This window comes from Engraulis encrasicolus, chromosome 8 (genome assembly GCF_034702125.1).
Source record: "Engraulis encrasicolus isolate BLACKSEA-1 chromosome 8, IST_EnEncr_1.0, whole genome shotgun sequence".
Taxonomy (NCBI): domain Eukaryota; kingdom Metazoa; phylum Chordata; class Actinopteri; order Clupeiformes; family Engraulidae; genus Engraulis; species Engraulis encrasicolus.
Window position 1 is genome coordinate 21900862 of NC_085864.1, and position 50891 is coordinate 21951752.

Sequence of the window (50891 nt, forward strand, 5' to 3'; positions counted from 1 at the left end):
TTGCATGGATATCCTACGGAATCTGTGCATATGCAAAGAGCTGAAAAGATACATACATCAGTATCAACTCAAAACATGAACTCTTTCAAACCATGCATTAACAGTTTTTCACGCACATTCTCATGGTAGGCTACATCCAATTTCATGCGAAATTCAGTGCACGTGCACTTTTTTACATTTCGAGTCAGTCTTAGTGCATTTGAAGGTTTGCCTGAGAGTATGAGTAATTATGTGCCATAGCTCTTTTGGTGCACAATCAAGCTTTGAACATGAGGCCCCAGAACAAGAGAGCAAGTCTTTTGTATAAGTAACTAATGTAAGGCATCGATACTTTTGTTGACCCGAGATTGTGGATCAATCATTCATAAATACAATATATGTATATTTTAAAAAACTATTGTTTTGCTTATCGGATTCTACATTTACACCTCCGTTTTTACCTGTGATTTCTATGGACACTACAGTTGTGATGTACAGTATATGTGACGCCATGGCCCAATGGACTAAGGCGGCTTACCATGAGCACGGGGACCCAGGTTCAAGTTCAACCCAAGGTCGTTTCCCAGCCCCATCCCACTTTCCGACACATTTCCACAAAGCCCCCAAAAAGAAATCTTAAAAAAAGATGTGATGTATATGGATATACAGCGTAATAAAGTAAGAAATTACCCACATACTGCTGCTGGACCCACTGATTTCATTAAACATCTTAACCCTTTGATTCGTCTTCAGTTCAAACCGAAAACACTTTGAAATGGGGACACCATTCTCAATCATCCCACCCAGGAGTAGACAGTGTTAAAATGGGTGGAAATGCTGTTCAATTAAGTCACTGAGAGCAGCAGCAGTGTGTTGGTAATTTATTATTTTATTACCTGTGGTAGCCTATTGTACTCTCTAGCCGGCACCTGCAAGGTTGTTTGGATGTGTGCGTATTCTGGACTTCAATATATACAATATATTTTGTATACAGTACCATATAGTATATTATATGTATATAACCAGGCATCGAACCCCAGCCAGACATCACATGGATTCTTATGCAGTTCATTCAAAACTCAAACAATAAGCTCAAATGTAGTATGTTTAAGCAGTTTAGAGAGCAGTTCTACCTCCCCACCCCTTCACAGTAAATCTTGCAGCGAGAAAAAAAGAAAAAGAGTGAAATTAAACACTCTTGGTTTTGTTCTTACTCTCTAAGGGTTTAACAGCACTGCAAAATTCTTTCTTTAATTCTTTAACTGTGTTAAACTGTGGTCATCATAACAGTATAGAGCAAGCAACTGAGCCCGAGATAAACACACCTCCCAATGTATGGCAACACTTAACTTGACGCCGGTGTCACACGTATGACATAACAGTGTCATAATAGTGTCATAACAGTGTCATGACAGTCACGAATGAGTCTTTAACATAATGGCAACGTTTGATGGTCATGAAAAGTTGACATTGTTAGGCCTGTCTTTACCATAACCGAATTTCACTTAATGACATTCATAAAATGTTTTTGATATTGACATAATGTTTACTATGACAATGTCACAACACTGTTATGTCATATGTATGACACCGGCGTCAAGTAGGCCTATAGTGTTACCCAATGTATAAAATGGAAAACATTATGCAATTCAGAAGTTGGACTAAATCAGCAGCATGGGTAAATGGGCTATCTCAATGTGAATGTTGAGTGAATGTTTCTAAAATGCCAAAAACGGCAAATGAAATCAGAGAAGCTGTACCATACATATACCATCTTAATAGCATAGTCGCATTTCACTGTTTTTCCTTCTTCAGTGAGCCACAGTACGGCACATAGTGAAACTAACCCTTCTTTGCATCGGCACTTAATGTTCTGTATATTTCCTGTGCACTTTGTATTTGCTAGTGATGTTGACTATAATTATGTCCTCTTTTGAAATTCGCTTTGGTTATAAAGCATCTGCCAAATGCAATGTAATGTAATGTAATAATGTAATGTAATGTAATGTGAAGAACATCTGTGGAATCACAATGGTATAGGCAAGGTACGGCCTCTCTTGTTTCATTTGTGTCTACCATTTGGGCCTGCACTCTCCAAAGGATTTCAATAAACATGCAGTGAATTCTGCTCCCAGCCATAGTTTAATTTGACCAACTGCTGTGTTGCAATCATTTCTGGTAACCATCATGGGTTTAAAGTAGTCCTTCAAGTTGTTTATTACTCAAACATCCCTGGACTAGCCACGCAATGTGCTTCGCAAGAAGCAACTACTATAGCAGCTTGCAATGTACATTTAGTATGTCAGTGATTAGTTCTCACGCTTTTCAAGTTGTTTATCATTCAAACTTCCCTGGACTAACCACGCAATGAGCTGTGCAAGAAGCAACTGTACTATAGCCAGGCCCGCCAACAGGGGGGACAAAGGGGTATGTTGTCCCGGGGCCCAGGGAGATAGGGGGCCCAGAACTGTGTCCCCATTACATTGTACATACAGGTATTGGGTAGGGGGGCCTTACAGATTACTTTGTCCAGGGCCCAGAAAAAGCTATCAGCAGCCCTGACTATGGCAGTGTGCAATGTTCATTGAGTAGGCCAGTGATTAGTTCTCACACTCTCTCTTGTGCCTCCCAGTGACCTGCAAGACAACTTTCATTTCATTAGCGTTCTCCCTTTCAGCTGTGCTGGACAGAGGGGGATTAGGCAGACGTGTGACCAATCCTATTACAGCTCCCCCCCGTGTAAGCCAGGGTGATCAGGTGAGGATTTATTCATTGTGCTCTCGCTCGTGTACTTGCTTTAAACTTAAAGTGTTCTTGCCGTCCAGGGCTATAGACTGGGACTGGGGAAAAGGGCTTGGGCATTTTAGCATGGCCTCCTCGACTCTAAATTGTGGGCTATTCTATAAGAAAATACAAAACCCCATCAGCATTAGCCCCTGGGAAATGTCAGCCCACTGGGAAATGCCTGTATGCCAGCTAACCAGTCCAGGTTTGCTGCCATCTCACCATCCACTATGTTAGGCAGGGCCAAGATCAAACATTTTAGTAAAAATAATGAAAAAGTACTACAAATGTGTACCCCCTCCTTGTTAATCACAGTATACATCACAGTAAGCAGCCAGTGTCGATGCTGGGCCATTACAATTCTCCTCCACCCACCAACCCACCCAGATCAGCCCAAAGCCTTCACCCTGGTGACATCCCTGAATCTGGGCGCTGGTTGGTGTCATGTCTGGAGTCCTTCTGCAGCTCTTTGATGTTGTCCTTCCGGGTCATCCTCAAACCTTCTTGTCCACCTGCCTGTTGGCCTTGCGGAATAAGTGCTTAATCTCTTCTGTCACCATGTCTTGCCAGTTGTCTCTGCAAAATATCAAGTTGGACAGGTGTTTTTGAAAATGGTCCAGTGAGAGCGGATTCTGTGAATCCTTACAGCAATTCACAGCAATTGCCTCTGGCTTAAAATAAGCTACAATTACAGTAGCTGTTATTTTGGCCATTGATCAAGGCATTTCAAACCCATTTTTGAAATGTTCTCATTGAAAAACAGGGACATATTATGCCTCTTTACAACTGCCGGTTTTCTGGTAGGCCATTACAGCTCGACACAGTGCGACCAGGGCACCAGTTTTTGCTTTTTGAATAGGCAAAACATAGCTCAATGGTAAACCAAAAAGTGGCGGCCGAGTTGTGGTGTGTCGAGCAGTAGGCCTACCAGAAAGTCGTCAGTGGAAAAGGGGCCTAAAGTGGTCTAACACACACACAAAGGCCATAACACAAACCAAAGCCACAGACACAGAAAGTACCAAGGTCGACAGCAAACAAAAACATCTCTAATCTACTGACACAGAAAGCTACATTGGCCACCATATCCCAGGACTGCTGCTATCACCACCAGCTACGTATAACACGTCACAACCAGTCACATGCCAGTCTCTACCTCCTTGCTTTTGATTCTGAGACTCTGCTAGTCTTTTTTCTGCTTTCCGTTTCTTGTATGCGGCAATGTCATCCGGATGTAGACCATGATTGTCTTCCCTGAGCGGTGGAGATGGTGAGGCGGCATGCAGCACAGTTTTACAACATTTTACATGATATCACAGAATGTCCATTTGGAGTGATTCAACCATGTCGCATTCTATTTTTGCAACATTTTTTGGATGCAGACATTGTTAACACAAAGTGAGACTTCATGACAGCAGTGTAATTGATGGTCTAATGTGTAATTATCAACAGACATCATATACATTGACAAAGGGTTTATGTTGCTCTGATGTAAACCTACAGTATAGCTGTACAGAAAGTTTACAGCATGCAGCACAGTTTTACACAACATATTACATGATATCACATGACATGGTCAAAAGGAGAGAAGTGCCGCACACACCCTAGTTGCACAAATAAGTCTTTAATATGACAATGTTTCAGCCTGTCAGCCTTCCTCGGGTCACGTGTGACATGAGGAAGGCCAATATGTCGAAACGTTGACACATTAAAGACTTAATTGTGAAACTAGGGAGAGTGCGGCACTTCTCTCCTTTTGCAAGTGTTTAACTGGTTGCCAGCATCTCCTTTTCTGGTGTACGTTTTGCACCTCCATTCATCATATGACATGGTGACATTTTATTCAAAATACTAAATGTATGTGCATCCCACCTCTCAGGTGCCAGGTGCAGTACAAAAGTCTGCCACATCAGTGAAAGAGTAGACGCCAACACACGGAAACTCCTACCAAAAGGTTTACGGTAATTGACATAGTATTCCGACCCTTCAGAGTCTACATCAGGGATGGGCCTAAATGAACCTTTTGGTCGGAGATGTAGTGTGCACTTCTACTTTCACAGGGACATTTTGAAAGATTTATTCATAGTGGTTAAAAGGTATGCTTCTAAGTTTAAAGAATTGGGTAAAATAGGCGTTGGAGTAGTGCATGCCATTACAGTTACGTGAATAATTAAAAACAGGTGTTGCAGCACTTGTCACAAAATACTCCACATTATAGGTAAATGTGCAAATAGTGTATGTCCATGTTCCTGCAGCAGCGCATTAATAACATAACTGTATCTCTTTGTATTTCTATTACCAAATATAACTCAGATGCTTTGCTCAATAATCATTGTTTGGAAAACAAAACATGCAAATAATACAGGGGTGCAGTAGAGTATCATTGAATATACCACTATAGTAACTATCATCACTAGAGTGTCTTGAACGTGAACATTCTCTTACCCTGGTTTGATCTCGGGTGGCTTTGGCAAAGGCTTTGTAAAACTAGATTGCCCCACAAGCCAGTAAGTCTCCTCAATACCTTTTCCCTGTGGATGAGAAAAAGAAGATTATACATATGTCTCCCTGGTGTTCAATCAAACAGATAACCAATTTCATAGGATAGATACACACCTTCAGCTCTGTCTTGCCTCGGACGTCAATTTTATAACCCTCGTTCATAGAGCGAAGGATCTTCACGGTACTGATGTTCACATGGATTCTATAAGCTAAACATAAAATAATAATATATTTCATTTATAATGCAAAGAACTTGTGTTTTTTACACGCCGCTGCTGGTAAGTGCATTGGCCACCACACACTGACCATTTCGCAGTACCAGATGAATGTGTAAGAAGAACGTAATCATTAATGGGGCATGAAGACAACATGAAGAATCTGAGGTAAAGGTGCAGGTGAGAAATGGATCACATTCACACAGAACAGATAACAATAAGCATAGGGGTGGAAAACCTTTTTGTATTTGAGGGGCTGCTTCAAATGTCTGCTTCAAAGTCCTCCAAGGGCCGTACTATGAATGCAAACAAGGATTTTCCCCTGCAACTTTAGGCTTATGTTGAAGGCCACCTTTACAAAAGACACCACCTTCACTAGGTCCAGTGAAAATATAACATGTGTATTTCTTTACAAAACATGTCATATTTCAAACGGAACTGCTTGACATTAAAATTATATTGGGGGGCCGGATAAGGCGTCCTCAAGGGCCACAAATGGCCCTCGGACCATACGTTCCCCCCCCCCTGGTGTAAGGCGTACATGTAAACTTTCTGTACAGCTATACTGTAGGTTTACATCAGAGCAACATAAACCCTTTGTCAATGTATATGATGTCTGTTGATAATTACACATTAGACCATCAATTACACTGCTGTCATGAAGTCTCACTTTGTGTTAACAATGTCTGCATCCAAAAAATGTTGCAAAAATAGAATGCGACATGGTTGAATCACTCCAAATGGACATTCTTTTCATGAAGAATTGAGTGAAAGAGTCAAAAGAATGAAATGGCCAGTAGTAACATGAAATGGGTGGCCACTATGGAGTGACGAAGCAGGACAGTCAGAGAGTCCTGAACATTAAGACTGATTTCATCTTTTGACATGCATTTACTATTATGGCTGTGGTTGTGACAGTGACACCATGATTTAAATTTACTAGAGGTGTCCAGATTAACATAGGTATGAAAATGTAATTCAAGGGTCAGCTGCACTTTTATTCTGAGGAAGGGCTGTGGTGGCCCAAAACATCCCGATAATGAAAATGGATTAAAAGGGATCTTATCGGTGTGCAGTTTTTCCTTACAGATGAACAGATTACAGATTAAGTAGGCCTAGTAGTTGTTGTTCCGGTGTGCGTATAGGTTAGCATACAGTATGTTCATTTACCTCATACATACAGTATGTGAGGCACACATAACACGCTCCATATACTATAACATTGTATACATGGAACGTGTGTTTTCTTACATGGCCTACACTAATAAAAGTGGCCCATTTACAAGATTTACAACATTTTGGTTTTACTTTTATTTTTGTGTGAAGCGCATTGAATTGAATCTGTGTAAGAAATACGCTGTACAAATAAACTTGCCTTGCCTTGTATAACCATGTACGTGTCTTTTTCCTATGGGTGAACATTGGCAAATGATGAGGCAAAAAAACCATCACTCACGCAGTCCTGTGGATTCCATCCGGGAGGCTGTGTTGACGGTGTCTCCAAAGAGACAGTAACGAGGCATCGTCAGCCCCACCACCCCGGCAACACACGGCCCTGCACACACCACACCGCACCAGGGTTGCCAGATGAGACTGATTGATTTCCAGCCCAAAAATAAAAGCTCAAAACCCACCGTGGAAGCATTAAATCCCATCCAATTTCAACTAAATTATATAGATTTCTATGGCCATAAATTTGCAGAAAACCCGCCCAAATGCCCTTATTACACTTTTCACCCACAGATAGCCATCCTAAGCAGCCCAATTGGGCGGGAAACAGCCCAATCTGGCAACACTGCACAGCACTAGGGATGACTCAGGTTAAACTGCCACTTCTTGCTCATCATCAAGGATGTGGAAATCAAGTGGATGGTGAAAAGGCATAAAGTCATACTGTTACGGTCAAGACAAGATAGTCTTTTCCATACAGAAAATTAACAACGGTTTTATCGTGAAAACACATGAACATACTTTAAAACATGTCGATAGAACAACACATTGTAGACATAATACAGAAAACATGGGATATACAGTACACCCTACCTCACAGAAGCAATATGAAAGACAGAAGGAACATCAACTATCACAGAAGGAACATTCACTAAATATACAGAAGGACTATCAACTAAACAAGAAGCATTCTTTTACTTTGTATTTAAAATCTATATGACAGATTTTACTCCCTGACAGCTGCAATCTCAAAGGTGCTGTGACAGTAAACAAACATACGAACATAGACTCATGCAGCCTATTAGTTTTTAGTTAATTCTATGATGTACAATAGACAACAAGCATGGTACCCACAAAAATATACCAAAAACATGATCCATTTAAACGTAAGAATAAAGCCAAGTTGACTGGGTAACACTTTATTTGACTGTTATAATGATGTGTCATTCAGTTTCATGAATTTGACATTGTTTGGGTGATATTTCAAAAAACGAATGACACATTATGACAATAGTTGTAAACATCAACAATGTGTAATATTAATGTTGCTGACGTGTCATTTACATTTTAGGATGGTTAAATGACCCTTAATAACTTTTGACAAATGACTTATTCACTGTTATTGACGGCTATAGTAGACATTTCAAGTCATATTTTTTTAAGCCGTCAGTCATCTCTACAAATGTGTGTAAAAATGGCAGCTTTCTACACATAAAGTGACTGGTAGTCAGTGATTAAGGTGTACTATGTAGGATGGTGGCCAGAGTAGGCACTGCAACTTTGCTGCTCATTCAGGCGAATCAACTTACCGGAGTGAATGCCAATGCGTATCCTGACGGGCACCTCTGGCATGTGTCTCATCTTGAAGGTGCCGACTGAACTCAGGATGTTCAGAGACATGTTGGCAATCTCGGCGGCGTGTTTGTTGCCGTTGCGTTTGGGCAGTCCTGATGCCACCATGTAAGCGTCCCCGATGGTTTCCACCTGCACGAGAGTCATAACAAGGGTTGGAGCAGGCTTCACCCAAGCAGATTTTTCTCTTCTTTTTGGGTGCTGACCAAAGTAAGAATATACAGTAACTGAAGAGTATGTGTGTCAGTGTGGGAGGCAGAACACCAAAAACATGTCTGTAGCCATATAAAAGCTGTTTATGCCTAGTGCAACCAGAGAGAGTAGAGAGAGAGAGGTTCCATTGGCCCATTGTTTCCGGGTTCTATTATTGCAAGGGGGAGGGGGGAAATCCCCCTTTAGGCAGACCTAAGCAGACCTAAGGACTGTTCTATTCATGCTAGGAGCATTATGACACACCCCTTTAGGCAGACCGGAACCTGGTCATGTTAGGTGCCCCTAGCAACCTATTACAATGGCATATCTCTATATACTTAAAGAATCTCTGGTGCAACCCTCCCTCTTAACCTTTACTTTCCACCACCAAGACACGTTTTGGCCTTTTGTTGTTGTAATACTTTAGCGGTCATTGTGGTGGTGGGGCGAGGTGGTGTTGGATCTTTTTATGTCTGCCATATCCTTTAACACAGAGTTTCTGAAACCTTTTCAGATCGAGGACCACTTTGTCCCCCAAAAATGTTCAGGGACCACCTGACAACTGAATTGATAGTTGACTGATGCTAATTTGACACTGCTAATTGTGATACAGATCACTTACTTTTTATTCACATTACAAACCTGTCTTGTTACGGTGAAAATATGAATTCAACTATGTTTACCTTTGTAATGCTGTTACAAATATAGCCTACTGCTAGCTTGTTCCATAAAAGTAGAAATCCCCTTGCGGACCACCTGAGCTCTGTCGCGGACCACCAGTGGTCCCCGGAACACACTTCGACAATCACAGCTTATACCTGCAGGAAATGTTTTTACCATATACTCTGACATACTAGTGCCCTGTCTCCCCCATCCTCCTCCATGACTGAGGTACCCTGAGCATGGTACCGTCCCACCGCACTGCTCCCCATGGGGCGCCACTGAGGGCTGCCCCCTTGCATAAATGCAATTTCGTTGTGTGCAGTGTGCAGTGTTCACTTGTGTGCTGTGGAGTGCTGTGTCACAATGACAATGGGAGTCGGAGTTTCCCAATGGGCTTTCACTTTCACTTTCTTTCACATAATGTTCAGTAAAACCAAAGGCAGTTGCACACAGGCAACCCTCACAGTGCTACAGGAAGATGATGTTTTCACCTCAGCCATGATGTTATCCATGAAGAACATACGGTGTAATGTCATTGATCATCCACAACAGACCCAACTAATGGTGTATGCTGAGGTTCACTGGCCTACACTAAGGCACTGTGCACTGTACAGTACATTCAGCCACTGTGCAGTTTTAATGATTAATAATATATATATATATATAAATATATATATATATACCGGTATATATATACAGTATATATATATATATATATATATATATTATTATTATTATTATTATTATTATATATTTTACAAGATTTTATACAATTTGTATGGTCAAGTAAGCTCTTTCATCTTTTTAACCAGAGGAAAATCAACCACATGCTCGTCAACAATCCACTTGAAACCAACAGCTATCAAATCATTGCACTGCAGCAAACTGTGTCGACTGACCTTATACACGTCATGTTTACTCAGTACACCATCGAAGAGTGTGTAGAGGTCATTTAGAAGGTCGACCACTTCGATGGGGTCACTGAGAGAGGAGATGGTGGTGAACCCCACAATATCGCTGAAGTAGATGGTCACTTGGTCAAAGTACTCGGGCTCCACCGTGGCACCAGTCTTCAGTGCTTCTGCCACAGAACTAAATGAAAGACATATCAGTTTAAGTCAAGTTAAAATGCATACACTATGCATACGCTATATACATTTGTTGTTACCAGAATGGCAATGACCTAGTCGTAGTGCATTACTAAAGGCCCAGTGTTATGTCATAATAAGGTAGTGCTATGGTAATTAACCTTTCGATGACTATTACAGCGTGCCTCAGATGGTACAGCGTGCATTATGGGGCTACAGACAATATAAAGTAAGTGCAATAATGCGGTGTAATAATTGTGGACAGACAGTCAGTCTGTATACTGTGTGAGCAAGAAGGGGCTTGAAGACTGAATATGTCTCAAAGCAAAAGTCCATATTAATAATGACATACTCATTTTATTTGTACTTTCACATTCACAAGGCAGCTCAAGGCTCTATCTAATCCTCTGTGGTCTAACAAGTGATTACAGCACGTATCTAATCCACGAGTTAGTTAGCTCACTCAGGGCCTAAAGGAAGAGTGGGAGCACGGTGGGTGGAAGCATCACAGGGAGAAGGTTGAAGGTTTCTGCCTCTAGTTATCCTAAGTTGGTAGTAGCAGTGGTGGGCTCAATGCTGTAAAGCAGTGGTTCCCAACCTATGGGTCGGGACCCAACCTATGGGTCGCCAAAGATCCACAGAGGGTCGCGAAGCCTTCTTGATTTTAAGGGGTTTAACCTAGCCGATGTTGAATAAATGACAAATCATTTATTTCCATAATAATGCATAGAATCAAAAAAGTGTAAATGTAAACAGTTATTCAATATTTGCCCAAAATCGAATAAAGAAATAAAATAACTAAAATGAGTTTTCGCAGGAAACAGAGGGTATCATGTATCATGTGACTCCCTCTCGTGCAGGCGTTCGCGCGGTTGGGTCAACAAAGCTTACAATGGTAAACACATGGGTCCCTGAAAAAAAAGGTTGGAAACCACTGCTGTAAAAGGTAGTGGTGCGCACATCCAAATGTCAGGTGCATGACAAAAGAGTCAGACAATAAAGTTGCATGTCTGAGCACTTTTTCCGGTTTTTCATTTTTCTTTTTTCTTTTCCCAAGTAAACGTTTTCAAACTCTAGTCACTCTTCAGAAGCGAATAGATCAAAAATGTTCACTTGGATGAAGAGTGAATAGCTCGAAAACGTCAACTTGGAGAAAATAAAAAAGCGGGAGCAAGTGTGTTGGCTCAACAGCCTCTGTGATTCAGGCACTGCTACAAACGGATTACAGAGAGCATCTCACCCATGGGCCAACTCAGACCCAGGGGAGAAGGAGACGGGTAACCCATGGGCCGGCTCAGACCCAGGGGAGAAGGAGGCGGGAAAGCTGGGTTGCTCAGCTTCTAATATTCATATTCTGGGATCAACTGTTTTGACTGTTACTTCCCCATAAGGTTGCATGTTTCATGTCCACTTTAAAGGATAACTTCAGCCAATTTCAATATGCTGTTGTATTGGTCACGCTACCCTTGACTTGTCAGTACCCGGTGATGCTGCATTTTTCAACTCAGCCCTTTCCGAGATCTGAGCAGTTCTAATGGGGGCAAACTTTGTTTACATTAAAAACTTTCTTAACATAGGCCTACTCCAAATATTATCCAAAAAGCTATCGCTGTTTGCTAGTTGTCTGCTGATGTTGCATAACCTTTTGGACGTTATTGGGAATAAATCAAAATGGTTTTTTGAAATATAAACAAACGCCTGCCCCCATTACAATGGCCAGGATCTCAGAGAAGGCTAAAGAAAAAAAAAAAAAATTCTCAGGTACTGACAAGTCCAGTGTAGTGTGACCATTACAATTGCATGTCGAAATTGGCAGAAGTTATCCTTTAAGAACAAAAGTTCAATGGCAGAGCAGAGGCACTGTTATAACCTTACTCTCATGTCTTAATCTGCTACATAAGACTGTAATATCAACACAATGTTCATATGATGTGGTTAAGCTTTTCATCAAATTATGAATAGGATCTCCTGCCATCCCATCTGCATGAAAGGGCTACTGTACACTGTCCCTCCAGTTGAACGCTGTAATAGTGAAAAGACTTGAGCTTCCATAGTACTAATACTGCGACATTTCAGAGTGTACTCTAGAGCAGGGTTTCCCAAACTGGGGTGCGTGCACCCCTGGGGGTGCGTGGCCTGACAAAAGGGGGTGCGCGAGCTGAATAGAGCAATGGCGGATATGTCTGTTTTTTACGCAGCATTAATGAACATTATGCAGTTTTTAATTGTTTGGTGAATTGTATACTGGAAGGATCCATCTGAAGTGTAATGTATAACTCCTAGACTTGTCATGAAACAAGTTACATTGTGATGATGGCAGAAAAAACATCAGGTCTACTGGAAATGAGGATAGCCCAAAATGTGCGGCTGTGCAACATTCACTTAGGGGGTGCGCGAACCACATTGAAATGTAAAAGGGGGTGCACATGGGAAAAAGTTTGGGAACCGCTGCTCTAGAGTAATAAATCACTGTTTCTTGAAAGATTGGCAAAAACACATCCCACTTATAAAAGAGGTAATTATGCTGAAAATCAATCACATTTTCATGAATGAAACAACAAAAAAACAGGTAGCAACCAAGGGGTCTGTTAAAAGGTGGCGACTCGAGGGCGCTGTGGCACAGCGCACTAAGCCCCCAACATTGCCCAAGGGGACCCCGGTTCAAGTCCGGCCGGGGTCATTTCCCGACCCTGCCCCATCTCTCTCTCCCAGTCATTTCCTGTCTACTCTCACACTGCCATACTGTATTAATAAAGACCAAAAAGCCCCCCAAACAAACGTTTTAAAAAAAGACTCACGGTGGGAGCATCTCAGAGAGGAGCTTCTCTGTCCTCTGTTTCTCCACCTCCAGCTCCTCAGTCCTCTCCCTGATCAGCTCCTCCAGGTTGGAAGAGTACTGCTCCAGCATCCGCAGCATAGAGTCTATGATGTTGGTCTTCTTGCCTTTGTTGATGAGCTTAAACTAAACCAAGAGTTGCCAAGAGTTAAACAGCAGTAGACAATGTAATGTTTGGGATTTCATTTCCGAAACGTATGCTGCCCATTCACAAATGTAACATAGTGTCAGAGATATCTAGTATTTACTATTTGTTATTAGTATTCATATTGACTTGAAATGTACGCTTTTCATACAGTATATGAATAGGCGGATGTTCTCCATCTCCGCCATTTTGAAATACCAGTCATTTGGCTGCAAAACTATACTTTGGTTGGACCATTAAATATTAAGTGAAATGCAAACTAAATATTCAAGAAAAGATCAAGTTGTAAATGCGCAGCATATCGGATGTTTAAAAGAATGAAATATTTTCATTGAGAATTGAAATATTTTCAAGGTGCACTGTGTAGGATGTTGCCCGGAGTATCTATTGTAACTATGTTGCTCATTGAAACTATGCTGTCTTCAAAATGGCGGACAATGGAGAAGATCCCCTTTTTCATGTATGAAAAATATTATTTTCTCTAAAAATAAGGGAGGTCCGGACCTCCCTTACCTCATATGTGGCTACGGCCATGACTGCTATAAAGGCTTTATAGTTTTAAAGCTCGAGTTTTAATGTTACTAGGAGGTGAACCATTTACCTGATCAAAGATCTCATCAAAGGTGGGCCGCCTGTCCGGCTGTTCCCCCCAGCACTGCTTCATGAGCTGAATGCATTGCAGAGGGGCCTGGTCTGGGGCCACCGTCGGCCGGCACATCGGGGGAGGTTTCTTCACCTTGCGAATGATTTCTAATGGGTCGAAAACAACAGAATTCACCTCAAAAAAGCACACAATCCAAGTTCAGGTGAAAAATTAGACATATAGATCTGGATGCTAATCATTTCTGTTTGATTTAGTTTATCTAGATAAAGTAAAGATTTAGGTAAAACTTTAAGCCTTTTTGACTTCCTCATCGCTTTGTTTTTTCAGCAAAATTTGTTACGTTAGCAATCATGAAAAGGGTATATTGAAGATGCTGTTAAATTATTGTGAAAAGATCCCTAATGCAGCTCAATTTCAAGTTCTCTGTAAAACAACCTGCACATGTACTTATGTCGAACAAAATATGCTGTATGTTACTAATTATCTTAAATCTACACTCACACACCATCCAAATACATTATGGAAATTGTGAGGTAATGCTTTGTCCCTTTATAGTGTGCTGGGGAAAAAGTGAGCACGGAATAGACAGATTTTTAATGTAATCTGTAATGTAATCTGGCCACTAGGGATGGTACAAACCGCACCGAAAACCGAAACCGTACAATTCACACACCATACCGAACCGTAAAATGCAGTCCGTGGCAAACCGCAATTCATGTACTACCCAGAAAAAAATATGTAAAACAGAGATTCTAGGAGTATCTTATCCAGTCTCTCTGATTAACACATTAGCATATAAGACCAATCAGAGGATGACACAATTAAAATCACACCATTTTCACATTATAAGCCTATACAAACCATATGTAGGATATTTAGTGATAAGTCTGATTCTATTAGCCTCTTGAAAGAGGGCATTTGGAACGCTCAGACAGCGCACATCAGCTGACGACAGCTGATTCAACTTGCGCATCATCACTTTATAATTGCAGTTATATAAATATGGTTTAATATTCCCAGTGCACCATTTATCATGAACTAAAAAAAAAAAGAACCGTCGAGATCCGAAAACCGTGACCTTGACACCGTGATATGAATCGAACCGTGAATTTTGTGAACCATTTCACCCCTACTGGCCACATTTGTAATGACCTATGATTTGTGATGACCTATGATTTGTTATGACCTATGAATTGTAATGGTCTTTTTTTAGAAAGAACTCCCAACTGTTTCTTACAAGGTCTTCGGGTGCGAGCAAACAGCAAAGTTGATATTTAATTTTAAAAAAGCAGCACTCTCGGGTGTAATTCTTGCAGTTTTAATCTACTGGGTTAGCACGACAGCCAGACGTTTCGGCCTAAGCCTCAGACGCTGAAGAAGGCTTAGGCCAAAACGTCTGGCTGTCATGCTAACCCAGTAGATTAAAACTGCAAGAATTACACCCAAGACTATGACTTGTGATGACCTATGATTGATTTTTGATGACCTACCCTCTGGAGGCAATCCCAGCATGCAGTACGGTGCTCCTCGGACCACCACCTCCTGAAGGATGATGGCAAAGCTGTAAACGTCCCCTTTGTACGTCCCTTTCCTTGAATACTCCAGGTCTCGCAAGAGCTCCGGGGCTGTCCAAAATAACTCTATGGAAAAGGACAATGTGGTAAACATCAGATTTACTCAACCTTCTTATTTTCATTCATAACTGTAATTTGTTTGTGTGTGTGCATGCGTGCGTGCGCGCGTGCGTGCATGTGTGTGTGTGTGTGTGTGTGTGTGTGTGTGTGTGTGTGTGTGTGTGTGTGTGTGTGTGTGTGTGTGTGTGTGTGTGTGTGTGTGTGTGTATTTGTGTAAATTGTACCTGTTGGTGGGGGCATTTCTTTGGGTGCTTTCTGGTTGTCTAAAAGGTCATTGAAACCATAGTCTGTTATCTTGAGGACAAAGCGCCCATCAACGACGCAGTTTTTGGATTTTAACCGTCCATGGGGAAAGTCCCTGTGATGAAGATATTTCATGCCCTAAGGGAAAACAAAATGTAATCTACATGCATGCTTGTATGGTGCTATTGCAAATAATTAAGTAATAATTCAGTCAACAAACATTTTGTAGTTTTAAATTGGAATCAAATATGAAGCATTTCTGCAAACTATCAAACATTAAAGTCTGGTCCCACCCACAGCCCTCAGTTGTCTCAACCATACGGTGCCAGACTAATGGACTACTGGACATATTGGCCATACAAATCTCATCCCATTTTTTCAGATCTAACAAAATCCTAGCCTGCTAAATATCTCCCAATGTCATCCCAAATGTATGCACAAGCTATGTCTCATTATTTATTTATAAATTACCACCATGTCCACAAGCAGACGCGTTTCGGCTCGTAGGCCATCATCAGTGCATGGTACCATCAGTGCATGGTAAGAGCCGAAACGCATCTGCTTGTGGACATGGTAGTAATTTATAATTTAACAATGAAACGTAGCTTGTGAGTGCGGATTTTTCTCTTTTAAATTGATACCTTTTATCGCACACCCAAAGTCATTCATTTTTTCCAAGAAGTTGAGCGCTTCCTCTGACAAACTTGAAATCCCAAATGTATGCAACATCAACAGGCACCTTACAACACTAACTGTAACAGTTACTCTTACACCAGGTGTTATGACCTTTGCCTTATGAATCACCCCATTTCACCTTGATGAGATCTAGCAGCAGTGAAGACTTAAACATCCAGTCCAACTTCACGTCGTCATTCCTCAAAAGGTCATGGAGGCTCCCACGAGAACAGTGCTCCGTCACCATGGCAAATATCTCAGAGTCCACAAAAAAGCCCAGAAATGGATTCACATTCTCATTCCTGAGGTCCTTCATCTGAGAAAAAAACAAAAACAAAGCATGGTTGACATGAAGAACTGAATGTTTACCCCATGCTTGATATGATGTTCGCATTCACTTGATCAGTCACTGTCAGCTGATTTAAACTCAGACATGGCCCCTGATATGAATGTGCTGTTACCAGAAAGGCTGTGACCAAGTTTAATAATATATTACGAAAGAAATGTTGTGGAAGTGTAGTACTGGTCGTATGTGTTCCATTGGTGGAGTGGTGCACATTATGAGACTTTGAGCACTGTAGAAAAACTTTCACAGTACGTGGCATTGGACTGCAGCTGATGAGAGGTTACCAGTCACTGCTTATGTAAGGATTAGCATTACAGTACATGATGAGTTCTTCATTAAAAGATTGGCAGAACGTACTTTGGTGAAAATCTTGGTTGTGCTCTGTTTCACTTCTTTGAACTGTCCAATTTTGAACTTCTTCAACCACACCCAGTCCCCCTGGAACAGAGAAAGAGATATGTGATGAGATGGTGGATGGGTGTATATCAGTGCCGCACCTCTGCATGTAATACACAGTCAAAAAATAAAAGGAAATGTAACTACTACAAGTGATGACGCCGGACACAAATGTAATGTAATGGAAATGAATGTCCAATGCCAATGAATGTCCACATTTTAAAAACAAACAAACAAACAAACAAACAAGCAAACAAAAAATGCAAGTGAATGCAACGGGGCTTCACATCTATGGTGCATGCCACAGAAAAGGTCTGGACTGGTAATCTGGTGCACAGGACATGTTCCAACAGTCCTCAGGGTCTGATACTGGTTTTTTTTGGTCATTTCTTAGCGACTGGTTCACAGCTTAGAGAAGGCCATGCAGGGGTCCGTATCTCGAAAGCGTCTTTGCTAACGACGGTAGCAACGTCCTTCGTAAGAGCGACTCAATTCTCTCTCGACAGCGACGCTCACCACTGAATCCAAGGGAATGGTAAGACGGTCTTAAGACGGTCTTAAGACGGTTAGCAACGACAAGAATCGAGAAACGGACCCCAGAACTGCCCATGCCATTTTGTTTGGTGCTGTCCAGTCCTGCCACCACGGCCGGATTAAGATGGCCTGGCCCCCTTAGGCTACAGGTTACTGTGGCCCCCATCGGATTTCACACAACTATTACATAGACATTGTCATAATTACGAGCTAGGAATTAAGGCTAACTACAAAGTGTATGTAACACCATAGATTATTTTTTCAATATTACATCTTGTCACAATTCTGTCATTTTTCACTTTTGGCCAGTCGTGGTCCCCCTGGGAGTTGGGGACCCATAAGCTTCAGCAATATCTAACCCTGTGCATTATTCCGCCCCTTCCTGCCACAAAACGATGCAAAAATACAGTGACAGTGAGATTGTCAACATTACTGTACATACCTCATAAACAGCAACATTGGATGGCCCCTCTGTCTCCGATGTCTCTGAGTTCAACTGTTCAGCTGACTTGTCGCCAATGGCACTCTTGGAATCACTCAGATCGTCTAAGGTGATTTTCTATGGGAGGACAAATTGTTCCAGTTAAAATCCCGGTAACACGTTACAATAACGTCCTATTCACAGCTTTACAAAGACTTTATAAATAATGAACTAATTATCACTTACTAATTATTATTTTTTTACAAATGTTTATAAATGGGCAAGAAATACTATGCTAACACAGCAAACACAGCGCAGTCGCAGTGGTCCTGGAAGTTTCTCCTCTAAGGACCAGAGGGTATGAAACCACATAAAACTCACACAGTAAATGTTGATTCCCACTCCACTGTGCAGTCATAGTTTGGTTATTACTCATTTACAAACATTTGTAAATGCTTTGTTAAATGTTAATTGTTATTAAATGTTAATAAAGTGTTTATAAAGCTATGAATAGGACGTTAAAATCAAAGACCAAAATCCTAACACGGAGTCAAACAAATAACTCAGTGATCAAATCTTCAATTGAGATTTCATCTTTCAAGGAGTAGGGTGCAATGACAGCACAACAATTCACATGGCCACAAACGGGCAATATTTCCCATGGGGAGGTTCCCCTTATTACCTTAGAAATCCCTTATTTAGTAATATCGCTACAGCCTTGCTGCTGAGCATTTACCAATGTGCTTTTTATGAAACTTCAAGCAAATGGTTTTCTTTATACAGTATATCACGAAAGTGAATACACCCCTCACAGTTTTGCAGATTTTTGAGTATATCTTTTCATAGGAAAGCATTACAGAAATGTAACTTTGACACAATGATTAGTGACCTTTTAACAACATATTTAACCGCTTAAATTTCTTGTTCACTCAGAAAAAAACAAAATACAGCCATTAATGTTTGAACATGTACTTACAAAAGTGAGTACACCCCAGATTAAAATCCGGTAGAGAAGGGGCTATGTTGGCTCGAATCGTCTCGAAATGAAACCAAATGAAAAGGGATGACAAGGGAGGTCATCAGTGTGCGTTTCAACCTTTCTTTGCATTGAACTTTTACATTTTGAGTCTGCATCTGGCTTAAATAGATTGGTGTGAGATTTGAATGCAATCCTATGGAGAATATCATGATCTGCTTCAGTAGTCACAGTGCATGTTGACATGCATGTTTCTTTTAGGTGTATTTCAGATTGCCAATGTTGACAGCATTCATGCATCCCCAAACCATGTCAGTCCCACTACCATGCTTGGTTTATGAGAGGATACACCTTTTTTGTAAAACTCACTTGTTTACCACCACACATGCTTGACACCATCTAAAGCAAATTTGTTTATCTTGGTCTCTTCAGATCACACAACATAGTTCCAGTGATCCATATCCTTGGTCTGTTCATCTCTCTTGAGACCAAGATAAACAAATTTGCTTTAGATGGTGTCAAGCATGTGTGGTGGTAAACAATTGAGTTTTACAAAAAAGGTGTATCCTCTCATAAGCCAAGCATGGTAGTGGGACTGACATGGTTTGGGGATGCATGAATGCTGTCAACATTGGCAATCTGAAATACACCTAAAAGAAACATGCATGTCAACATGCACTGTGACTACTGAAGCAGATCATGATATTCTCCATAGGATTGCATTCAAATCTCACACCAATCTATTTAAGCCAGATGCAGACTCAAAATGTAAAAGTTCAATGCAAAGAAAGGTTGAAACGCACACTGATGACCTCCCTTGTCATCCCTTTTCATTTCGTTTCATTTCGAGACGATTCGAGCCAACATAGCCCCTTCTCTACCGGATTTTAATCTGGGGTGTACTCACTTTTGTGAGTACATGTTCAAACATTAATGGCTGTATTTTGTTTTTTTCTGAGTGAACAAGAAATTTAAGAGGTTAAATATGTTGTTAAAAGGTCACTAATCATTGTGTCAAAGTTACATTTCTGTAATGCTTTCCTATGAAAAGATATACTCAAAAATCTGCAAAACTGTGAGGGGTGTATTCACTTTCGTGATATACTGTATGCATTTTAATGCTTTATCATCTCTCTCTCTCTCTCTCTCTCTCTCTCTCTCTCTCTCTCTCTTACTCACCCACTACTTTTCAGTGAGGTTTTGAACATTGTCTTAAAAGAAGATATTTTTAAAAAGAATAAAATAGAAGCCAGGTGAGTGCAGCTGCAGCAGAGATTCTAGGAGTATCCAGTCTCTCTGGCTGCAGTCACTTCAAGTATGTCAGTACAAGCACTATGTCAGTACAAGCACTATGTCATTGCTACAACTATCAGCCAATACAACCACAGTGGGAGGCTACAACATGTATACATATTAATAGGACTAGAATGTAACATTCACTACATACTCCCATATACAGTGTGTCCCAAAAATGATTATCCACTTTATATCATAGTAAAGTAGGTGTTTGTTAAAATTCATGTTGTTTTCGAATTGTAATAGAATATACAGACATCATTTTATTGTTTTCTAACCACCTGTCCTCAAACTGATGTCCATGATATCTGCAACAGTCACTGAAAGTGAATGCAGCCATTGAAGGTAAATGCACATTAATACTAGAGAATTTTATGTAATTTATGCTGTCAGCAGTGCTCGGAGTCCATTTAGAAACAGTTTGAAAACTGTGTAATTTTTTTAAGCATTGTATCACTTTTGAGACAGGACAATGGAGGAGCGACAGGAAAAGAGTGGGGAGAGACAGATGTTGAGGGATCAGCAAATGACCCGGGCAGGAATCGAACCTGGGTCGCCGGTGCTGCAGTCCAGTGCCCAGCCGTTGGAGACACGGCTGGACCAACTACGTACATGAATTTTAATAAACACATTCTGTATGATCATTTCATGTGTGCATTTTGGGACACCCTTTACAGTCAGTGACGCTGTTGTCAACGTTCCCATCACTCCTCAGTGTTGCCAAATGTACAATAATTATCATATTTGTACAATAATCTTGTCAATTTTTGTCCTCTGTGTGATCAAAAAATCACGATGTACCATAATTTTAGAGTTGTCACTCAGTGCATTTAAATGCCTTGAAACAACAATTTGGGTCTTATACGATAATTTCCGCCCAAAAAAGACGCAAAAAAACGATACTTTTTCCATCTGGCAACACTGTCACTCCTTCAAAGATCAGTGCTGGAGCAACCTGCCTGTTTGCTCAGCTGAGGGTCTATAAATGTCAGATCCTCGAGCGTCAGCAGAATTCGGTTGGGCCCTTTCACCAGCTGGATCTGCTGGATTCTCCATCTGTCAGGAAATATTAGACGGACAAAGTGCAAGTGAATGCAGTTGAAGAATTCAGATGCAAAACCCTCTAAAAACCAGTAAAAATAGTATTTTCCTGGCCTAGCGAGCTAAACCCCTAAAGTTGAAAGCAGCCTCTAGGGGCGTCTAGATTTCTAGGCTAGTATTTTCCACTTGTTCTCTGAATAAAAAAACACTTTCATGTTACTACCAAGTACAGCCGATTTTGATCACAAACTTAATTAGGGTTTGCATCTGAACCCTTACATTATACTTAAATAAACAATACATTAAATAATAAAGTAATAAAATATAACATACACATATAGAGATAATTTGAGTTTTCATAGATATTTCACTATTGAAATAATGTGATTATAGATAAATGTACCTGATGACAAGACTTAAACCAAGGGCTCCAAGCGTCAGTACCAAGATGACAACCAGGACAATGATAACGTAGATTATCTCCACACCTACAATGGCAAAGATATACAGTAAGTACAGTTTGAATTCATGTTTAATGAAAGTTTCTTGCATCATCAATGCATTTACAAATCCCAAATCAGATTAAGTTGGGACACTTGGTGAAATGTGAATAAAATTAAAATACTATCATTTTCAAAACATTCAAGCCATTCATTAGATGGAGAATAGTGAAAAGGCTACATACTGCTAAAACCTAGAAAAAAATATTGTTTTGTGGGACATATGTGCCCATTTCAACATGTCTCAAATAAGTTGCGAGGGGGATCAGTGAAATGTAATAAACATCCAAATAAGCTAACACAACATAAGGACATTTCAAAATGGATTGCATTGACTTCCAATATCAATGTCTATGTATGAGACCATCACAGAGAGATCACTCAAAATTAAAGATGCAGAGGGAATAATTAGGCCTACTTAGTTGTTATATTAAATATTACATATCCTTTACATTACCATGATTGTGTGTATATAAAGCATATTTTTTGGGATTAAAATGTTTGTGTGTTTGTGATTGTAATTGTGTGTTTATAAAGCATATTTGTATGATTAAAATGGCTTCTGATATGTTTTCTTTGCACTGTTCTCCATCTACTGTAAGAATAAGATGTTTTGAAAATGGCAGTATTTTGTTGTTATTCACAATTTACCTAGTGTCCCAACTTCAATGTTTTTTTACATTACATTCATTCATATCCACTCATGAATGTACTGTATGTATGTATGTATGTATGTATGTATGTATGTATGTATGTATGTATGTATGTACGTATGTATATATATATATATATATACAGTATGGAATGCCCCACTTCTATAGTATACACCATATAAGAATTGCATATAGTCCATATATGAATCATTTAGCAAGTTTTAATATCTATATATCTTTTTCCCAGTGAGTATACTGCCCAGTACCTCCAGTGCAGACCGCATCCGGGTCAAACCAACAGGCCGAGTCAGCAGAGGGCGAGGATCCGCCAGGGAAGTGGATGGACCTGCCAGCGAACTGCAGCGTGCCACTGCCCATCTCCACCAGGTAGCACTGGTACAGCTGGCTTCCCCAGCCGTCCGAATCCAAGATCACGTAATTGGTCTGGGCGTCCCCTTCGCCGCCGACGCGTATGTACTGGTTGAAGCCTTTCACGGTGGCGTTGCGGGTGTAGAGCGCCAGGTTGGAGCCGCTGAGCCACCTCCCCGCCCTTCTGGAGCTGTCGATGGCTTTGGCCACCAGGTACAGGCTGTTGTAGATGGTCCCAAACAGAGGGGAAACCTGTGGCACATGGCATTGCATTACACTCAGAATTGGAATTGGTTACAGTCCCTGGAACATTGTGGGTTTAGGCACCTCGCTGAATGGCACTTTAGCCATGGGTGGAGGTGTCTTGAGAGGTCAGGGTAGGATTCAAACCTCAGGACTGAAGACTAATTCTCAAACCATTAGACAACTACTGCCCATTGCTCCACTGCATTACATAGGCTACACAGAGACACATATCCTCTAGTCCAGTGGTTCTAAACCTGTTTTGAATAAACGCCCCCTGGATCTCATCATAAGCCTACCAACGCCCCCTTGACCTGATCATAAGCCTGCCAACGCCCGCCTTAGTATTAAAAACGTAAAATGGACTACTGCTCCCCCAATGGCAACTAAGCACCGCCTCCACTCAGCTGTATCCTTCTTAACACTCTCGTAGGGCTCCTCAATGCCCCTCTAGGGGGCTGTAAAGCCCCGGTTGAGAAACAATACCCTAGTCTATCTTAAGTTACTTTGGATAAAAGTGATTAATAGTGTGGTATAACATAGTGCTGGTAAACACACTGAAAGAATTTCCACCTGCAAAATCTGTAATTGCTCTCAGATGTTTGGTATTGTTTGGCACCAAATACTATACTCCTAACCTCATACCAAATATCTATCATATCTGATGTGCAGTACATTTATCATTTACATTCAAATTATGCACATCTTGATTTTCCTATAAACAGCGCTTGAAGTGGAAAAAAAGAGGTGCAGGAACCCTGATCGTCCGAAAATACCATTCAAAAAGAAGTGCAGGAACCCTGATTTTCTACCACATAGAGTGACCATGTCCGAAATGATGACATATTTTTGGATGGGGGGGTTTGGGGGTCCTCTCCCAATAAAGTTTGCGTTTCTCAGATGCAATTTCATGCATTTTAATGCATTTTAATCAATAAGGCGTCCGGTTTAAGATTAGTGCAGAAACTCTGATGATGAAAATGAAGAGGTGGGGGAACTGAGTTCCCCTGAGTTCCCCCCCCCCCCCCCCACTTCAAGCACTGCCTATAAATATGGTAAAGTTGATGTTGCAGCTTTCAAAGAATGTTTGATTACCAGTATAGTGTGTGTTAATCACCCAAAAGAGCACTTGGACCTTTTTGATGATCAACTGCTTGGTATTGACGTGACATGGTTAATATTATGTGTAAGGATGTATGTAATGTATAGTGTGTTATGTCCTCTGTATTTATGTATGTACTGTATGCTACTGGACACCTTAATTTCCCTCTGGGATCAATAAATGATACTCTACTCTATTCTCTCTACTGACAATGCGATGACTAAACTGGATTCATTAGCTTACAGTCCAGTGCCATACCCAAATGGCCTGTCCAGTTCGACCAGGTAATCATTCAACCAGTTGATCACCTGGTTGAACTAAACAGGTAAATTTTGGAAAATGTACCACTGGATTGTAAAACTACTGAATGGCAGATACCCAACACTGCTGTGTGTGCTGACAATGAAGATGCACCCTTCACCTGTTCTGATCTTCTAATGAAGCTAGATGCACCCTTCACCTGTTCTGATCTTGTAATGAAGCTAGATGCACCCTTCACCTGTTCTGCATCCTGTGTAACAATGAGCTCGCCAGAGCCTTTGGCCATGTTGAACGCCTCGCTGAAGGACGTGAGCTCGGACGCCACAGTGACAGTCAACACGGCGTCGTAGGCCTGCCGCAGCCTGGTGTCGTTCTGCAGCGCGGCGTAGGAGGTGTTGGCGTAGGGCAGGCTGTAGAGGAGCGTGTCGTAAGGCACAAAGACATACTTCCCGCGCGTCAGGCCCATTTCGTACGCCTTCAGGAGAAACGCCCGCTGCTTCCCCCCGGCTCCCATCAGGGCCGAGTGCATGCACATTATGATGACTGCAGATCAAATGATAACAATACAGAGAGTTAATAAACTATCCTTCAAAGACTTGCAGATTATGATGACTGCACTAGAATACACTAGAATACAGAGTTAAGATTACATCACATTACATTTAGCTGACACTTTTTGTCCAAAGCGACTTACACTTATTTCAGGTACAGGCTATTGGTTTCAGGCCCTGGAGCAATGTGGGGTTAGGTGCCTTGCTCAAGGGCACTTCAGCCATGGATGAATGTGCTGGTAAGGGTGGGATTTGAACCTGCAACCCTCTGATGTAGAGGCCAGCACTCTAACCATTGAGCCATGGCTGCCATTAGATTAGATTAGATTAGATAAAACTTAATTGACTGTAACACAAGTCATGGGCAGTCATGGGTAAGCAGTTAGGGTGTCAGACTTGAAGCCCAAAGGTTGCCGGTTTGACTCCCGACCCACCAGGTTGGTGGGGGGAGTAATTAACCAGTGCTCTCCCCCATCCTCCTCAATGACTGAGGTATCCTGAGCATGGTACCGTCCCACCGCACTGCTCCCCAAGGGCGCCATTGGGGGCTGCCCCTTTGCACGGGTGAGGCATACATGCAATTCCGTTGTGTGCAGTGTGCAGTGAACATTTGTGTGCTGTGTCACAATGACAATGGGAGTTGGAGTTTCCCAGGTGGGCTTTCACTTTTCACTTCACTCTCACAAGAAACAGAAAATTGTCTTTGGCGTGGCCCCAGTCATTCTCACAGACATTAGGCAAGACTTGACAAAACAGGACATAATAACAAGTTAAGACAATACATGTACAGTATGCTGAGGCTAGATAACTGCCTGGTCATTGTTCATGTTTTGTTGCGTAGGGCTACAGCTGAGGGGATGAAGGATTTCTTATATCCGTTTTTGTGTGCTAAATGAAATATTGATGGATGGTATCCACCAAAGACAGCTGGTTATAGAGCAGGGGTACTCTGTGCTGGGAACCTCTGACAGTGAAAGTGAAAAGTGAAAGCCCAACTGGGAAACTCCAACTCCCATTGTCATTGTGACACACCCTGACAATGCACCACAGGCCCCCAGGGTCCCCAGAGCCCAGTTTGAGAATCCTTGTACAAGGTAAGGTGGCCAAATGAGTGTATAAATATAATAGGCTAGCTCGGCACAATAATAGCTCACAACCCCCATGTTTAGAGTTACTCATGAATCCATGAAAATCTATGCAATAGTGTGAAACAGCCTACACATACTAGATGTACATTCTATTGTCATACCCATTCTAAATGCACATGAATATGACAATATGTGGGACTATTGTCACTACACAGGCAGATTGTGAATGTAGTCTAATCAAAAAGCAATGCTGCTGAAAAGACAACAATATTGACATGTTCGACACTGAAACAGGCCTTCAAAAGAACACACCACCACTAAACCGCGCCAAAATGAAGGCTTTGATTAGGCCTACATGTTTGATTAATGTGAGAAATGCAAGAGGAAGTTGGTATGGAGACACCTTATTTTATGGGTGACTAGAACACAGTTTTTTTTATCAAAGGTAGTGATTTTTTTTATTTCTAGAATTAATGCTGCCCATTCCAAAAAATGTATCATTTTCATGTAGGACTATACTACCACCATCAATGATGTGTAAGTAGGCTATTCATTTTGAGTTGGAAATGTACATTTATTAGAGGCCTACAAAAATAGGGGGATCTTCTCCATGTCCGCCATTTTGAATTAGCAGGCATCCTTTGGCTGCAACACTCATTGTACTTTGGTCAGACCAGTAGGCCAATGGTTCATTACTCATGCCTATTTAAATGTTCAGGGGGAAAAAACAACCTAATTTGTGAATTGGCTGAATACATTTTGGAAATAAACTGCTAAAAATACATGGACTACTCTAGCATTACGCATAAATATTTGGCTGATTGCTCTTTCTAAACAAATAAACAATCAAAACACTTGGGCCTACCTTTCATATCCCCTGCGTTTTGGATGTCCTTAAGGGCGCTCCTCATCTCCTCTTCGCTACTCCCCACGGATGCCACGAGGCCCACGGGGAGACCCTGGTTCCTCAGGGAGCTGGCCAGTTTGCCAGCCGTGTCTATCCATATATCCTCGTCGGAGGAGACTACGCCGATATTGGCCCACCGGAAATATTTCAGCACTGTGAAAAGGACACGCGCCGGAGACGGTAGCGCCCGTGCAAAAGTCGGATAGCCTTCGGCCCTGTCCAGTTCGTAATTAACACAAGCCCATGAAAACATGGCCTTATTCCAGTTTCTGGCCAAAAGTGCAGCTGGGGCGCAGTACCCGGGATTAGCGGGTCCTACAAAGGCGTCAACAAGTGTCTCGTAGTTCACAAAAGATGTCAAAGCCTTCGACGTTTCGCATGGCTGTTGCAGAAGCACAAAATCCAATTTGCATCCCATGTCTAATGTGAAATCTTCATTGATCCTGTTCACAGCCAGGCGGGCTGCCGCCGAGGGGAGTGATTTGTAATGCATGGGGTCACAGCTCCACGGCCCCAGAACTCCCACTTTGAAAATCAAACACTGAACACAAGATGGAAAAGTCAAAAATCCTAAAAGTATCCACAGAGTGAAGTTGTAAAATGGAATTGCTCCGAGGCCGTGTTTGCCTTTCAGAACTGGACAGCACTGGTAGTAGCCCGACAGGTCCCAAAGTATATTCCCGCAGTGGAGAGGTAACTGGTGCATTGTCTCTGGGATATCCGTAATGATGAACCTTGCAGTTACATCAAAGTCGCGTCCATCTGTAAAACCGCATAGTGTGACAAAACAGGCTACTGACATACTCATAACAGTGATTTAAGAGCACTACCTGTGACAATGTGATTTAAGGCTATGGCTTTCCTATACTTTTCCACAACAGCTCAGAATATGAAAAAGAAGATATGACTTGGAAAGCAATTTAGGAGCACTTATTATGAAAGAACGTTTTTTATGCATGGATTTACTACATTTGCACAACAACTAACAAAGAAAAATAAAATAAAATAAACTGTCACTTACAATTGCAAATGATTGATCGCCCGTCATTGGAAATCGAGTTTGGTGATGTGCAACTGCGTAAAGTTCACTTGAGGATCTTCCGTTCTACATTTGTCTATGAGCTTCAAAGCCACACTCCAAATGATTACATAGAACATTTTAATGTAGCCAGAGATCGGGTCCACAGCATGGATATTGCACACCATAACTAATTATACCTTTCTTCCAATTGGGCGATGGAGAACACAGACACCGCTGCGCCTACAACAGTCAAGGAACGACTTCAGCACCCTGGAGAGCAACGACTGGCCTCGATATTCATCAATTTTTTTTACTGCCGTTTGGTTCAGATATTGTTCAGATTATAGTTCTAGGCCCTCTGAAAAGACAAATGTTGTATATTACCTTGATTCTCGTGTCCTATCATTGGGCGCCACACGATCACCTTGGATGTAAAATTGGAGACACATTTTTAAAACTGTATTGTTTAAGTGCCCAAAAATATATAAAGGTATAAACAAAGCCACCAGGCCTATGCAAGCTAACCCATCTCAAAGTGACCCGATGGGTAATTGGAACGCCCAGTTCTAATCCATATTTGGTAAGGTGCACAGTAGTCTAAGAGGATTGCACTCGTGCGTCCTGTGAGTCAATATGACTTCCGAAACTCGTTTCACTGTGAATTTCTATATTAATTACATCGCTTTCTCACCAGATGATGTGTATTTTCAACATTTGTTTGGAAAAGAACGTGTATTTAATATGCCAGTGATAGCAAGACAGGGATACATGTTAAAATAATGTATGAGGACATACCCAACAACCTCAGCTGTGCCGTGCGCCTTAATAAGAGTTAGCCCTCGTGCTGTAATTGGACAAATGGGTTGGCGTGATGACAAGGTCTAACACAGTTGAATTGAATGTGCAAACAGGTGAGGTGGGAATAATTAAGATAACGAGACGGTACTCCCAGGGAAGTACTCCCAGAGTTCAGCAGCAGTTGCGTGCATGCGTCAGATGAACACAACACATTGCCATCGATGCGTAATGGGAGTCTCGACGTTGAATATTATTTTGTATTATTTAGATCTAAATAAAATGCCATAACCGAGTTAAAACTCAAATTGTATGACACGAAAGGTCTGCAAAACATACAATGGCCCTAAATACTGTAGGCCTATAACTTCGTGTTACATTGATTGACCAATATTCCTTATTCCTTTATCATTCTAGGTCGCATAATCAAAACAAAATAGGCCTACGCGTAGGGTATAACCATTGACCATGATTACCCAACACTTGGAAATTAAGTTATGGTCAACTGTTACTAATTTATGTTTTTATGAAGTAAATTAGTGTTTTCCGCATAAGATTTGTTCATGCGGTCAACCGACGTCAGAAACAAGTGTTTTTTACCTTTTGAAAGACACAGTAGTTAATAAAAAAGAAAGTTAAAAAAAGAAAGACACAGTAGCCTATAATGGTGCTGTGTCAATTGAACACTATTCTGATGCACATAATGGCCCGCTCAATTTGTGTGTGAATTATTTACTCTTTGGGTGTTGAATCAACACTACAAAGCCATGTGTCCTTAACTAACACAGAGTTAATACAGAGCCATATGTGCTCATACTCATAGAGTTAAGTAACACCTGAAGAGTTAAAGTTAACACTAGTTTGTGTGGGACCATATACCCTCGGAACAGTGTTGAATTAACACTGCAAATTTTACTGTGTATGTTTTGCAGTTTCTATGATATACTATGTGACGTGAAAATGATAGCTTTCACTTTTTGGTAAAGCAACTTCTAATAGTAGCCTACATTTACAATGCAAAAAATCTTTTTCAGGGGACCTAGTTAAAGTGGAAGGTGTTTGCTGCCCAGGTGCAAGGGGAAACCCTGCAATTTAACTGCTTTGGTGACGTGTATTTGTAAAATATTCTGCGCACAGTTTGCCCCTTTTCAGTATTTTACTTCTTTGAATGTATAGTGTGCATCACATCCCTAATGACCTATATCCTATAAGCCTATGAGCCTCTTAAATCTCACACCTTGACACCCCTGTCCAATGGCCAGAGGGAAACCGTCGGCTCAGCATAGACTGCTGCAGGCAGCGCAGTATGTACTGCTATAAAAGCACCGGGGACGGAAATCGTTGAAACATTTTTTTTTTCTAAACACACTGCGTCAGTAGTTTCAATATATTTCTGGGGCTTTTTTGCCTTTATTCTGGACAGGATAGTGAAGGACAGACAGGAGATGAGTGGGGAGAGAGAGGGGTGGGTGGATGGATGAGCGGAGGGATCGGCAAATGACCCGGACTGGAAGTGAACCCAGGTAGCTGGCGTAGCAGTCTAGTGCCCTACCATAAGAGCCACGGTAGGGCCAGTCCATTCATTTATAGCACTAGACGGGAGTCCATCCTTAAACAAGGTGAGGGTTCAGCTTCTGGCCCAGAGAGACTATGCAATAGACTTGACTTGACTTGACTTGAAAGCTTTAATGTCCTTAAAAAGGCAATTTGTGTTACAGCACAGCAGAATGACATAAAAACACATAGGCAATATAAAAAACACACACAAATAGGTACAGTACAAACACAGCTAGACATATAAGTTAATATGTAGGCCTAAATAAATACGTAAATAAATACAGACCACTGGTCAAATGCATCCATATAGCAGATGCCAACTAAGCTATGTGTGAGTCAAGTCAATTGAAGTCAGCTTTTATTGTCAGTTTCTTAATATGCACAGGTCAGACAAGGACATTTAATTCAGGTTTCCCTCTCTATACCATGCCAGGACATAGACAAACACAGGACTGACATTTACAAACTGACATTACAGTGCAAGATATGTATTGTTAGAGATTGAGATTGTTGTCAACTTCCAAAGGGTCCAAAAACAACTGCCACCACTGACCATCGACGGCGATGCTGTGGAGAGAGTGAGCAGCACCAAGTTCCTTGGAGTGCACATCAGCGACGACCTCTCTTGGACCACCAACACTACATCACTGGCGAAGAAGGCCCATCAGCGTCTCTACTTCCTGCGCAAACTAAAGAAGGCAAGTGCTACACCCTCCATCATGACAACATTCTACAGAGGAACCATAGAGAGCGTCGTGTCCAACTGCATCACAGTGTGGGGAGGAAGCTGCACGGAGAAAAACAGGAAGACACTCCAGCGTGTTGTGAACACAGCGAAGAAGATCATTGGAGTACCACTCCCCTCCCTGCAGGACATTTACACCACACGCCTCACCCGGAAAGCACTGATGATCATCAAAGACACAAGCCACCCTGCACACAAACTGTTCAGCCTCCTGCCCTCTGGAAAGAGGTACAGGCGCCTCCGTTCCCGTACCACCAGGCTGGCGAGCAGCACAATGCACCAAGCGATCAAGATGCTGAACACTCAACCCACTCTCCCTCCACTGTCAGCCTCTAGCCAGCAAGGCCACTGACAACCCCCCCCCCCCCCATCCCCCACCACCATATCTGCGACTGAACATTCCACCTGCACTACTATACTTGTGACTGAACTTTCAACCTGCACTAACTCAAAACATGCACACACACACACACACACACACACACACACACACACACAACACACACACACACACACACACACACACACACACACACACACACACACACACACACACAGCACTTTCTGCACTAAACCCAAACATACACACACTGACACACACACACACACACACAGACACACACACACACACACACACACACACACACACACACACACACACACACACACACACACACACACACACGAACACACACACAAGACGCACACCGCACCTTCTACCTGCACTAAACACATACACACACATACACACACACACACACACACACACACACACACTGCTGCTGGTGTACTTGACAGACCTTTTTTAATATTTATTTTTCTTCAAAATGCTACTATTACCATGTCAGAACGCTATAAAGGACTTTTTTTTAGGAAAAGCACAAAAGCACAACAAATACCTCTTAATGTATGTCCTCTACAAGTCTTCTGTTGTCCAGTCTTGCACTTTAAATGTCTGTATGAGCACTGTCTATGTCCATACTGTCTTAAGTCCATGTATAAGTACTGTCTATGTCTATACTGTCTATGTCCTTACCTAGATTAGTCTATGTCTGTATGGGAAAGCAAGAAATGTAATTTCAAATTCTTTGTATGACCAGTGCATGTAAAGAAATGGACAATAAAACCTACTTGACTTGACTTGACTTGATATGTAGGACAAGTAATGAACCAATACAGTAAAGTGATGAAGTAATAAATAACAACTGAACATTTAACATTGATGAGTAATAGTGGATGGACCAGTGATAAACAAGTAACAATTAAGTGTTGAAGAAGCAACTAAACATCATTTAGCATAAAGAAAAACATAGAATAGAAATATATAATATTGTAATGGTAATGCGCAAAACAGTATTGACATGCAGGAAGGTGCGAAGTCACATAGTGCAGTTCTACAGGGCCGTGTGGTTCTTTTCCATTGGTAGTGGAGGTCTGAGGTAGTGCAGGTAAGGTGCAGTCACATGGTGCAGTTCCATAGGTGTGTGTGTGTGTGTGTGTGTGTGTGTGTGTGTGTGTGTGTGTGTGTGTGTGTGTGTGTGTGTGTGTGTGTGTGTGTGTGTGTATGTGTGTGTGTGTGTGTGTGTGGTGTGTGTGTGTGTGTGTGTGTGTTGTGTGTGTGTGTGTGTGTGTGTGTGTGTGTGTGTGTGTGTGTGTGTGTGTGTGTGTGTGTGTGTGTGTGTGTGTGTGTGTGTGTGTGTACGTGGGATCAGCTGCTGTGTGGTGGATTGCAATATTAGCAGCCAAACTATAAAATCTATCAATCTTAAGGGACAAAATCCATTGCTGGGGGGGTGGGGGGGGGGAGTTCGTGAAAATATTCTGAAGTCCAAAAGGGGGTCCCCAATCACAAAGTTCCCGAAAGTTTTTCAGTTACTGCACTATAGTGATGGGATTGTCGGCTCTTTTCTGAGATAATGCTTGTTAACATCTAGCCTGCCTATTTTGGACACCAGATGGAAATTAGCCTGTAACCCCTGCCAATGCTCATTATACATCTTGGCCAATTTGATCAAACAAATTGAGAAAAAACAAATCTGGCACCAACCAGAGAAAGCAAATTGTCGGCTCTGTGCAAATTGCAGAGTATATGCGCAACAAGAGGGAGAAGGAGAGACAGTGAGGCACCAGAAGACCATTAAAAAATAATAATAATAAACAAATTGGTACCCCAAAATGACTTCCATTGTGGAGCCGGTTCCTGTTGTTCTCGAGCGACAAGGAGCGAATGTGGCGAGAGAGGTGGGGTAGGGATGGGAAATGACCCAGGCCTATTCAATCAGCTGCTGGACCTTATGTATGGGTTGTGTCCTCATCCTTAGTAATCAAGTAGAGGGAGACTTCAGCAAACTTTATAATATACACTGGGTTAAGAAATTAAAGGGAACGCCAAAACAAAGCAATGCAACTCCACATCAATCACACTTATGTGATATCAGACTGTCCAGTCAGGAAGCAATGTTCATTGTGAATCTATTTTGCCTTCTGTTGCACAAATGTAAAAAGCAATGGGTACTGTAGATAGCCAGAAGGTGGTGTCCACAGACCATTTCTCCTTTTTTTTCATCCTTTCTGGCTGATTTTGGGTCATGTGTGTATTTTGTTCCATCCCTGTAGGCAGGGCCTACTCTGGGCCTAACTCTGGGCCTAACTCTGGGCCTCCTCTCTCATTGGCCCAGGACAACTGACCCCTTTGTCTTGCCAGTCTGTGCCATCCTAGTGACGCAACACCTTCAGAGGTTTGACAGTCGATGATAATCAGGCTACCCCCCCTCCCCCGTTGGCTTCCCTGCCTGTAGGTACCATGAGGCTGGGTCTATCACCCACGGAAGTTGCTAGCACTCATCCAAGAAGGCGCATCGTGTGCTGTGGCAAGAGGATCTGCTATGTCCATGAACACAGCGCCCAGAGCATGGAGGAGATGCCATGCCACAAATTGCTAGTGGTGGTACCTAAACGTTTTTTTTTTATTTAAAGATACATAAAAAGATAACACATCTGAAGTGCACAAAAAATTCAAATGCCTACTCTACCTTTAAGCAGAGTTGGACTTGGATGCGCGCCATGCATCACAAATCAGCATTTCTACAATTCTATTAACTTGTGAAATCAAAGCATCTGACGGATCCATGTGTTATAACTTCTAACAGTATTCGTCCATTAAATACTGACCTGACCTAGATAGACGAGGAAGGGAAAGAAAGGAGAACTCGCCGCTGTAATGACGATTCTCACCAATTGAGGGCATCGTGCGCGCACCACTTGGAATGCGGAGTGAGTGCAAATCCAGACTTTTTTGGGCGCGGATAATCATCTTTGAACTTGTTAAACTGTTCCTTGTCATGCTTGGCCAGTGTGCTGGCATTGCATCAGAAAGCAATGCCTCTAGTTTAGGATCAAACGAAGCATCCGCGTTCAGTGATTTAATCTATATCAGAAAGTTACCGTGTATGCCTTCGAAAATGGGAGTTCCAGTCGACTACGGCGCAACGAGGATAAGACTCGGGCTTATTTCCTGAGAAGTGTATATCTACAATTGGACAAACTCTGCGTCGTAAGTTATTTTCCGACTTGCTAAGCAGAATACAGTTGCTCGTCTGTCCTCTACTGAAATGCAGCGTTCACACATCGCGAAAGAGTTACCCTTTGAGAAATTCGAGATCCGTAAGATTTCTTGAACTTTTGGGCCACAGTAAAAAAAAAAAATCTTCGGGTTTGCTCTGGCGCAACCCTGGGGTAATAGCGCCTGTGGTCGACAGACAAGAGCTTTTCTGTAGGCTAGTTGTCGGCTTTGCTGCTTCTTTATCGAAACGCCTGTAGCCTAACATATGGGCTTGGCTATCTGGAGAACAAAATATTTGTTTAGGCCTACATGTGTTTTGACTGATTTGTCAAACCATTAGTGTTAGTGTAGTGTGATAGTGTTAAGACGCCTATCAGAAGGACTATTAAGTTCTTGTTCTACAAAAACTCGGTACTTGGCTTTCATACTGCCTTTATAAGGTGATCATAGATTAAACTGTTTAGGTGTAGAACTGGATGATGGTTGACATGTTGGTGACCAGTAGTATAAATGTCAGTGGGCAAGTGCCGTAACATCATTGCATTATGTCCAGACTGTTGCCATCTATGTGCCAGCTCTGTACCTCTGTAAATGCTGTGAAACCTGTTTTGTATTCTTGGATGGGATGTCTGACTTGACCTGCTGCCCAAATATTAGACCTGAATGGTTCATTTAGTTATTCTTCTCAAATGAGATAAGAATGTGGGCCTCTCAACAAAATATGCTAGTGTTTTAAAAAGATAAATAAATAAATAAATAGGTAGGCCTACACTAAGTGTCTTGTGGTATTTTGAAATGCTGTTCCTACCTCTGTACAGTATTACTTGTGCTTTCTGTGCAAAAGTAAATAATGCTCTTTGAGACATTGAGAGATGTCAGAATACTGAAACATTGGTAAGCGAAATCAACTCAAATGACAAATCAATCAATCAACCAATCAAATATATTTATATAATCATAAATGTCATTCAATGTGCTTAAGAGTAGAGAAAAGAGAAGAAGAGGGGGAAAACTATATTGTGTTATAGAAAGTGTGTTAACTAATACACCTATCACCAAAGGCAGATGAGAATAAAGCTGTTTTTTAACTTCCTTTTAAAACAAGATACTGTTGGGGCAGTTCTAATTTGGACACAGAGTTGGTTCCAGCATTTTGCAGCATAATGACTTAATGCCATTTCACCCTGTTTAGACCTGACTCTAGGCACAACCAGTAGAGGAGATTTTCAAGACCTAATACATCTATTAGGGTGATATTGCTCAAGCATATTCGCAATATATGTAGAGCCTAAGCCATTCAGTGATTGATAAACTATCTCTCTAGGTCGTCCTCAGACGAGCCTTCTATCGTTGCTTCCAGTCATCCCGATTCTCCATACATCTTTTCAGTTCGCTGGTACTCAGGGCTCCGGCGTCCTTCCTGAGTATGTCCACAAAAGCTATCAGAAGAGTTTTAAACTCAATTTTAAATCTCACTGGAAGCCAGCGCAATGACCTAAGTACTAGAGTGATGACTTTGTTTTAGTCAGAATTCCTGCTGCAGCAATTTGGATTAGTTGTACCTGCCTGAGTGACCTTTGGGGGAGACCTATAAGTAGGATCTTGCCATAGTCAACTCTACAGGTAATAAAAGCATGGATTCACTTCTCTAAAGTCTGTTTACATACAAAATCCTTAATTTTAGCAATGTCCCTAAGGGAAAGCAGATTTAGTTATGTGTTTGATGTGAGCATTGAAACTGAGATTACTGTCCAACATCACGCCAAGGTTTTTGACACGAGACTTATTTCAAAAGACTCGAATGTCGAGATGGATAAGAGCCAGGGGTGGGGAACCTTTTTCAGTCGATGGGCCACTTCAAATGCATCCAAGGGCCGTAGAAGTCCTCAGAGGGCCGTAGGCTACTATGAACACAAACCAGGATTTCTCACTGCACTATTGAAGGCACCCACCTTTAAAACAGACCCTTCCTTCTCTAGGTCCCCTGAACATATAACTTAGTTGTATTGCAAATGTATTTTCTAAGACTCCTTTACAAAAAATGTCATATTTCATGTGAAGCTGCATAACATTAAAATTATATCGGGGGCCGGATAAAACGGCCTCAAGGGCCGCAAACAGCCCTCGAGACATAGTTTCCTCACCCCTCTAGCTAGACCTGTCTGGGTTTGAGCAGGTAAAAACAACTGGGTAACCAGGGATGCGTTTCTCGAAAGTGCAGTTGTTAGCCAGTTAGCAAATTCGGTAGTTGTCAATGGGAAATTGCATTGCAAACAACAAGGTAGCCAATGTAGTTAGCAACTATGGTTTCGAGAAATGCAGCCCAGAGTTGTATTAAGTGGAAGTAGAAGAACTTTAACAAATGTAATTTACATAGTCATATGATATTACAAAGTTGAGGCCATCCACACACACACACACACACACACACACACACACACACACACACACACACACACACACACACACACACACACACACACACACACACACACACACACACACACACACAGTAGTAATAATTATAGTAGTCCTAGTAAATCTAAGTAATGTGCATAGGGGTAAAACAAAACAAAAAAATTGGCGTCTAATCATTGAGTCACTCACTCGCCACCTGCAAAAGTTCATGACCCCTTAGTAAAGTCCAGGTGTCAGAACAGAGAGAACTCGTAACAAAACATGTGTGATGCAAGAACGTCAGAAAAGAGACAAAGAGGAGAGAAGGTGAGGAAACATCTGTGACGCTCCTCAGAAGGAAATTGGTTTTTAAAATTCCAGGGTTCATCTAGGTGGCTGCATCGCAAGCTTGTGCATGTTTTCCAAGAGTATGTGCGCAGTGGACCGCCTGGAAGGAAGCAGTGATGATGGTCTGTGGAGATTAACTTGTTTAGGACTGTAGAATAAGCTGAAAGAAAAGAAAAATCAGTACAGCAACACAAACTCAAGCAGGGTTGGGAGTCATTTCTCCAAACTTGGGTCCTCTCCTCTGTCCTCTGTCCTCTGTCCTCTGTCTTTGTTGTTGATAGTTTTATATTGGATAATGTGTAAACATTCAAACTGCCTTGCGACACATGCTGTGGATATCTGTCTATGTTTCAAAGTTGGTTTGACAATTGTTGTTTTTCAGATAGCATATTTGCATTGCATTAAATGTTATTTTCATATTTCGTCGCTGTCCAGCAGAAACCTTGTATCTCCACTATTATTTTTACTTTTTTATATTAGTTCTTTATTCATTATAAAATATAAGACAGTACTACTGGTCAGTGTCCATGGGTATATACTATGTGTATGATAAATAATTTAGTAGCCAACTTTAATGTTGCAATGATTATTTATTTAGAAAATGGTGATTTATAAATGAATACATAAAAAACAATGAGAAGTGGAGGTAGGAGATTTTTGCCTGACAGCGACGATTTGCATTTTAAACTTCACCCAACTCGACATTGAGGACAGAGGACAGGGAAAAGGACACAAGTTTAGAGAAATGACTGGCACATCAAGGCCTGACACTCAAGGACCTCAAACTCAGGCCCGGGGGCCAAATCTGGCCCGCTGAGTCATTTTATTTGGCCTCTGAGATCATTTCAAATGTGTATTGCAGTTGGCCCTCAAACACCATTAATATAAAGCATTGTAAGGCTTGAATATGAAATTTGGTGTGTCACAGGACTATGAGTGGTCCATTGACATGGCTTACACTCATGCAACAAATGTGCTGGCACATTTGAAGTATGAGAATCTTTTTTTGGAATTTAAATATGAGTATTAAGTGTATGTATGCACAATTCTAGGCCGTTTTAAAAAAATAAATACAGAGCTTGTCATGCTACTTCATTCCAAATTTGTATTTTGACCCTCTGTAATTTTGAGTTTGACAACACCCCTGCTCTCTAGTATCCTGCCTTTCCTCCCTCTAATGCATGTGACATGCCACATTGTTTATCATTAAGGATCAACATGTCATACTGTCTAATCCAAGTTAAACTCTGAGCTACTTATTAAATCAATCTCTCTACTGACAATCTCTCTATCCTGCAGTTTGGCCAAGATTAGTGGGTTGAAAAGATGTTTGTGATGATGAATCACACAGGCTTTTTGCATGATAAATCACTGCAGGTGTGTCCTATACAATAACATTGTATTTTTAAAAGGCAGGATTAGCTCCTTTTACACCAAACTGACAAGATGTTTTGCTGTCATATACTCTTTTTTTGTCCTGCGAAATGAAAAGTTGAGCTATTATAGTTATTATTATTCATCAACTAGTTATGCAGCAGTCAAACTGTCAAGTTAACTTTTGTTACATAAGCTGCCATTGTGTAATAGAAAGAAGGGCACACAGCAAAGGTCAGTGGATTGGGTTAGTTTGCTGATATGTTAACTTTGGCCTAGTGAAAAAAGAGGATTGTGCTGTCTCATGGTCATGTTATGTTATGTAGCCTACTGCTGTGTGAGTTCACTTTTTAGTTCAGTGTGTTGCCTGCTGAATGAGGGAGGAATACTGTAGCTACATTCTGCTCGTGAACTTACTCAAGGGTGGGTGGGTGTGTCACTCTGTGCATTATTGGAGTACGATCATTTTGTCGTCGTGGGGGTGCGTTTGGCAGGTTTTACAACATATATGTCGAGTTTGTTTGTCAGTACGCTTTGTTTGATCGTGGCGAGGGTGAGCTGAAGACCAGAGACTCAAGTAGGTGCACTGTGTTGTTGTAGATGTCTGATTGCTAGTTACAGTACTGTGGTTGGTGCTTCAGTATGTTACAGCTTACTTTTACATTGCATTGCATTTGGCAGACGCTTTATAACCAAAGCGACTTACAAACGAGGACATAGTCATAGCCAACATCACTAAAGTGCACAGGAAATATACAGAACAAGTGCAGATGCAAAGAAGGGTTAGTTAGGGGTTTTTTGTAAAGTAGAGTACACACACACACACAAACATCATGTCAAGAGTCTGGCCTGGGGCTAGGGCAGCTCAAACATTAGTTTAGTACATAGTCACGAAAGAGGATACAGGAGAGTCTTTACTTGCTTCTTGAAGGCTAGACCTACTTCTCACAACATGTGCAGTTTAAACACTGTTATAATGCCAAAAGTCTGGGAACATGTCTGTATACACTGAATCTTCCTTATGTTGACTAGTGTGTCAAGACATTGCTGACGACTTGCTTTTGTTTACTTTCATGATGATTCAAAAGTTTTCTTGTACAAAACCTATTAATGTGTAATAATTGGATCACATGGGAAAGCTAAATTGCAAGGAAGGCCGGTCTTCTTTTCTCTTTTTTTCTGCAAAGAATGTTACTTTTATCCTGACTGTTTTGACCAACAGCATGGAATTATAGAAATGGCATTTTTTTCTGATAAATATGTAATGGGAACTGTCATTTAGTTTTTCTGACGCAAATTGTATTTATCTGTGGATCAATGCATCCTCTCATCCGTTCATAAATATCACATGTATGTGTGTCAATATGGAGTGACGACTGTTAATTGTAAGCAGGTGTGAAAGGAGTTTGTCCATGTGAGGAAGAGCACATACTGTAGTATGACACTTGATTGTAGTATTTTTAATGACAGTGCATTCCATGACAAAATGAGGGCTTTTCTTCATGAAGATTCCAAAGTGCCAAATCCAGGGAATTGTGTGTAGTGGTTTTTTTTATGTGTTTTTGAGTGTAAAGGAATTGTGCTTGTAGTTCAGTGGAATTGGTGCAGGGTGTTGGTAAATGGGTGAGATGATTTCAAAATTTCTAAACTCTATAAATACTTCTCAATCCCTTTGAGTAACATATTCTGTTTTATCTTTTTTTTCTCCCCACCAGTGTACCATGCTGTATTTCCTGGGCATGTGTGTCCTGACAGTGATGTGCCATGGGGTTGGAGTGGCGGGGGGCCAGACGTGCCACCCTCAGTGTCGCTGCGAAGTGGAGAGCTTCGGCCTGTTCGACAGCTTCAGCCTCACTAAGGTGGACTGCAGCGGCCGCGGCCCCGGCACCGCCCCCATCCCCATCCCCCTGGACACCTCCTTCCTGGACCTCTCCTTCAACAGCATCGGCGCCATCACGGACACCATGCTGACCGGACCGGGCTACACCACCCTCGTCAGTCTGGACCTCAGCAACAACGTCATCAGTAAAGTCGGCGCAGAATCCTTCCTCAAACTCCGCTATTTGGAGACCCTGGACCTGAGCCACAACGCCTTGGAGAGCCTGCCTGATAGCTGCTTTGCAGGACTTGCTTTAGCGGAGGTGGATTTAAGCAACAATAGATTCCACGAGTTCGACCTCGATGTTTTCACCACCAAAGGGCTGCAGGAGAAGCCCTTGACTGTCGATCTATCGAACAATTTTATAACCTCCGTCACCAGAAAGCGACAGGGCTCTCCGCTGTATATCAAAAGCCTGGTCCTGGCCGACAACAGGCTGAGGAGCGTGCCTGATCTGGAAGGCCTTCCGCTGCGCTATCTGGGACTGGACGGGAACTGGATCTCCGTTCTGAGGAAGGGAGATTTCCAGAAACTGGGCGATCTCTCTTACCTCAGCCTCAGTGGCCTTCCGAAGCTCTCTGTCATCGAGCCTCTCAGCTTTCAGGGTTTGGAAAATCTTCAAGTTCTGGACCTTTCCAACAACCGGAATCTGAAGTCCTTGGACCCCGAGGTGTTCAGCAGCCTGAATTCCTTGCAGGAGCTGAACCTGTCCAACAGTGGAGTTACGCAGCTGCCTGCTGCCATTCTTAGCTATTTGCCAAATATCAAAAGTATAACTCTCGGCCCCAACATTCACTGCTGGAAAACTCTGAAACGGGGCCAGTTTCACAGGCAAATAGGAGGAGAGGCCAAAAATGATTATATAATGTCCTGTGATGATGATATTGCCACCGGGTCTGACAATTCCGTTTTGCGATGATCTTGGCAGAAGTGTAGAGAATGTTTTCTGGTTGAAAGTAAACAGAGATGATGAGCCAGTTAAGAAGTGCCTTAAGTAGCGATTGTTATATTTTTAATAACAAACTTGAGAAGCCCATCATGTAGTGATGCTCTTTTTATTGATGGCATGCATTTTGCACATTTCCCCCATTGAAATCACAGTCTGCTGTGAAGTGCTTCTAATGTGATCAGATATTTGAAAACAAGTTACAGTAGTAGCTGTAATTATTTGATACAGTTTGTTTTGTCTGTTTGTCCTAACCAGTTGCATTTCCTGGATCGAGTAAACGTTCCACGCTATGAAAGCAAGAGGACCAACAACAAAGATTTACAGCACTGTTGTGTGCTTCCCTTTGAGCACCAGTTTTTTGGTGTGTTTGTGTTGAATGACAAAGAAGGTTTACCTGTTCTTGGGTAATAATTGATGGGTAATTCATTCCTAGATTTGAAGAGTGTTATGAGAAGGATTTTGATGCAATCCATTCCACATTTTGTGGTATTAAAGATACTCCTCTATAAACTGGACTCCTATCAGGGACACGTACATACTGCACCCAAAGGCTCAGCACTTTCTCAGCTTTGTCAAAGATAGATATAATGCCTCAAACATGTTTGACAGATAGCCCTTTAATGCGTGCCGTAATTCCAGTGGCATGCTGTAATAGTCATTGAAAAGTTTAAGTACCATAGTACTACAATACTATGACATAATACAGGGCCTTTATTAATGCACTACAACTTGGTCATTCTGGTAACAGCAAATTTATAACGCTGTGTCTTAAAGGGTTACAAGCTGATTATGCATCTACATCTGCATAATCATGCAGAGGCCTTATAGTATTTTGCGCAAATGGTAAAACAAGGACAGTAAAAGACATTTTGCTGGAACATTTTAGTGGACATTACTGCTTTGCATAAGGGTCCTGCTCCTGCATCTCTCTGTTCTGCACTAGGCTATTCCATGACAAGGACCTTCTCACCGGTCGCTAACCCTTATGCCACAATGTCTTATTGCCTTTTCACATCTGGTCCCTTCCAGCCATGTAGTGAACACAGACCTGTGACACAGCATTTTCTGTGCATTATGTGAATGCTCCAAAGTGTACCCAGACCCCACCAAAGTGAACCGTACTGACACATTTATTGACGTGTCCAAGTACAGTTCGTTTATGAGTCCTGACAAGTTACACTTCTGATCAGGTGTAATCACTTAAGAAGATCTCTAGTCTACAGGACCTTGCGTGACTGAAAAGAGGACTGACACACCATAAAAGCCTAACGGGGCTAGAAAGAGCAGCCGGCTCTTTCACTGTCGGTTCACTTTTGGTCCACATAAAGAGAACTGACTGAATTTGGTTCACTTATAGAGGACTAGGTGTGAAAATACCTAGTGTGTGTGAGGGAGAGTATGTGCATGCATGTGCTTGTTGTGTACAGTATGCTGTGTTTTAATACAGCTATAAGAGAGTGATGAAGAGATCTGTATCAAGGTTTTTTCACCAATAGATGATACACAACCACTTGCAAAGACTCTGAAACAGTGTAGTTGATACTGTTGTAAACTCTGCCTTTCACTTTTGCAAATACAATCAGTTCACAACTGCAGCCTTTTCTGTGCATAGTGGGCAAAAAGAAAAGTTATTTTTGTATAAAATTAATAAATAGAACGAAATAAAACATGTGTACAATCGCCAAGAATCTAATTTCATTCCAGCTGTTTTTGTGATGCCTTTCTTGAGAGACTAATGACTGAGACTTTCAAGATTTTGGACACGGATATTTAAATGAAACATACTTTTTTCATTTTGTAACACATTTTATACACTGTTTTAGGCTCCTTGGGCTTGACATTCAACTATATGTAGACTTTGTTTATGAATAAACGAGTTTTGTGCAATGTGGAGCATAGTTTGTGTTTTTTCATTTGGAGTAGACCCTAAACAACTCATGAACACAGAATATTTGAAGAACAGAACATAACGCAGGGTACATTTCCAAATAGGTTACATTTTAGCTAAACTGGACTTGAGTAGAATAGTAGTTATGAAGAACTACGTGGGTTAAACAGTACATAATTCTACTGCATTTGGCTGCGTGCTATTATACCATTATTACATATTATTATATTATATATACCATTATTATGCCTTCTATTAGTACTGACAACAAACAGGGTTTGTTGTGGAGAGATCTGGCATTTTTTAGTTGCTGCAATATGTAAGTAAAACATTGGTATTGTTCATTTGATGTGATATTCCATTCCTGTAACCTATTCGATTGTTATTTGAAATTAGATTTTATTTACATGTGTTCTTCAATCTAGTGTCGCTATTTGCTGATGTTGCCGTTACAGGGTGTGTAAACAGTCTTTCAGAAGTTCACTCCCTGTAAGTGTTTTTCTAAGAGGCTTTCTTTTCTACTCATACGAATAGAAACACTCCCACGCGGCCCCTTTGTTGTCAACTGTTAAAATCACTGGGCGTGCACAAAATAAAAGAACATGTTGAAATGGTGACTTCAGAGTTGCTTAAGAAATAGACTTTTTTTTCCTAAACCAAGTGTGTCACCACAGCTGTGGGAGTTGTGCTGTGGGCAGCCTCCCTCCTCTATGACACTTGCTAATCCATGTGTCACAAGCAAGGGCATACATACTTTTCAAGTTTCAGTATGCTATATCTAGGTGTAGTCTCTCTGTTGCTAGTTTTCTTAATGGTGTGTGCCTGAGGGGTGGCGGTATGTGCATGATTAGCTGGCATGTGGTATTTCTAACTTCAGAATTCCAGTATAACGACACATTTTTAAAGGGATATGATATATCAACAATATATCAAGTAATCCAAAGTATTTAGAATACGTCCCATTTTACACTTGAACAGTAACCTTCCCTACACTGTGTAATCATTAAAGAGAAGGAACGCACAGTGTGTGCACCTAAACTTCTCATTATTATTTACTCTCAGCAATGGAGAAAGTGCAATCTGTGAGGGATACAACTGGTCTTGGCCAGTCAGTGGACTCATATGACCCTGAACAACATGACCCACAACATTTTAGTTATTTACTTATTGCTTATTGAAGGGATTATATATATATATCTATATATATATATTTTAAATGCTATTATAGCAAATAAAAACTATCATATTTGTTTTAATACTAATTCAAATGCTGTGCTTTATAATATGGGCTTTACAATCTGAGCAGATCAATTCATGGACATTTATAGAGAGAGCAGGTATGACAAAATGTGGCTGCTCCACACTACGTAAACCCAAATAACCCCAATCTAAACCCAAATAACCCCAATCTTATCTGTTTTGGCGCCCTCAGCCAGCAGTGGCCTTTGCCAAGGCCATTCCTACAACCAACCAGGACTTGACATTGGCTCCTGGCAAACAGCAGGGCCGGCTATAGGCATAGGCAAATAAGGCGGTCGCCTAGGGCACCAAAGGCCTTGTGGGCGCCAAATGTCTTGGTGCCATAGTAAGGCCTTAAAGCCCCACAGAATTAGAATGTAAAATAAAGTGAAAGTGAAATAAAACATTAACTTTACATTGGCACTGATTATTCATCATGGGTACTCAGTCGGCAGATCAACTGCGCTTGATCAGATGTATGACACAATATTTACATATGTAGACAGTTACTTGTGCACAATCCCTGGTGTTGAACAAAAAAATGACGTTTTTTTCCAAAAATCCAAAGGAGTGTGCAAACCTTTTTTTCTACAAATACGCAATATTTACGGATGCCAATTTCTAAATGCGCAATAAGGAAAAGGGGTGCTTCCCTAGGGCACCTAATTGGCTAGAACCGGCCCTGACAACCAGGGCTTGACATCAGCTCCTGGCAAATGTCAAAATGCTGGTAGAACTTGGCTGTGGCTGGATGATTACGAGACAACAATTCAGAATGTCAGTTTTTAATTTATGGTATTTGCTAAGCCTAAAATAATGTGTGAAGTGTGAAACAATATACAGTAGAACATACCACAGACAATTCAGAAAGTCAGCTTTTAATTTCTGGTATTTGCTAAGCCTAAAATAATGTGTGATGTGTGAAACAACTTAGAACGTACCGGTAGCCTTTGCTTGAACCCACCCATTTTTTTCAGGTGAGCAAAAGTATTGGAAGAGATGATGACTGTTTCTTGTTGACAAGTTCATAATTTTTCAAACGTCAAATACCTCTGCTGCTTGACTTCTCTACTCTATTGTCTATGGGAGAGCCACAATCCATTTTGTTGACGAGAAAAGACGTAAAATCAATCAGATCTGTCATACAAACATCAGGAAACAACAAGTACAATAGTGTGGAATGTACTTTAAATGACAGAATCTAACTGGTGTACTGAGCAACAAAGGTTGAAGAGGTCGATATGACAAGGACAACAACTGGTAGAAATATTGTTAGAGCGGGGGGGTAAGTCTGTCACATCCCCAACGACATCTGCAGTGTAGGGGTGAAGGTTCAAAGAAAACTGAGAAAACTGCGGTGGCGGCCTACTACAAATGCAAAACATTGATCAGCAGAAAGAATCTGATGGCAATAGTCAAGTCAAGTCGGTTTTACATGCGCTGGTCATACAAAGAATTGAAATTACGTTTCTTACTTTCCCATGCAGACATAGACATAGACATAGACATAGACATAGACATAGACATAGACATAGACATAGACATAGACATAGACATAGACATAGACATATTGAACTTTGCAGAGATGATCCAGTTCCTTTCTTTCTTCAGGCTTTTACCCTGACTCTGGTTGCTCAGTTTTGGTCTCATCATGTTCTAAGAACTTCTCTGGATCTACTGTGCACATTTCAACATGGCCCTCAGATCCGGAGATCATTAGCCGCAAACTGGTCTCATAGGACTCAATGTTGACTGCTAGCTTGGATGGTCAAATTTGCACTGCCATACTCAGAGAACAGTTGAAAGTACAGGAGAAAGGTAAAACTCAATCATTTAATTGAAGGAGAGGTTCAATATGAGCTTATTTCCAAAAATAGGACAGTATCACTTTAAGTCATTGACTGTTCAGCACAGGGGCCACAACAGGGGCCAGGAGGAAATCTACAGGGGCCCTGGCCCACCCTGGCCCCTTCCTAGAACCACCCAGGTACGCAGGAAGACATTGGTTACACGGACATGGAATAAAATTAAAACTATATAAATACAAGTAATGAAATGGAAATAAAAAGTGAATTGAATAGTGAATTGTGAGGAGCATGATGTATATTTTGTGTGTCTGTGTTGATGAAATAGTTGAAAATAATCATTTAGATAATAACTAGGCTATAACTAATCAATGCATGTTTATTTTTGTGAGATAAAAAATGTCTAGCTGAACCTCTATTTGGCTAGTGAGAACAAAATATCTACCGGGTAGGTTAATTTAGATCCCTGGTTACATGAATATACTTATGCCTGAGCAAAGACTGGAGGAGACTAATGAGTCAATAGCTGATTCGTTTCACCCAACAACTCACATGATGTGTACAGAACGCGCACCATGGGAATTTGGAGAAAAGTCAACACTCATTGTTGATCCTAAAAGCCCATTCAGCCTTTACAAACACAGCTCTCTGTCAACTGTCAAGACATACAATGTCAGTCATGACATGTACAGTAGATGCAGGTCGATGTGCTTTTGTGTTACATAACACAACTGCACAAAGCATACAAGTCAGGGGCGGAGCAGGGGTGGTGGTGGTGGTGGTGGTGGTGGGGGGGGGGGGCATAGGGGCCTCACCAACGATGCCAATGATCGCCAAACATCTCAAGATCAAGTTCAAGTTTATTATAGCTAAGACAACAGTATAACATATATAATATAGTATAACATAACATATAATTGTGGTTTGCTCACAAATTTAACAATACAAATACAAAGCGGATTCCAAAAAAGTTGGGACACTTGGTATTTTGTGAATAAAATAAAAATGCTGGCATTTTCAAAACATTCAATCCATGCATAAGATGCACAATGGCACAAGGCCAACATAGGAACAGTTAAAATGAGGCAAAAGCATTGTTTTGAGGGAAATATGTGGTAATTTAAAATTCGACCCATGCAACAAATCTCAAAAAAGTTGGGACAGGGCCAAAGAATGTTGTAATAGTTGGATAATTCTAACAATAACACAAGGAGGAATACTTTGAAAGGAACTATATTGACTGCCAACATGAATGCACAAATAAAATACCATCAAAAAGAGGCTGTGGTACTCAGTAGCAAAGATTTTGAGGGACTAATTACTAATCTATTACACAGAAAGACTGAATTATCAAAATTGCAGGCATATAAGGCTTATTTCTGTAATGTAGAGTTCTTTGAAATCATTGCACGAGTTATGAGATCATGACAAACCCATCGGCAATAAGCAAAGTATGACACTCCAACAATGACAGCTGTTGAAAAAAATGACCATAAACACAACACTTAATTAAGGCACATGATGCAGACATTAAACAGTGTTGCAAGTGGCAAAGCTCATTCTAGATGGACCTAGGAGACACATGAAACTGTCCTCTGATTGCAGAATGGAAAATATTTCATTCTTTTTTAAAATCATGGAGTCATGCACCCTCCAGGTTATGAAGAAAATGAATACTTCATCTTGATTTAGTGGTCAGTCTGAAAGACAGCATATATGATGGTAAAGGGGTGCATAGATGCCTTGGTTATGGTCTTCTTACTCATGTAGAGCATTAAAATGAGGGCTGAATTATATATTCAGACTTTAAAAAGCATACATAACTACAAAGGCATTATATTGTGGAGCACAGCCTTTAGATATTGCCCCATAGTGATGGCAAATTTCAATCTCTACTATGTTCCAACAGTGTGGTTCCATCATAAGAGTAAACAGGTGACAAAATTGTTTTCTTGCAGTCAGGATATACCACATATTAAGCATAACAAGAAGGTAAACAAGTCGAAGAACACACCTATCAGTTGAGCTGCTGAAATCATGTCTCGCACATCAAAATATCTTTTTTTTTTAAATACAATCATCCCATCAGTCAAAGTATTTAAATGTTAAGTCTCCTCCCTTGTGCTGTGTTTAATCTTATCCAACATAAACAGCATTTTACTGGCCCTGTCCCAACTTTTTTGGAATTTGTTGCGAGGGTGAAATTTTAAATGATCACATAATTACCCCAAAACAATCATTCTGCTTGGCTTTAACAACTGATATGTTGTCTGTACACAATGCTCTACCTTATTAACATATTGCATGTTTTGAAAATGCCAGCATATTGATTTTATTCACAAAATACCACGTGTCCCAACTTTTTTGGAATCCGCTTTGTAATCATAGCTAAGACAAAAAGAAAACAAGAGGGGCCATAAATAAACAGGGAATGATGCATACAAAAAAACATTGAAAAGTGCAATAAGACATAATACACAGTACATAGTGCAAGTTAGGCAAGAGGTAGAAGGCAGTGGAGTGGCTGTAAACTGCTAGTGCATGTTCAAGTTCAGGTGGCGGATGGCCTGTGGGTAGGTGCTGTCCCTAAAACGTGCGGTATTGCTGGTATTGCATGGGATGCTGCTGTATCTTTTCCCTGATGGAAGGAGTGTGGGTAGATGCAGTGCTGGGTGTGTGGGGTCAGTGATGATGTTCTTGGCTTTCCTGGGTATTCTGGTGTTGTAATGTGAGGCTAAGGTGGGAAGACAGAGGCCCCCTCTACGATATTTTGTGGGCCCAACACCATTGACGAGCACACTTCTATGCTGAACAGCAAACTAAGTATTTATCAACTATTATACTTAATGACCAGACGTTATTTATAGTCCATTACGATGGCAGACTCCAGCACGACTCCCCCCCCCCCCCCCAGTCACAATACCAGTGCTCCACCCTGTAGTACATTACATGGTGGTGACATGTGTGTGTCCTTTTCCCTGTCCTTGTGTCCTGTAGCAAACTTGCCTTAGCATTAAATGCATTTTAAAAAGAGCGCTATAATACAAAAAAATGCATGTCGCAAAATCAGACATGTGTGAGTGATGTAATTGTTAGATTTGGTTTCACACAGCTTTAAACACTCGAGGCCTACTGAAGGCCTATATGATTATGTGTTTTTTTGTGTGTGTCCTACCAAACTCCATAGAACAGTGGAAAAAGCGGCAAGTCCTTCCAAGTGGATCTTGCTAAATCTATTAAAGCAGCACACACACAGCTTTAATCTGACTGACTCACAACTTTAAACTGACTGTGGTTTTGGTACATGCAGCAGTGTTGCCCGGGCTGTCTTGCCTTGCCTAGCTTGCGTAAGTCTTTGGAAGGGAGGAGGAGGTGTCTACTCTGGGGATTTCTCTCTATCCTAAAAGGACTGGGGGAGAAACAGGGCCAGGGCACCTTTGGACAAAAGGGGCCCCTCATAATAATTAGCGGCGCACAGCTGACTCATCGGTGGCCCCCACACCCTTGTGGGCCCCTATTTTCAGAAATGTTTAAAAAAAATGTGTTTTGGGGCTTTTTTTACATATCTGAAAATAGGGGCCAATGAGGGTGCGGGGCCCACTGGGAAATGCCCGCTATGCCAAATGGCTAGGGGCCCACGAGGGTGCGGGGCCCACAGGGAAATGCCTGCTAAGCTAGATGGCCAGTCCAGCCCTGATTTCTATCCCAAATGGAGTGAAAGGAGCTTGAAGACAGTGCCTGCTCTCTGATGCTCTCTCTCACACCACATGTGTTTGTCATTAGTTGCCCAACCCAACAGCTCAAGTTACGTACTTGTGGCTTGAAACAATAGCATGGCTGAAGAGTTAATGGTTAGGTCTCTGCTTTTGAGTTTTTCACCGTCTCTCTCTCTGTCTTCCTCTCCCTCTGTCTTTCTCTCTTTCTCTTTCTCTCTCTCTCTCTCTCTCTCTCTCTCTCTCTCTCTCTCTCTCTCTCGGGCTCCATCTGCTTGCTGGATTATATTTTCTTCTGCCCTGCTCCTCCTCTCCCTATTACACAACAGAAAAATGTGTCCCACACCAAAACTCAATTTGATTTCAAAACATTCAAATCTGTCACCTTTGAATTAGTTTCTTGACAGCACTCACATTATTGTGAACTACCAAAGGCAATTAGCAAAATTAAAATCTTCATTTCTATGGATTTCAGGACATACCTCTCCAGTGAGAGGGCGAAATACAACAGATGAGCAGAGCAGAGCCCAGACAGGAGGGGCCATCTCATGAGGTGCAGTCCGATATGCACACTCC

At 41.4% G+C, this 50891-nt stretch overlaps 2 protein-coding genes across 4 annotated transcripts; one reads left to right on the forward strand and one right to left on the reverse strand.

The window, feature by feature from the left end:
* Nucleotides 1-3176: 3176 nt before the first annotated feature.
* gucy2f (guanylate cyclase 2F, retinal) lies at nucleotides 3177-27749 on the reverse strand. The gene is made up of 18 exons (XM_063204356.1): nucleotides 27002-27749; nucleotides 24736-25040; nucleotides 22789-23143; nucleotides 21773-21857; nucleotides 21288-21384; nucleotides 18078-18194; nucleotides 17063-17143; nucleotides 16499-16675; nucleotides 15666-15822; nucleotides 15298-15447; nucleotides 13805-13953; nucleotides 13021-13184; nucleotides 10034-10226; nucleotides 8237-8411; nucleotides 6934-7032; nucleotides 5377-5471; nucleotides 5206-5291; nucleotides 3177-3339 (listed from the first exon to the last, which is right to left on the reverse strand). The coding sequence occupies exons 1-18, from the start codon at nucleotides 27747-27749 to the stop codon at nucleotides 3258-3260; spliced, it is 3315 nt and encodes a 1104-aa protein (XP_063060426.1). The 3' UTR covers nucleotides 3177-3257.
* A 6677-nt stretch (nucleotides 27750-34426) lies between these two features.
* Nucleotides 34427-42533, forward strand: tsku (tsukushi small leucine rich proteoglycan homolog (Xenopus laevis)). Of its 3 annotated transcripts, none has more exons than XM_063205169.1 (2): nucleotides 34427-34714; nucleotides 40558-42533. In XM_063205169.1, exon 2 carries the CDS (start codon nucleotides 40564-40566, stop codon nucleotides 41638-41640), a length of 1077 nt encoding a protein of 358 aa, XP_063061239.1. In that variant the 5' UTR covers nucleotides 34427-34714; nucleotides 40558-40563; the 3' UTR covers nucleotides 41641-42533. The 3 variants fall into 3 exon arrangements, with proteins under 3 accessions (XP_063061239.1, XP_063061241.1, XP_063061240.1); XM_063205171.1 differs by lacking the exon at nucleotides 34427-34714 and adding an exon at nucleotides 38533-39265; XM_063205170.1 differs by lacking the exon at nucleotides 34427-34714 and adding an exon at nucleotides 39276-39419.
* Nucleotides 42534-50891: the final 8358 nt, after the last annotated feature.

Excerpts from the sequence above, each read along its gene's own strand:
- tsku (XM_063205169.1), top strand. The coding sequence starts at position 40,564 with ATGCTGTATTTCCTGGGCATGTGTGTCCTGACAGTGATGTGCCATGGG.
- gucy2f (XM_063204356.1), bottom strand. The coding sequence starts at position 27,749 with ATGCACCAGTTACCTCTCCACTGCGGGAATATACTTTGGGACCTGTCG. Across the intron at positions 23,144-24,735 it reads TTACACAGGATGCAGAACAG|GTTTCCCCTCTGTTTGGGAC; the intron begins GTGAAGGGTGCA and ends CATGTGCCACAG. Across the intron at positions 13,185-13,804 it reads TTGATGAGATCTTTGATCAG|TTTAAGCTCATCAACAAAGG; the intron begins GTAAATGGTTCA and ends CTCTTGGTTTAG.